A 69,766-nucleotide genomic window follows, 5' to 3' on the forward strand; every position below is an offset into this window, starting at 1 on the left:
GCTATTCATAAGGTTTTCACTGGCTAATTTTTTCAGAAGTAGACCTCCATGTTTCTTCCTAGTCTATCTTAGTCTGGAGATACACTGAAACCTGTCCACCATGGGTGATCCTGCTGGTATTTGAAATACCGGTGGCATAGTGTGATGGTTAAGATTGTGTGTCAACTCAGCTGGGCCATGATTCTCAGTGTTTTGGCAGTCGTATAATGTTGTGATTGCTTCCCTGTTGAGATTTGATATGTGATCACCCCCATGATGGGATCTGCTGTGAGTAGCCAATCAGCTGAAAGGGAGTTTCCTTAGGTGTGTGGCCTGCATCTGAATATAAGCAAATGTTCTGGCAAGGTTGGAGAGTTTTTGCTTGTTCTGGATCCTGCAGCTGGCTCCTGTTTTCTGACCTCCGGTTCTTGGGACTTGAGCTAGCAGCTTGCTTGGGGTTTTGCCTGCCAATCTTGGGATTCATCAATTTTTGTAGCCTGTGAGCAAGAGCCCAGCTCTATGACCTGCCGATTTTGGGTTCGCCAGCCCCTGTGGCTACGTGAATCAAGAGAAGCCTCTATCCTGATCCACGGATTTGGGACATTCCAACCTCTACAACCACATGAGCCATTTCCTTGATATAAATCTCTCTATATATATGTATTTATAAGCTTTGCTGGTTTTGCGTCTCTAGAGAATCCGGCCTAAGACATACAGCTTACAACATCACAACAACAGGCAAGCCACTACAGTATAACAAACTGATTGACACACGGTGGAGTGGTCCTTGGGTGCATTCAAATGCCGATTTGCTCCTTAGATAACATCCCTGAATAAGAATTATTATAGAAATGTATTCAAGATTACACAGGAAAACTCTCACCCAGAGAGTTTATTTGAACCATTTGAATGTAAACATTACTTGTCTTGGTCCACTAAAAGGAAGTATTACACAAATCCTGGTGAATTACAACCCCTAGTACCACTACATTTAGATACATTCTGATATGTTTACCAGCAATTTTCCACACATTTTTGGTACTGTTCCAGAGTGTTTTGCTTATTGTCAACCATAAAAAAAGTTGTTAGGTGCCATGGAGTCATTTTCAACTCATAGCAACCCCATGTGACAGAGTAAAATGGCTCCATAGTGTTTTCTAGGCTGTAATCTGTACAGGAGCAGATTGCCAGTTCTTTCACCCACAAAGCCGCTGGGTGGGTTCGAACTGTCAACCTTTAAGGTTAGTAGTCAAGCACTTACTTAACTGTTGTGCCAACAGGTCTTCTTTATAGAACAAGTAACAGGTAACAATTATGTTAGTGCAAAACCCCAAACCAAACCCACTCGGTTGAGTTGATTCCAACTCATAGCGACCCTATAGCACAGAGTAGAAATGTTAGTGCAAAGAGCCATCTTATTTCCGCCCCATCTCCCCTCCACTAGACTAAAATCTGCCGTGCTTGTTTCTCCAATTTTACACTCTGTTGTGGTTAGATTTTAGGTGCTATGTTTCTTCTTCTCCCACCATAGAGAAGAATCACATCTTCACCTCAAAATGACTAAAGCCAAAATTTACTAATAAAAATTTCTTTCTATTTCATTAAGGATCATCAGGTAAGAAAACCTCTGAAGTAAAAGGAAATTTCCCAGTTTTATTATGTCATTTTTTTACACTCTTTTTATTTTTTAAAGCATGTAAAACTTTCCAAAATTATTTTATATGAAGCTCTCATGAAGAAAGGAAACAGTTGCTAAATTTTTGGGTTTCTAATCAGCTAATCTGTTAGTTTGTCTTACTATGGTGGCTAGCCTGCTGACGTGATACTGGAAGCTTTGCCACCAGTGTTTCAAATACCAGCAGGGTCACCCTTGGTGGACAGGTTTCAGCGTATCTTCCAGACTAAGACCGACTAGAAAGAAGGACCTGGCGGCCTACTTCGGAAAAAATTAGCTAGTGAAAACCTTATGAATAGCAGAGGAACATTGTCTGATATAGTGCCGGAAGAGGAGCCACTCAGGTTGGAAGGCACTCAAATTACGACTGGGGAAGAGCTGCCTCCTTAAAGTCGACCTTAATGATGTGAATAGAGTCAAGCTTTCGGGGCCTTAATTTGCTGATGTGGCATGACTCAAAATGAGAAGAAATAGCTGCAAACATCCATTAATAATCGGAATGTGGAATGTACAAAGCATGAATCTAGGAAAATTAGAAGTCGTCAAAAATGAAATGGTACCAGTAAAAATCAATATCCTAGGCATTAGTGAGTTGAAATTGACTGGATTGGTCATTTTGAATCAGTCATATGGTCTATTATGCTGGGAATGACTTAATTGAAGAGGAATGGAGTTGCGTTCATAGTCAAAAAGAACATTTCAAGATGAATCCAGAAGTACAGCGCTGTCAGTGATAGGATAATACCCATCCGCCTACAAGGAAGACCAGTTAATATGATTATTATTCAAATTTAAACACCAACCACTAATGCCAAAGATGAAGAAATTGAAGATTTTAACCAAACTCTGCAGTCTGAAATTGATCAAACATGCAATCAAAATGCATTGATAATTACTGGTGATTGGAATGCAAAAGTTGGAAACAAAGAAGAAGGACTGATAGTTGGAAAATATGGCCTTGTGATAGAAACAACGAAGGAAAGCACATAACAGCATCTTGTAAGACCAACGACTTATTCATTGCGAATACCTTTTTCAACAACATAAACAGCTACTATACACGTGGACCTTGCTGGATGGAAAACACAGGAATCAAATCGACTGCATTTGTGGAAAGAGATGATGCAAAAGCTTAATATCATCCGTCAGAACAAGCCAGGGGCTGACTGAGGAACAGACCATCAATTGCTCATATAGAAGTTCAAGTTGGGGTTGAAAATTAGAAGTCCATGAGAGCCAAAGTATGACCTTGAGTATATGCCACCTGAATTTAGAGACCATCTCAAGAATAGATTGGATGTATTGAACACTAATGAATGAAGACCAGATGAACTGTGGAAAGACATCAAGAAAGCAAGAGGTCATTAAAAAGTCAGGAAACAAAGAAAAGACCAAAATAGAGTCAGAAATGACTCTGAAACTTGCTCTTGAATGTAGAGTAGCTAAAGGGAATGGAAGAAATGATGAAGTAAAAGAGCTTAACAGAAGATTTCAAAAGGTGGCTTGAGAAGATAAAGTATTGTAATGAAATGTGCAAAGACCTGGATATAGAAAACCAAAAGGGAAGCGCACACTAAGAGTTTCTCAAGCTGACAGAACTGAAGAAAAAATTCAAGCCTCAAGTTGCAATATTGAAGGATTCTACGGGGAAAATAATAAAGGACACAGGAAACATCAAAAGAAGATGGAAAGAATACACAGGGTCACTGTGCCAAAAAGAATTGGTCGTTGTTCAACCATTTCAGGAGATAGCATATGATCAAGAACTGATGGTACTGAAGGAAGAGGTCCAAGCTGCACTGAAGTCAGTGGCAAAAAACAGGCTCCAGGAATCGACGGAATACCAATTAAGATGTTTCAACAAGTGGATGCATTGCTGGAGGTGCTCACTCGTCTATGACAAAAAATTTGGAAGATAGCTATCTGGCTAACCGACTGGAAGAGATCCATATCTGTACTCATTCCAAAGAAGGGTGATTCAATAAAATGTGGAAATTATCAAACAATATAATTAATATCACACACAAGTAAAATTTTGCTGAAGATCATTCAAAAACAGTTGCAGCAGTACATCGTCAGGGAACTGCCAGAAATTCAAGCTGGATTCAGAAGAGGATGTGGAACAAGGGATATTATTGCTGATTTCAGATAGATCTTGGCTGAAAGCAGAGAATACCAGAACTATGTTTACCTGTGTTTTATTGACTATGCAAAGGCATTTGACTTTGTGGATCATAACAAATTATGTATAATATTGGGAAGAATGGGAATTCCAGAACACTTAATTGTGCTCATGAGGAACCTGTACTTAGACCAAGAGGTAGTTGTTCGAACAGAACAAGGGGATACTAAGTGGTTTAAAGTCAGGAAAGGTGTACGTCAGGGTTGTATCCTTTCACCATACTCATTCAGTCTGTATGCTGAGCAAATAATCCAAGTAGCTGTACTACATGAAGAAGAATGTGTCATCAGGATTGGAGGAACACTCAGTAACCACCCGTGATATGCAGATATCACTACCTTGCTTGCTGAAAGTGAAGAGGACTTGAAGCACTTACTGATGAAGATTAAAGACCACAGCCTTCAGTTTGGATTATACCTCAACATAAAACAAAAATCCTCACAACTGGACCAATAAACAACATCATGATAAAGGGAGAAAAGATTGAAGTTGTCAAGGATTTCATTTTCCTTGGATCCACAGTCAACACCCATGGAAGCAGCAGTCAAGAAATCAGACGTATTGCATTCCATTGGGCAAATGTGCTGCAAAAGACCTCTTTAAAGTGTTAAAAGACAAAGATGTCATTTTAAGGACTAAGGTGTGCCTGACCCAAGCTATATTTTCAATCGCCTCATATGCATGTGAAAGCTGGACAATAAGTTTAAGATCTAAGAAGAACTGATGCTTTTGACTTACAGTGTTGGTGAAGAACATTGAATATGCCATGGATTTCCAGAAGAAGGAACAAAGCTTTCCTGGAAGAAGTACAGCCAGAATGCTCCTTAGAAGCAAGAATAGCAAGACTTCAGCTCACACACTTTGGCCAAGTTATCAGGATGGACCATCCCTGGAGAAGGACATCATGCTTGGTAAAGTAGAGAGTCAGTGAAAAAGAGGAAGACCTTTGACAAGATGGATTGACACAGTGGCTGCAACAATGGGCTCAAGCGTAGCAAGGATTGTGAGGATGGTGCATGACCAGGCAGTGTTTCATTCTGTTTTGCGTAGAGTGGCTTTGAGTCGTGTCTTAGGCTGGGTTCTCTGGAGAAGTAAAACCAGTAAAGTGTATAAATATATATATATAGAGAGATTATATCAAGGAAACAGCTCACGTGATTGTAGAGGCTAGAATGTCCCAAGTCCGTGGATCAGGGTAGAGGCCTCTCCCAAGTCACACAGCTGCAGAAGCTGGCAAGTCCAAGATCAGAAGGTCGGAGAGCAGGGCTCCCACTCACCGGCTGTGCAGATCGACGAATCCCAGGTTCAGCAGATAAGCTGACAGCTCAAGTCCCAAGAACGGGAGATGAGACGACAGGAAGCAGCCGCGGGATCCAGAGAGAGCAAAAATCCAGAACGTCTGCTTATATACAAAGGCGGGCCACACCCCCAAGGAGACTCCCTTTCATCTGATTGGCTACTTACAGTATATTCAATCATGGGAGTGATTACATTAAAACACGGAGAATCATGGCCCAGCCAAGTTGCCACACAATAACCATCACAAGTGGGAACTGACAGATGGTACCTAACAATACAACAATCAGCTAAGGGAGCCCTGGAAGCACAGGGGTTAAGATTTGGGCTGCCAACCAAAAGGTCAGCAGTTCAAGTCCACCAACCTCTCCTTGGAAACCTGATGGGGCAGTTCAGAATCTGCTAAGAGGCAGGAGCCTTAGGGTAAAAATAGTAAAAAAAAAGAAAAAAAAAAAAAAAGAAAAAGAAATCTGCTTAGTTGAAAACATAAAAATTCATTGTTGAGGTTGTGAGAGATGCGCTTCTAAGTGTGTGCTTGTGTCTGTCTGTACATTCTTGGTGTATGCAGCCTGGCCAGGCTCATCTTGGTGACCCGCCTCCCCCATATTTCAAAGACTTAGTGTGAAAATTAGAGTGTAAAATCTCTCATTGATTCATTTTAGGTTTTCTAATGTGGTTCCGAGACTATTCAATATTACACAAGTAGATTGCATTATATTTCTATTGGACATCCCTGCTCTAGGTAGTTCCCTTGAGACATCCCTTTTTTAATAAGTGCATTTTTTTTAACATATATAGTTTTTGTTTTAGTTGCTCCACTGAGAAAGGAGAACTCTTCTCAGTAGTTGCACATGTATCTTCCTGTCAAAGTATGCAAATGAACATTTAAAAAAAACCCTGTATTTTTAGCATGTTCAGATCTTGCAAGGTCAAGCATAAACTAGGTTCTTCAGCTTCTTGTTTGTATTTGTCAGGAAGCCCCAGTACTTCTCCCCTTTCTCTGCCTTTCTCCCTTCTCCTTGCTCTTTAGCGCCTGTGAGCCCTGTGCCCTTGAGAAAAGCAATGATGTAGAAATGCCAACAGAGCCTTTTACACTATGTTTTTGTGGACGAGGTACCAGTGTTTTAGGGGTGGGAGACATGTCCAATTTGTTCCCTTAAGGCCTCTAACCTATTTGAAAGTGGACCTGGCACAATGATGGAATAATTTCCACTCTCGTCATGATGCCAAACTCCTCACCTTCTCATGTCTCCTGGGCCTGCCTCTGAAAGGCTTTTTGTGGTTCTCTCTCAGACCCAGTGAACTGTGTTGCCCTTTCCTAGCTGGTCCAAGTAGGTCTTTTCTAGCACAGGCCAATCATCTGCCCGGTGTTTGCTTTTACAGTTCCATTTACCGTGACAATTTTGCATAGAGATACAAACCTTGAGTGGGCTCCAAGCGGGCAGGGTCACTTCCTAGCCTGGGTGCTGCCCAAGGAAATAATAAAGCAATTATTTCTTGCTTGAAGCCGTACATCTTAAAGGATGTATGAGACAGAAAAGGACATTTATTCATGCCTACTGTGTTCCAGCCCCAGTTAAGGATGATTTTCAGATGGAAACAGCATTTAAAACTCACAGGAGGCCTAACAGGGCACTTTCTTTTATTCCTGTTTTGAGTATGAAGAAACAGGTCTTAACACCTATACCCACGGCTGTCGAGTTGATTCCGACTCATAGCGACCCTATAGGACAGAGTAGAACTGCCCTATAGAGTTTCCAAGGAGTGCCTGGAAGATTCAAACTGCCGACCTTTTGGTTATCAGCCATAGCTCTTAACTACTGCCCCACCAGGTCTTACCATGGTGATGCAAAATACTAGAGTTGTTGGTATGACTCAGGACCTCTCCAAATCCAGCCCACACTGTCTTCATCAAGCCTTGGGCCCTGCATGGGGCTGCATCTGCCTGGAGGAAGCGGCTCCTTTGTCTTAGTTACACAAAGATGTGCTGAAGGCTAGAAGGGCCCAAGTGTAGCCCAAAGCTGCACTTTTCCCCTCCACACAATTCCTCAGACCAAGTGAATGCTCCTCCCCAGTAGAAGGATGTTGCCTGCTTTTCCTCCCACTGCTCTTGCAGGGAGCCAGTCAAGGTGCCTAGTCAGGACCTATGAGTTGGAATAGACTCCACGGCAAGAGTTTAGTTTGGTTTGATTCTAGTAGCACCTTGCTCCCCGTCATCTCCTTGATAAGAGAGCTTAGACGTATACGTTCTTTTTTATCCCATGGTATAGCAGTATCACAGTGGTTCTCAATTCCCTCCCCGCCAGGACATTTGGCAGTGCCTGGAAACAATTTTGGTTGGCACAACTGGAGGTTGTTACTGGCATCTCGTGGTTAGAGGCAAGGAATGCTACTTAGTATCCCACAATACACAGGACAGCCCTCCACAACAAAGAATTATCTGACCCAATAGTGCTGAGATTGAGAAAACTTGGTGTATATTAATTAAATCAATCAGAGCCAATATTGATGGGTATTTAGATTGTTTCTAATCTTTTAACACATACACAATGCTGCAATGACAATGGTATAAATTGGAGTTCTTAGTTGCAGGCCATGTAATCTACTTTAGTTAGTTTAAACAGAAAGGGATTATGATAACCTGTTACCGATAGGTAGTTACCAAATTCCTGGGAGGGTCAAAGAGTCAAGCTTGAATGCTTCTCAGCCAGGAATACATACCAGGTTAAGGGTACAACAACATCATAGAACGTTTCTAGTGGACATTCCAGTGTTGTTGTCTTATGCCATTGACATTAATGTTACTAAATATGTTACAACTTCATCAGAGCTAGCCCTGAAGAACCAGAGACCTCAGCCACTATGCTGGCCAGAACATCTGAACTTTCCACTCATGGTTGCTGCCTCAAATCTCGTGTGATGCATTTGTGACAAAATTGGGCTGGAAATGACCAGTCCTAGAACTCAGAATTCTGAGTCAAACCCAGACATACAAATTTGGGAGCTGAAGGCATGGTGGGGATGAAGTTGTCTAGAACCAGAGTTTTTAACCTGGAGTCCCTGGAAGGGGCCTGAGGATAGCACTCAAGGAGTCACAAATTTGGATGGGAAAATATTACCTCTTTATTTTCATTTAGTATTTTTCTCCATATGATGACTGTAGGCAACAAATCCGAGCAGTATTACCAGTACCTGGGTCTTTGCAGAAATCTCAGAAATTTCCATATCATGTCACAGTTTGCAACAATTAATCTTATATATTTTAAAATATCTTAAATACTTTAAGCATTTTAAATATTTTTTACATTCCACTCTACTTCAAAATTATGAAAGTCATTAGGCTTGCCAGTAGATCTTTATACTTAACGCCTTAGTATACCACAAAGATGTTTTAAAAAATATTTTGATAACTGTATTTCTGTTTGTTTTTTTTGTATTCTCATGGAGTTTGCTTTATGCATTTAAAATATTATCCTGAGATCCATAGACTTCACTATACTCCCAAAAGGAGTGGCACAAAAAGAGGTTAAAAACCCCTGATCTGGAAAGAGGTCACAAATGCACCTTCTTCTGAGGGCCAGCTCGAGGCCTGAAAACCAGGCCTTCTTTGGTTTTCCTACTTTTGAAGGAAATAAATATTTCCCCTTCCTTTTAACTCTGAGAAGAACTGCTTTAACATGTGAAACAAATGGCTATGAACACTGGCTTCTGTGTCAAAGCGTTAAGGAGTAAGAGAGGCTGAGGTGAACTGCAAGCACTTACCCCAGCTAAAGGCGGTAGCTTCTTGTTCCAGCTGACCTTTGCCCTATGGGAAAGAGAGCCCAGGAGGGCCAGACCTTCATTTTTCAAGAAAAGTTAGAAGTTTGTAGTTTTGTACAACACTTCATTATTTTCAGTGTTGGCAATTAGTTAAACAGTTTTTTTTTTAAAATTGTGCTTTAGATGAAGGTTTACAGAGCAAATTAGTTTCCGTTAAACAATTAATACACATATTATTTTGTGACATCAGTTGCCTAGTTAAGCAGTTTTAAAAACAACATGTAGGCCACATACGTTTGATGCCAGGCCACAGCTGGGGCATTTGGTCTTGAGGGAGAAGCAAAGGCTGAAGACAGAACCTCAGAGATCACTGCTGTCTACAGGGGGGGAAGAAGAACAGACTGCAGGGAAAGGAGACAGTGGGAGAGGTGGGAGGGTAAGGAGCAGGGGTGTCAAGTAAGGAGATTTTTGAGAAGGAGTGAGACGCCCTCATGTTATGTGAATCAGGAGTGGTCCACTGAGAGAGAAAAGCCTTGAGAAATGGCCACTGGCTGTAGCCTTTCAGGAGTCACAATTTGAGCCTGCCACTCTCCACTACTCTGCCACATGAGTGCCCTTCTTCACCCATGCCCTTCCTTTCGTCTGTTATACCACTTTCTCCCTTGATGCTTGGAGAACTGCTACTTATCCTATAAGGCCTGGCTTCAATGTTACCACTCCTCTTTAGTGTTCTTTGGTTGTCCACCTGGAACTCCTGGATGGTGCAAATGGTTAACTAACCAAAAGGTTGGATGTTCAGGTCTACCCAAAGGTGCCTTAGAAGAAAGGCCTGGCAATCTACTTCTGAAAATTCAGCCATTGAAAACCCTACGGAGCACAGGTCCACTCTGACACACATGGGATCACCATGAGTTAGAGTCAACTCAATGGCAACTGGTTGTCCACCTGATGGATGACTTGCTTTCCCAGTAGAGTTTCCAGAGTTCTTGATTCCATGTTATAAGACTTACCACATTTGATTCAAGTACACTTTGGAGTTCGTGTGCCACCATTTCCCATTGGCCGTAAGGTCCTGTGGTTCAGGAAACTGGTCTTTTTTATCCTCTTTTCTCCAGGTCTGCCCCATGCTTGGCACATACTATTCAGTGCTCAAATGATATTTGCTGAAGTGTAGAGTAACAGAGCAGGAACTCTGAGCCAGGCTACCTAGGTTGGGAACCCAGCTTTGCAACTTTCTGTGTAGCCCTGGGCATAGCTTGTGATCTTTCTGTGCTTATTTCCTCATCTGTAAAATGTAATCCTCACACCAACCTCAAAGGCTTATTGTGAAGGATAAGATTAAACAAGTTATATTCAAAGCACTCAAAACAGTGCCTGCCACTTAATAAGCCTTATCAGTGTTAGCTATTATAAATATATTATGTATAGATATAATACACTGACATATGTATGTGTGTGTGTATATACATGTATACATGCATAGACATAGACAAAGCTCGATACATAATATACATAGATAGAACATATTGACAGGGAACTGCCAGAAATTCAAGCCAGATTCAGAAGAGGACGTGCAATGAGGGATATCATTGCTGATATCAGATGGATCTTGGCTGAAAGCAGAGAATACTAGAAAGATGTTTACCCCTGCTTTAGTAACTATGCAAAGGCATTTGACTGTGTGGATCATAACAAATTATGGAGAACATTGGGAAGAATGGGAATTCCAGAACAGTTAATTGTGCCCATGGGGAACTTGTACATGGATCAAGAGGCAGTCATTTGAACAGAACAAGGGGATACTGTGCGGTTTACAGTCAGGAAAGGTGTGCGTCAGGGTTGTATCTTTTCACCATACTTATTCAGTCTGTATACTGAGCAAATAATCTGAGATGCTGAACTATATGAAGAACACTGCATCACGATTGGAGGAAGACTCATTAACAACCTGCGCTATGCAGATGACACAACCTTGCTTGCTGAAAGTAAAGAGGACTTGATGCACTTACTGATGAAGATTAAAGACCACAGCTTTCAGTATGGATTACACCTCAACATATAGAAAACAAAAATCTTCACAACTGGACCAATAAGCAGCATCATGATAAAGAGTGAAAAGATTGAAGTTGTCAAGCATTTCATTTTACTTGGATCCACATGCAACACCCAGGGAAGCAGCAGTCAAGAAATCAAAAGCCACACTGCATTGGGCAAATCTGCTGCAAAAAACCTCTTTAAGGTGTTAAAAAGCAAAGATGTCACCTTGAAGACTAAGGTGCACCCGACCCAAGCCATGGTGTTTTCAATCATCTCGCATACATGCAAAAGCTGGATGATAAATAAGGACGACTGAAGAAGAATTGACACCTTTGAATTATGGTGTTGGCGAAGAATATTGAATATATCATGGACTGACAAAAGAATGAACAAATCTGTCTTGGAAGAAGTACAACCAGAATGCTCCTTAGAAGCAAGGATGGCGAGATTATGTCTCACATACTTTGAATATGTTATCAGGAGGGATCAGACCCTGGAGAAGGACATCATGCTTGGTAAAGTAGAGGGTCAGTGAGAAAGAGGAAGATCCTCAAGGAGATGGATTGACACAGTGGCTGCAACAATGGGTTGAAGCATAACAAGGATTGTGAGGATGGTGCAGTACCGGGCTGTTGTACATAAGAGTCGCTATGAGTCGGATCCGACTCGATGGCACCTAAAAACAATATATAGATATAACATATAAATATATTGTTATTAAACGCTAGGGTTATCTGTTTTGTACACTAATGAATCTCCAGTGCCTAGAACAGTGTCCACTAGGGCTCCTTGTCTGGAACACTGTAGGTGTTTAATAAATATTTGTTGAATGAATGAATGAATGATGGATTTTCCTTTGCCCTCACTTCAGAGTCTCATTACCTTTCCATGTGTGTGCGTGTGTGTTCAAAGCCCAAATCAGGGGTTTAATAGAAGTTTATGGGCAGGCCTGGATCGAACCCCTCATCATTTCTCTAGGAAAATGTGTCAAGCCTACACAGGAACTTCTGCAAAGATAAGTTGGAAAGGAAAATTTGCATGGCATGTGTATCAGGAGTAACCTTTGTTTTATTCTATAGTTAAAAGTTGCCTTCTCCGAGTAAGGCTTATTATAGAGTGCAAGTTGCAAGTTAATTTGAATTTCTTTTTCTGTCCTTGCTCTCACAGGAAGTGAACAGGCTTCTGAACACTCTGAAGTGTTCATGTAACCAACAAAAGGAGTATTTTGCAGTCATACAGACCTGGGTTCGAATCACACCGCTGACCTTTAGCTGCGCTATAGTCATGGATTTACTTGGCCTGAGTCTCACTTTTCTTACCTAGAAAATGTAGATACCTCAGCTCACGCGACTGGATGGGAAAGCAAGTCATAGCGCATTTTGAAACCACTTAAGCCTGATAACAAATATCATTTATTACTGGGATCTCTAAATTGCTTCCTTGGTAGGACTTCAGGAAAATAAAAGGTAGCTCCTTATCAGTAAAAGGTGGGGGGACCCCCTAGTCTAGTCCCAAGGTTCTCTGAAGTCCAGGCAAGTGTGGGCTTTCCTGTCCCACGGCTAGGAAGGGGCAAAGCCGTGAAGGTTTGGGTGAGAAGCGTCCGGGCTAAAATCCATGCTTTCTTTCAAGTTAAACATCACAATCTACACACCCTCACAGGAACTAAGAAAAAGCAGCCATGAAAAATTAAGTGAAAACCGAGACGCTGGGAGAGTTCATGTGTGTCGGCGAAGGAACGTTAGAGTCAGCAGGGGTGTGGGTGTGCAAGGGAGATTGGCGGTAAGAGGCACAGTGCGTTTGCTGAAGCGTAAGAGCAGCAGAGGGCAAGAGCTCCCCGTCCTGAGTGAAAGTGGGGCCCAGTGAAAGGGGCCAGAGAGAAGAATTTCGGTTCCCGCCCAGCGACTCCCGGCTTTCACTACAGTTGCGTCCGCGGACGCTCTGCGCCCTTAGCCCCGCCCCCAGCGGGTCATCGGACTGTACCATTATGCCATTATAGGGGTGGAGGTTAATCATGGGATAGCCCTTCAGAAAAAACTAGAGTTTTTCAAAGGAAAATATGATTATATATATTATAATTTTAATAGTTTTGGTTAATATGCTTCCTCTTTGAGGCTTGGACCTCTATACTCCTTGAACGTGGTAGAATCCAGCCCTGCTTCCCCTTTTCTTTGTCCACATTTGGTACAGTCCCCTGCTGCACGTAGGCGGGGTAGGCGTACATAAACCTCGACGCAGGAGGCGGGGTTGCTCAGTCCTCGAGGCGTCGGTGCTCTGTAGTGTTGGAATCTTGTTGCTTGCCGGCTTGTGCGCGCGTGCGCGGACATGGCCTCAAACGGTATGTGAGGGCGCGAGGCGCTGGTTGCGCGCCAGGCCAGCGCCTCGTTACTTTCCAGCTGGGCTTTTGTTTTTCGGTTGGACTGGGGTGGCGATTGCGTGTGAAATCGTCTCCGTGCACCACTGGGGCGGGAAGCAGCGGGGAAAGCTGGGAGGGGGGAGGCTGATGTCGCCATTTTGTTTCGTTCCTTTGGGGCCTCGCGAGCGCGGGGCGGCTGGGTCTTCCCTTTACTTGCAGTGGATGTGGCAGGAGAGTGAGGAACGTGTCTTGATTTGAAGCATGAGGTAAGGGATATATAAGGGACATTCTCAAATGGCCAGACCCAGGAGCCTTTTTTTTCCTTCGTTCCCAGCCTGGCGTTCTAGCCCGCTTTGTCGCAGTGCTGCATCCGGGCACTCGGTGCGCGCACGCGCTCTCTTGGCCCCTCCTTCTAGTGGCGCGCACCTTCCTGCCGCCTCATGTTGGCCCCGCTTTTTGTCGACAGGCCCTCGGCTGGAGAGCCGGCGGCGTGCGTCCGGTGTGGGTCGCACCCCCGGGGTCCCTCGGGAAGGGGCGGGACTGCTCCGATCCCGCCTTGGTTGCCACGCGGCCGGGGGCGGAGGCTCGTGATCAGGGCCACGCACCGGCCTAACCGTCTGGGGGCCAGCAGGGAGCTAGACCAGCCATCTAAGAGAGCGGACCCGAGGATTTTCCCGCCTAAATTTCTCCTTTTTGAGATGGGAACCGAAAGGAATGGCCGCTCAGGCCACACCCTCTTCCTTTTTGCCTTCGGGGGAAACGCCTCATTTCCTGTTCTGATGGGATGAATTGGTCTTGCTTGTACGTCTGTCTTTAATCTGGCGTTAAAAAAGCGCTTTCGCTACCTTTGGTTTGCCGAGTCTCTCTGCGGCTTCAAAGAAGGCAGGGTGGATGGGGAAACAACGCTTCAGCTTCATAGGCCTGGAGACTAGAATACCAGTTGCTTCCTGAGGCGAACAGATTGACGATGATCGCTCTTCGATTTGGGGTCAAGGGGTTTTCTCCTTTTGGTTGCCTGGCTTTGCGCTAAAAGCCCCTTTTGCCGATCTTTAAGATTGGGCAAAGATCGAAAAAAGGACACGAGGCAAGAATGTCTTTGGGTTGAAAGAATGGAGACCGCGTTCGCTACCTCGGACTTGACTTCAGGCCTGTTCTGTGACGTAGGACAAGTTATTCTATCTTGACTGTTGGTGATTCTTCTTCAAAGAGTGGTTGTGAAAATGAAATGTATGTAAAATGTTTTAGAACCGTTCCTTTGCAGAAGATTGTAGTTCTTTTCATCTTTAGTCTCTGCATAAATTTGCATTTTCTTTGCGTGGCTATCATTCTTTACTGTAAGAAAATTTGACAAATCTGCCAGTTAGCCCCTCTCAACTAGTATGTAATGGGGGAATTTATGTTTTTGATTTTTCTTGGAGATCCCGGTGATTGGGTTAAGGAAATTTAGCTCTATCCCACTCTCTTAGGATTGGCTGAAGGTAATGTAATTTGTATTTTTGTTTTGCAGATTATACCCAACAAGCAACCCAAAGGTGAGTATTGATTTCTTGGTTTCCAGAGTTTGTAGAGGGAGGGTGGCCAAGGTGTCTTTTCCTAATCTGGGTTTTTTTTTGTCCAGCTACGGGGCCTATCCCACCCAGCCTGGGCAGGGCTACTCCCAGCAGAGCAGTCAGCCCTACGGACAACAGAGTTACAGTGGTTACAGCCAGTCAGCAGACACTTCAGGCTATGGCCAGAGCAGCTATGGTTCTTCTTATGGACAAACCCAGAACAGTGAGTCTCTTTTAGTGGGCCACTCCACCTCTTCCTGCACTTTGTGAATGAATGTTGCTTTTCTTAAACCTGAACAGTGGTGAAGTGTTGAAACTGTTCCATGTTTCTTTGCCCGTAACCAGTTTATAACATGTAAAACTCCTCTGAGTCGGAGTCCTTTGTTTCAAACAAAGATGCTTGGTTTGTAATTAATTTTTTTCTTTTGATTTTTTAGTTTTTTAAATTTATGATGGACCTTTTCCTATTTTCCCTTTCATTATGAAAGTGAAATGTGGGGAGAGTATTCTCTAAACGGAGGAACTTTTTTAGGCTTAATTATGGTTTGCTTAAAGATGTTTAAAGGTTACCATACAACATGTGATATACTAGGAGGTTGAATTTGCCCTTAGGCCCAGAAAGGTAAATAACTGAGATAAGTTGTCCTATATGTGCCATGCATATAACCTGCATGTTAAAATGCATTAGTAGATAGGATTCTTTTAGAGTACACTTAGATGGTGGTCCTGCAGAGTGGCTGTGGGAGAAATTGTCCTGAACTAAAGAGTTGATAGTAACTTGGAGCGTTAGCTTTCAGATGGAAGAGAAGTGTAAATTTAAGGGTTTGAGTTGCAAGATTCACTGGCACGTTTTGAGAGGCTGATTTTTCAAGTGTGGGTGAGCATTGAATAGTGTCTTGGTTATCTAGTGTTATTATAACAGAAATACCACAGGTGGGTTGGTTTAACAATCAGATTTATTTTCTCACTGTTTTGGAGGCTAGAAGTGGGAGTTCAGGGCCCCTGCTCTAGGAGAACTCCCCCACCCCCGCCGTCTCTCTCCCCCCCCCCTTCCTCCCTTTCCCTCTCTCTCTCCCTTTCCCTCCCTCCCTCCTCTGGGGGAAGGTCCTTGTTTCCTTTCAGCTTTTAGTCTTAGGTTTCTTGACCATCACGTGGCTTGTACCTTCCCCACCTCTGCTTGCTTGCCTCATGGCTTGCTCAATCTGCTGTTTTTGTATCTCAAAAGAGATTGATTTAAGACACACCCTAGACTGATTCTGAGTTATTAACATAACAAAAACCATTCTCAAATGGGATTATAACCATAGGTATCAAACCCACTGTCATCCAGCAGATTCCAACTCATAGTGACCTTATAGGACAGAGTAGAACTGCCTCATAGGGTTTCCAAGGAGTGGCTGGTGGATTCAAACTGCAAACTTTTTGGTTAGCAGCTGAGCTCTTAACCACTGCGCCAGCAGGGGTTAGGATTTACAACACATAATTTTTGGGGGACACAGTTCAGTGCATAATAGGTAGTCTGTTTTCTTCAACTCGTTTCCTATTTTTTCTCTTTCCTCATGGCTTTTGTATTTCCTTTTCTCTTTTCCTTGTAGCAGGTTATGGCACCCAGTCAGCTCCCCAGGGATATGGCTCAACTAGTGGCTATGGCAGTAGCCAGAGTTCCCAATCATCTTACGGGCAGCAGTCTTCGTATCCTGGCTATGGCCAGCAGCCAGCTCCCAGCAGCACCTCGGGAAGGTAAGGAGGTGGTGAGGAGAAGGCTTGGAAGATTGGGGATGAATTGGTAAGGAATGATAATGTGACTAACAATAGAAACAATTACGAGGGATTGGGGGTGTTTGTGTTGGGTTCAGAGAATAGGGTGTACTAAAAGGGAAAGGAAGTTTTGGGCACGCTGGTATGATTCTGCTTTCGTTTTCCTTAGCTATGGAAGTGGTTCTCAGAGCAGCAGCTATGGGCAGCCCCAGAGTGGAGGCTATGGCCAACAGTCTGGATATGGTGGACAGCAGCCAAGCTACGGACAGCAGCAAAGCTCCTATAATTCCCCTCAGGGCTATGGACAGCAGAACCAGTACAACAGTAGCAGTGGGGGCGGCGGAGGAGGTGGTGGAGGAGGTTAGAAGGGATCTTCTGCTTTGCTTATCTTCTTTTTACTTATTTTCTTTAAGATTTTTTGTATTTTACTTCTTGGCTTTTCATAAGGATTTCTAAAAACATCGCTTTGTTGTTCCTTTGTTATCTTGGGCTTGTTTTCATTGTCCTTCATATCCTGGCACTGTTGAACTTCTTTGTGCTACCTAACATCCTTTCTCTCCTGACAGGTAACTATGGCCAAGATCAGTCCTCCATGAGTAGTGGTGGCAGTGGTGGTTATGGCAATCAGGACCAGGGTGGTGGCGGTGGCTACGGAGGAGGCCAGCAGGACCGTGGGGGCCGTGGCCGTGGTGGCGGCGGCGGTGGCGGCGGTGGTGGTTATAACCGCAGCAGTGGTGGCTATGAACCCAGAGGTCGTGGAGGTGGCCGTGGAGGCAGAGGCGGCATGGGGTAGGTGTCTCGTGAGGCAGGGAGTATCTTTAGTGGCGAGTGTGGAGGGTTGCATGAATCACCCCTTAAGCCCGGTCCCCAGTGCATGGTTGGTTTTCTTGTTCTCTAGGGATTTGTGAGGGCTTTAGTTTGGGGGCAGTGACTGTTGCCTCATACATCCCTGTTTTATTTTTGTGAAAACTTGGGAGCCTGAGCTTCATTCACACCTGGATAGAGATTTGAGTTTTAATACTTATTTTTCCAAGGAAAAAAGAAAAATAATACGGTGTGTATGGATTGGAATAATTTATATTCTAGGCAAGAAACATGGAAGTAAAGGCTTTTTTTTTTTTTTTTCCTGTAAGGGAAATTGATCCCTTTCCCGGGGAAATAGTAGGGGAACTTATTATTTGTATTCCCATGCGTTTTCTAAGGGAGTTGGTAATGGTTAACCTGACTTAAGCTTCTAGGAGTTGACTAGTTTTCTGTAGTCATTTGATCCATGAGCTTGATCTGCACTAATTTGAGTGAAGTAATGATCTTGTGTGTGACTTGGTTTATGGGGTTATCTGACTGAAGTGTGCAAGCTTTTTGGACAAAATATGTTTGACAGTGGTATCCCACTTATTTGCTCCACTGTCCCTTCCCTGGCTACTTGTACAAACATCAGCTTGTCCGACTGGACCTTTCTTCTCCCTCCTGCTGTAGTTGATTTGATGTTAAAGCAGTCATCAGATCTGTTGGTAAATATGATCTGAAGGACTCTGTCTCTCTTGAAAAGGGGAGCAAGGTCAGTGTGTTACTCCTTTTTGGGAAGAAATGGTTGTTGTTTTTTTTTCTTTTTATCTTTTAAATGAGTGTTTGCATCTGGTAAGTATTCAGAGGCGGGTGGGGGCAGTTTCAGAAAAACATACAGGAAATAAGGAAAACCTATTGTGCGTGTGTTTAATGCAAAACTTTAAAAAGAAAAACAACTGTTATGTGACTGTTAACTTGCTCTGCATTTTATGTGCCACAGGTATGAAAGGTGACATTGCAAAATACTCGACTCTTCTCACAGTGTAGAAGGGGTGACCCCGGGGGTGGGGGAGATCAAAAGCAGCTCAGTAGTTAGGATAGGGCTTAGCTAAGTTTGTCTCGCTTAAGGGGAAATTGCCTTTGGTTTTGACTTTTTATGGAATGGGATTGGGTCTGCTTGCTGCTTTCAAAGCAAAAACCACAGAAATGTGTTAAGGGCTACCCCAACGTGGTGTGAAGTGTCTTCTGGGTTAAATCGGGAGTAGGGTTTTTAAACCAACTACTGGGTTTATCAGCCACTCACGACAAGAGGAAAAAAAACATCTGCTACATCGGAAGAACAGCCAAAGAAAATGGGTCATTTTTTTTCCGGAGGAAATAGATTTATAACCTTTTAAAGCAAAATCTTAAAACTGTGTCTGAGAAATTGCACACGTGTGTGTGACATGCTCAAAGGTCAGACAAGGGGTGGTCAGGAAGGAATGTTTTTTAGTAGCCACTTGTATCTTTTTCCCAAAACATCTACCCATGTTGGGGAATGTTCAAATAAAAAAACACCCTTTTGTAGCCGTTGGAAGCTTCATGTCCTTTCTTCTAACTTGTCTTCTCCAGCGGAAGTGACCGTGGTGGCTTCAATAAATTTGGTGGTAAGTGAACAGAGTTTCCAAAATTCCCACCTCCTGGCAATGCTTTGTCTTATTGTTCATTTGCAGATGTCTTAGTGTGTTTTTAAGTGTCACAGGTTTTGAAGTGTCCAGAACCACCTCCAGAAAAAGGGGTGGGATAGAATACTGCCTGCTGCCAGATGTGTGCTAACCTGGAGGCAGGCAGGGGTAAGACTCGGCAGTCATCTGGTCCCAAATTGGTTTGACACAGGTTAATAAGAGATGTTTAGTAGGCCTCTGACATGAGTGTCGCCACACCTGGCACTTAGCGACCACCATCATGAAAAACGAGTGAGTGTACTGAAACGTGGTGCCAACTTGGCTTTAGGATCCTTTTGATCTGTGTGTCCAAGGTTTGTGTGTATGTGCGTGTGTGTGTAACAACCTCCAAATATTTTAATTTTGGGAGAGGGACGTGAAATAACTGCCCTACCCTGAGGATGGTGAAGTTGGTATATATTTATATGTTAAATGCTAAATGGTGTCAATGCAATTCTGTACATACGTACTTAAACTCAAGTAAAATGGGAAAATAGAAATTAGTTCTGGAAAGGAAGGTGTGGACTACTTCAAGAAAGGTTTGGGAGCATGTGTGGCTCATGGGAAATAACCAGGTCTTAAACAGTGCAAACTGAATTCATGGAAAATGGCAAATTTGAGAAGTCTCTCAGTAAACTGGAACTTTTCTGGTTTGGTTAACACAAGGTTTCTTGATTTATCTCAACATGTAAAGCCAAAGGCTTGGGTTCATGATTTTAGGTGTCATTGCGTGTGGGTATGTTTATATATGGCGAATTCAGATAAACATTGGTCAAAGATGGTCTCTGGAAAAAAAAAAATAGAGACTGCATTACGGAAATAAGATTTCTGGTCTGTTCCCTGGAACATGCTTTAAAAATACAATAGCTATTAAGTATGTTTATTTTCATGTGGTTTTGGGGAAACTTAACATGGTTTTAAGAGAATGGTTTCTAAAGATGAAATTAAGAATTGTTCCACAAGGAATAAGAATTCTTGGTCTGAGAGTTTGGAGAAACTGGATGGATGCGCATCACATTGCTGGTGGTGAGCCCATATCTCTCTGGGTTGAGAGAACAGGGCCAAGCTATGAGTTGGTTTGTTAACTCCAATGGGTCTCCCCTTCCCTTCCCACCCCCCTAGTCCGTGCTGAGGACATTTCCCAGCCTGAACTGGGGGAGGCAGCATTTTGTGGAGTGTGGAGTTGTCCCTGTGGGGACTCACGTTACAGATCTTAAGAAAGGGGCCCGTGTCTTCCCCAGCCCTGTCTAGGATTTTCTCCTCGAGGCAGGCAACCCAGAACAGGGTTTGGAGTGAGGCTGTGAGCGCTTACCTGATGTTTTGCAAGATTTTGGATTTGGTGTTTTTTGTCTCGTCTGTCCATTCCTGTTGACTAACGAGCTCCCCTTTCCTTGTTTGTTTTTTTTTTTTTCCATGTCCATGTCACATAAGGCCCTCGGGACCAAGGATCACGTCATGACTCTGGTGAGTCCACGGGTGACGTAAAGGAGTAGCTTAAGTGGGACTTCTGCATATTCTTTGAAAGTAAAACAGAATGTAAAAAAGCAGTGGGTACAGTAGAAGGGAAATGAATGGAGGGAAGTTTAGGTGAGGCTGTAGTTAACAGTGGTACATAAACATGAGCATATTTATCAGAACCACTTGATTAAAGTGTTCCTTCCCCAGAGATTGAGTTGGTACGGGAGGGGTCTGAGAAAATCTGCATTTTTTAACAAGGTCCATCCCAGGTGATGCTGATGTTCTTGGTCTGAGGACCACACTCCAGAACTGCTGGATTATGATCAGATTTGTGTACAAAGTAGAAAAAACATAAATATTCAGTGAATTGCTTGTTTTGAGTATATTTGTGTACTGGATTTTAGTATAAAATTGATTTTTTACAATGGGATCTTTAATTGGAAGTTGACAAACTCTGGTGTACTTGGTAAAATTTAAGTCCTTTAGAAATTATTTTTTATTGAAAGCTTAGGAAGTATTTTTAAAGCAGCCTCCTTAAAAGTCACTGACTTGTTCCTTTCTTTGTTTTTTCTCTTAAACTCTCATTTTCCTCCTGTGTTCAACAACAGAGCAGGATAATTCAGACAACAACACCATCTTTGTGCAAGGCCTGGGCGAGAATGTTACAATTGAGTCTGTGGCTGATTACTTCAAGCAGATTGGTATTATTAAGGTACTTGGAGAGCAGAATGGGGGCTTTCTATTAGTGTCACAGGCTTTTGGATTTCACACATTTTTGAAAATAAAGCAGCCTAATTTGTTGAAGAGAGAACATTGGCTGTTTCCATTTTTAAAAGAGAAATCACATTTTGACACAGAAGGGTGTGCTTGGTAAAGGAAGTGTCCTAAAGTTTTGAACTTGTGGTCTTTAACCTGTAGATACCCAAGTGAGGAACAGTCGTAGACTTAAGTTTTAATATAGGACACGTGTAAGGTGTTGAGATAGGAAGTAAGAACTGGGAAGAGGGGAGCTGAAGTTTGAGACTGATGAACCTTGCATTGTGGAGAAGGAAGGTGTAAGGTGGGTAGTGTTATATCCTGTAAGATTGATGTTATCTCATTTGGCTTTCTTTCAGACAAATAAGAAAACAGGGCAGCCCATGATTAATCTGTACACAGACAGGGAAACAGGCAAGCTGAAGGGGGAGGCAACGGTCTCATTTGATGACCCACCTTCTGCTAAAGCAGCTATTGACTGGTTTGATGGTACGTATGGGAAGAGGGGTGAGGGATAGGACACCTAGCCTTAGGTAAACATTTTGAAGGCTCATTTTACCTGCTACTTCAGTATAGTCTCATTATTGCTTAAAACTTTCGGGAAGGCAGAGTTTTCTTTTACCTTGATTGTACCAGGTACGTTTTTGGACCCACAGATTTTGAAATAAACAGTCTCATTTTATGCTTTTTCTTTAGGTAAAGAGTTCTCTGGGAATCCTATCAAGGTCTCCTTTGCTACACGGCGAGCAGACTTTAATCGGGGTGGTGGCAATGGTCGTGGAGGCCGAGGGCGGGGAGGTGAGGAACTGTTACCTGCTGGTGGTATAGAGGGCTGTTGGGGGTGAGGGTGGAGATGGTAGGGGCTTACATGGAAAAGGTTTAGTGAAACTTGGATGGAGAACAGAGCCATATTTGTTGTATCTGTGCTAGGACCCATGGGCCGTGGAGGCTATGGAGGTGGTGGCGGTGGTGGCAGTGGCCGGGGAGGATTTCCCAGCGGAGGTGGTGGTGGTGGTGGACAGCAGCGAGCTGGGGACTGGAAGTGTCCTAATCCGTAAGTAAAAGTCTTTAATTTTTTTCTCTCAGTCCTCTTAGAGTTTTCTGTCAACTTCTTGAGCAGCTGTGTGTGTCCTTTGGTGTTATTATGGTAGAGCTGAGTGTTTTTTAAACAAAAAAATGCCAAGGCTACACAGCAGATTTAGCTGAGAGCTTACCTGTATGATGTCAGTATAGTGGCAATGGTATTGGGCTGGAATGGTACTGTTCCTGGCTCTGCATAGAAGCAAGCCATCTTGTCTTTCCAAGGCCTCAGTTTCTCCACTGAGGTGTCAAAACTTTCTCTGTGAGGTCATTGGAGTCTGTTCTTACTGTGGCCTTATCTATTCCTCACCCTTGCAAACTAATTGCTTTCTCTTCAGTACATGTGAGAACATGAACTTTTCTTGGAGGAATGAATGCAACCAGTGTAAGGCCCCTAAACCAGATGGCCCAGGAGGGGGACCAGGAGGCTCTCACATGGGTAAGAGGCAAAGCTGGTAATAAGGAGTTGGGATCAGAAAGCCCTAATGTTTAAGCAGGAGGCTGGGGGGATGTTAGAAGGATTTAGGGGCAGGAAGACTGGGGGAAGAATTTGGGAGAGATGTATATTTCTATATTTCTCTTGTTTCTTTTGTCCTAGGGGGTAACTATGGCGATGATCGTCGAGGTGGCAGAGGAGGCTATGATCGGGGCGGCTACCGAGGCCGTGGCGGGGACCGTGGGGGCTTCCGAGGGGGCCGGGGTGGTGGGGACAGAGGTGGCTTTGGCCCTGGCAAGATGGATTCCAGGTGAGTAAAGATGATATTGAAGTGAAAGAACAGTTGAATAGAGATTGTGGGATAATGAAATATTTTATTTATTATGAGAAATGGTTTCATTTTGGGGGCTAAATTGGGCCAGAGCTGAGATAACCATGGTGGATCAGGAAGGGAGGGAAGGAAAATTAATTCTGAGGAACTAATCTGTACACCTAGTCTGCTTAACATGGAAATTGGTAGGAGGGATCATATGGGATGTCTTGGGGTGGGTGTGGGTAGAGGAGATGGTAACTCAAACCTAATGACTACTTTTCTTGCAGGGGTGAGCACAGACAGGATCGCAGGGAGAGGCCCTATTAGCCTGGCTCCTAAGGATCTGGAACAGCTTTTCTTCCTGTACCCGCCGTTACCCTCATTATTTTGTAACCTTCCAACTCCACGAGTTTTTGTGTTGGACTATGTACTTGTAACATACCTCTGGTTCCCATTAAAAACCATCATTTTAGTTAAATTTTGTTCTTCTCCCCCCTTAACGCTCCTGGAGGATTGAGCTCCAGGTCAGGAATGGGGGAGTGTTCTCCTTTCAGATCATCCTGTCTGGAAGGAACTGGAAGGAATTGGAGGGAAGGGGAAAAAAGGTCAAGTGGTTACCTTTGAAAATATAGATTAAACCTTTCTGTCATAGAAGACATGGGATAAATGAAGAACATATCTGATGTCATATGTATTGCTCAGAATTGTCCAACTAGGTGGGAGGTTTTTTTTTCCCGTTACAAGCTGTTCTCAGTGATTTTAGTATTTAAAGCAATTTTAACCTTTTTAAGGACATGTGGCTCTTTCTTTTTTTTGAGAGTGGAACTCAAACAGGTTTGGCTTTTGGACAGTATTCAAATCTGGCCATGATATGGAGCACTCAGCAGTCAGGAAGTATAGAGTAAGTTGAATGCCTAGTTTATGGCAGGGGTTCCATGGAGACCTCCGTGAGACAGGGTGCTCACTTTACAGTCAGAAAATGAAGTGCTTGGGTATCATTGAATCAAAATGGCGGAGCCAGGATTGAGTCCTAGTCTTTTGTCTCTTTTCTGTTTCTTGGCATTTCCATTCTAAAGCCATTGTTCAGGAAGGCCTGAAGGGAACAAATTCCTATCACAAACATTTGTTTATTTTGCTGTAAGAGGATGCTAAATTTGGGGGGTGAGATTTAGGAATGAATGGAATTAGGGGGAAAGGGAAGGGTAGAGTTAGATAGATCCTACTATTTAAAGGAGGTGAGTGTCTCCCCACCACCCCCTTACCTCTGCTAGGTTTTCCTGGGGATGGGGCTTGGGATCTGCTATAGGGAGACATCCTCCCTTTACCCAGAGGGCTTGAGCTTATTTGTACTGAGAATTGAACTTTCATGGCGGTGGGTATGGAAAGCCCACTTGTAAGTGTAGAGATAGGGAAAGGGTGGGGCCAGTGAGTGCCTCTCAAAAACCTTACTGTATCTGTTTCCTGGTCCCCAAAGAACCAATTATTTCTTTTTCAGCTTGTCAAGTTGAGTTTAGTTAACTTGCCCATTCTTGCAAATCAACTGTTTAATATGAGTCATAGTTATACAAAACTGGAAATTGCAGGCAAGAACACTTTACAGCATAGTTGCTAAGACAGATAACATCAGAAGCACAGCCTGCAGATGAGATGTGCCTGGGACCCCCTAGTTGAGAATTACTTGCCTTGATCTAAAGTCTGCTGAGCATGTTCTTTAGGGATGAGTTTCTTCATCCTCAAATTTTTGGTGATTTGAAGCAGGGAGGCTAAAGCTGCTGTCAAAAGAAATAGCTGCTTTATCCTACTTTCTGGAGTGGGAATGCTCTCTTAACCAAGAGTAGGTTGAGAGTGGCTGAGGTTCTCCTAGGCAAAGCTTTTTGCCTTTACACATTGAGCTTGGTACATGTGAGAAGCCCTCAGGTATATGACAGTAGTTCTGTCATTGGCAGGCTGCTGTTTTTTACTTAAATGTGATGTTTGGGTGACCTGATCCATATCTCAGAAGTTTATTCTTGCTGCTTCACCTAGTAGGGCTTAGGTGTGGGTCCTTCCTGCTAAGAGTGAAGGAGGTTGAATTTGCTTATAGACCTGGTTACCTGTTTGTGTCAAGTTCTTATGTCAATTAGAGGGCTGTTTATGAGGCTTTAGTGACTGATTGTCCTTGCGCTTAAATACAAGGAAATAGAGAACGGATGAAGGCAACTGACAGGGAGGCAATACTGGTGAGAAGATGAGACCCATGGGGTTTAGGCATTGGGCACTCTGCTGCATTTCACGTCAGGGTTAGTACCTCAACTGTTTTAATTGGTGAGGGTTTTACATGAGTCATTTGTATTCTGAAGAACAGTTGAGCATTATTGAAAACAGTCTGATCTTGAAGCACTAGGTGCCTGGCTTTTGTGAGGTGAGGTTGGAATTGGGACGGGCCTACTAGGAAGGGGAGGAAAGTGGGTAGGGACAGGTATGCTGCAGATCTGTGCCTAACCCCAGATTGAGTTTTAGAGGTCAGCCATTTAGGTGGTTTTGCCCATTATATGCTGTACTTGCCTGGGTTTTAGTAACTTGGATATAGGACTGACATTAAGTCAGTGACAAGTAGTAGATTTACCGAGTTGAGATCTGGGGTCTAGCCCCTATGAGACTCAGCATTTATTCCACCTTCATATTTGGTCACCTTTCCACTTCCAATCTCTGTCAGTCTCCACCATGGGGTCTGTTAACCAAATCTCAGGAAAGGTGGGGTCCCATCTGCAACCATTCCTCAACAATGCTTTCCAGAACTCAGACTTCCTACTTTTGAGCTCTCAGTGCTTGGAAACCCCATTTCTCCATCTATCCTTTTTAACTCTAATTTGAAGTAATTTTAGGCTTAAGGTTTCCAACATAATACAGAGTTCCTATATATGCTTTTCTTGTCTTTCTAATAACCTCTTCCGTAACCATAGTGCAATTATCAAAACCCATCGTTGTCTTTTGTGTATATTTTTTAATTTAATTTTAATTCTAATTAATTTTTATCATAGATTCTACTTCATTCCAAACCTGTTGCTGTTGAATCGATTCTGACTCATGGCAACACTGTGTGTGTCAGAGTAGAACTGTGCTGCATATGGTTTTCTTGGCTGTAATCCTTTTTTCTTTTTTGAAAGTATTGTGCTTTAGGTGAAGGTTTGCAGAACAGAATAGTTTCCCATTCAGCATGTACACTGAATGTTCCAAGACGTTGGTCGCAGTCCCTTCAATGCATCAGCGCTTTCCTATTTCCGTCCTGGGTTCCTGTTACCTTTCGTCCAGTTATCCTACCTTTTCCTACCTTCTCATCATTGCTTTTGGGTAGATTTTGCCTTTTAGTCTCATAATTAACTGTCCTAAGGAGCTCGTTCCTCTTGGCTGTTGTTTATTTTGTAGGCCTGTCTATTGTTTGGCTGAAAGGTGGTCTCTGGCAGTGACTTCAGTTCCATGTTAGAAGGGTGTCTTAGAGCAATAGTCTCGGGGGTTCCTTCAGTCTCTGTTAGACCAGTAAGTCTGATCTTTTTTATGGTTTTGATTTTCTACATTTTTCTCATGCTCTGCCCAGGACCCTCTATTGTGAAGAGGTCAGAGTGGTTGGTAGTGGTAGCCAGGCAGCATTTAGTTCTTCTGGTCTTGGGGTCATGTAGGCTGTGGTTCATTAGTCCTTTAGGCTAATTGCTCCCATGAATCTTTGGTTTTCTCCACTATCTTTCATATTTGTAGTTACTACTTCACATACACACATGTGCAAACTTCATGGTACTGGCGTATAAGAACTGAGGAGGTAGTGTGAAGTAGAGCTTGCCAGCAGATCTGACTTAGGGGTTTTTTTTTTGTTGAAATTTCTGGGTTCTCAGTCTGATGGTGTTAGCAGTTAGAAGAGTTTGGAGACTACTGAGTCTAAAATTCCCGGTATCCTCGATGCAGGAGCAAACAGAAAGGAAGTAGTTTCTGAGCAGGAGTTTGGATGGAAAGTTCATCTCTTGGGATTGTGTCTTTAGCCCTAAATCGTGGGGCTGTATGTACTAGAACGGCTCTTAAAAGAGCGAGAGATCCCGGTGTGGGGGCTGGAGATAAGAAAGGAGTCTGAAGTGTTTTAGGATGTACTGTACTGACTTGAATGGAGCCCTGGTGGCACAGTGGTTAAGAGCTTGGCTGCTAACTAAAAAGTCGTTTCAGACCTACCAGCTGCTCCGCTGGAGAAAAAATTTGGCAGTCTGCTTCTGTAAAGATTACAGCCTTGGAAGTCTTGTGGGGCAGTTCTACTTTGTCCTACAGGGTCGTTATTAGTCGGAATTGACTCAACAACGGGGTTTTGGTTTGGTGGTGACTTAAAACGTGTTTATAACAAGGAGTCTAGGTAGGCATCTTTAGGTGGAGAGAATGGTCTGAGGAGTGAGTATGGGAAGAACCTTTGAAGGGAGCAGGAGACAAGTTTTCCACCTCCAACCCTCCCACCCTCCCCCACATACCTCACTACCACATGGGTGGGGGGGCAGTGTTGCACAATTGCATTGAATTCCTTGTAGCTCTTTAGTGCTGTGCCTAGGGCTTCATCACAGCTCCTTTAGGGTAGGGACCAGGCTGTTAGATCCTAGGCTGATGGGTTTTTTTGGGTGGTTTTAAATTTTGATTTTTTTCTGGTGCTTGAGGCAAAGCTGACCCATCCTGTGCACTGTGACCCTGAGTTAAAGCAACAAATCCCAGTTTGTGGCAGCCTCTGCTGCTTCATTCTGACTGAAGTGGCAGGAGCCAAATCCTCTACAGGTCTGTCCATCTTGAATGTATATATGAATCACGTTGCTATTCTGTCAGTGTGGATTCTGATTCAGTAGGTCCAGATGGGTCCCAAGAGTTTGCATTTCTAGTAAGTTCCTTGGTGATGTTGATGCTGCTGGCTGGAGTTTGGCAGAGACTAATTTCCTGTTCATACCTTTTGTTTTACTCCCAAAAGGAAACTTGATCTTCTAGAAAAATAATGCTGGATAAGAAAAAGATCACTCAGATTTTTGTTCTAATTAGCATAGGTCTGGCCCCGCACTGGCTTCTACTTGTATTTTTCTCAATCTTGTCAAGCTTGGATGGGATGTTTGAGTAAGCGGTGTCTATTTCAGATCCTATTCTATGCTGTTGGAGCTAGGAGCAGTCATCCTAGTGGGGATTATTGCTAACATCTTTTTTACACTTGTTATGACCCAGTTGCTGTTAGGTTGCAAGCTACATCCTGTATGAAAGATGGGGAAGCTGAGGCACAAATTGGCCTAAAGTTTCATAGCTGGTGAGAGATGGCGCTGGGATTTGAACCTGTATTCTTTGACTGGAGCTTCTGCCCTTAATCATTGTGCTATGCCTGAGATCTGAGGAGACTTCTGGTAGAACCCTGGAAAGGAGCCCCCTAAGATATTTTTCAACTTACAGAAGATGTTTCTTAGAACCACTTTTTCTTTGCCTCGGGCCTGCACTGGTGGTTTGTAGCTGCTGTTTTGAAGGGGACCTGTCATGTGAAAGTGTTATCTCTGGGCACATTTCTCATGAGAACCATTAGTTTCCTGTGAAGTTTTCTTTTTTTTCTTGACATTGGTTGCCAACCCCCTACATCAGCACACTCCCCTTCTCAATCTTGAGTTCCTCATTTCCATTCGTCCCAGCTTTCCTGTCCCCTCCTGCCTTCTCATCCTTGCCCCTGGGCTGGTGTGAAGTTTTATTTCTAAACCCTCTCTGTTAGACACTAGAAATACATAATAACAATCATTAATTGATCACTCTTTACAGGTGAGGCACTTGTCCAGAGGTTGAAAAGTAAGTGCTTTTATGGGGCCCATAGGCTAGTGGGGTAGTACTATGTGGACATAGACTGTGACAGTGTGGTTTGTTCTGCAAAGTGCCACTGGAGCCCAGAGGAAGGCACACTTATGGATGTGCTGGGATAGGTAGGAGATTTCAGGGTATCCAGAGCTCAGGAACCAGCATCTGCTAGGGCACCAGGTGTAAGCATAGTGTTGTTAGGATTGTGGAGTATGTGAAAAGGATGATGGGAGAAGAGATTGGATAGGGTCATTAAGGGCCAGACTGGAAGGAGAGCTTAGATGTCCTACTGTTAAAGAGGGAGTCCATACCATACCCATGAGTATGGAAGTAGACTAGAGGCAAGGAGTACCAGTTAGCAGGACTGTTGCTGGTGAGGGACATTAGGCATAAGCCAGGTGGGGCAGTAGGTTGAAAAGGAAAATGGTTGAATGTAAATTGAAAGAGCTAGACAAGACTGGCTGAATCTGGTCATGGAGGACACTAGGATTTCTTCTGGAGTTTTGGTCAGTTTGCTGCTGTTGGCCAAACGTCGAGATACAGAGATGGTAAAAGAAAGGAAACTTTGGTTTTGGAAATGGTTAGGTCTTTGTGGAGCATAAGTGAGTATGTCTTACCTCGTGCTGCTATAACAGAAATACCACAAATGGATGGTTTTAACAAAGAGAAATTTATTATCTCAGGAGGCTAGAAGTCTGAATTCAGGGTGCCAGCTCCAGGGGAAGGCTTTCTCTGTCAGCTCTTGGGGAAGGTCCTTGTCATCAATCTTCCCAGTCAAGGAGCTTCTCAGCTCAGACACCACGAGTCCAAACGACGCGCTATTCTCCTGGCCCTTGTTTCTTGATGGTATGAGGTCCCTCTGTCTCTGCTTGTCTCTTTTATATCTTGAGATTGACAAAGATACAACCTAATCTTGTAGATTGAGTCCTGCCTCATTAACATCATAGAGGTAGGATTTATAACACATAGGAAAATCGTATCAGATGGCAAAATGGTTGACAGTCATACAATACTGGGAATCATGGCCTAGCCAAGTGGACACACATTTTTGGGGGGGGGATACAATTCAATCCATAACATTCCACCCTTTGGCCCCCCCCCAAATCCATGTCCTTGCCACATTTAAAAAACATTCGCCCCATCATATCATAGCAAAAATCTTAACTCCAAGTCCAAAATCCAAAAAATTCATCTGTGAAATCTAGAATACAAGTTACCTGCTTTCAAAGTACAATGGTGGAATAGGCACAAGCTAGATATTTTCATTACAAATGGGAGAAATGGGAGGGAAAGAATGGATACCAGGCACCAAGCAAGTCAGCAGAAGGCTACATTAGCTCTCAATGCTTAAAAATAATCCTCTTGTTTTCTGGATTCTGAGTGGAGGCCCCTTGGCCCTGGGCTTCAGTCCGCCTTCCTGGCCCACTGGAACAGCAACTCTGCTGCCTTGAATTTGGGTGGCCCCATTCTTCTAGTCAATCTGAGTGGTGACTCCACCCTTTGAGACCCCAGAGGTTGTATGTAGCCTTTGAGACTGAGACAGCTGTTCCCTGTGTTCCTTGTCTCTTGAGCTTCTGCTTCCTGGTTCCTTGGCCTCTCTGGCCTCACCGAGGCAGCCCAGGTCTGCCCTTCTGGGGCAAGTGTTCTGAAGCTCTGTAGCTCCACCCCGAAGTGCCTTGAAGCACGTCACTCTGCCGCTAAAGGCACTGAGCTCTCACTTCGTGGATAGGCTCCTGCGCCATCTAGCGCCGGTCTCCTGGTTCCGCTGCTGCTGTTTCTCTGATGTTGCTTTTTGCTGTCTGGGCCATCTCCAGTGTAACAGCTTCTGCATTTTCTTCTGAGCCCTCACCAGAATTGTCTGATGCCTGTAATTCCACCAACAAGTCTCTTCAAGGCAATCTAGGCTTTTACTATTAGGCACTTTAAAACTCTTCCAGCTTCCACCCGTTCACAGTTTCAAAACTGCTTCCACGTTTTAGGTATTTGTTAGAGCAGCAGCCCACTTTCTTGGTTGGTACCAAATTCTTAGTTAACCTAGTGCTGCTGTAACAGACATACCACAAGTGGATGGCTTTTAGCAAAGAGAAATTTATTCTTTCACAGTCTAGGAGGCTAGATGTCCAAATTCAGGTTGCCAGCTCTAGGGGAAGGCTTTCTCTGTCAGCTCTGGAAGAAGGTCCTTGTCATCAATTTTCCCCAGTCAAGCAGCTTCTCAGCGCAAGGACCCTGGGTCCAAAGGACACGCTATTCTTCTGGCTCTGGTTTCTTGGTGCATGAGGTCCCCCGTCTCTCTGCTTGCTTCTCTCTTTTATATATCAAAAGAGATTGACTCAAGATATAACCTAATCTTGTAGATTGAATCCTGCCTCATTAACGTAACTGCCTCTAATTCTGCCTCATAGGTAGGATGTACAACACATAGGCAAATCACATCAGATGACAACACAGTTGACAGTCACAATACTGGGAATCATGGCTTAGCCAAGTTGACACATTTTTTAGGGACACAATTCAATCCATAACAATGGATCTCAGGGAGTTGAATGAGGCTTTGAATTATAAGACACAAAAAGATTTGAGTGAAGAAAGTTAAAGATGGAATGGGGAGTACTGAATTTTATGGGGTGGCTGGCTAAAGGAAGATGAGCTCACAGAATACACTAGTGTTAGCGCTCATTCCCCTTGTTGAGGAAGCTCTGCTTTTTTCTTGGAGCTCCAAGTAGCATCAGGAACAGTCGTATGTGGTCGGATAGCCTTGACAGTAGCCACATCTTAGCCTTTCGGCAGTTCCCTCCTGTAGGAAGCCACTTGTTTCTCCTGTTGCTCTGGTGATCCAGTAGATCACATGGGGGAAAGAGTTACACAGACTGTAACAGTGCCCTTGTACAGAATGAGACGGGGTATCTCTGGAGGAGTCTCCAGCATGCTGTATTGCTTGTTTTGTGTGATCTAGTTGAGCTGTACAAATAAGCTGTGTTCATTGTGGGCTGGTGTAGTATTGTGAATGGCACAGAGCCGAGTGCCTTGTACCCTCACACCTGGATCGTAAAGATAGGCTATTGGGTCCCCTTGGTGCCTACTTGTTGCTTTGCATACCACCCTTCCCATTCAAGGCCAGAAGGGGTTGGGTGTAACCCCTGGTTCCTTCAACACCTTCTGGAAAGGGCCCTTAAGTGATATTTCCCATAAATATTCCAGTTTCCCCTTCTAGGCAAAAATTAATTCCATCAAGAAAAGAAACATACTAGAACCCATTTCCTGAAAGTTTGCTTTTGCTGTGGTTGGCATTTTTCTGGGAGGAGTAACCTGTATAGCCCCTGTCTCTGGGAAGTGGGGTGAAGCAGAGGGAGCAATTAAGCCTGCTGGTGTCAGTGCCAATGCCAGAATTGGTGGGTTGTGTTCTTTTGCCCTACGTTTAGATTAATAGTCTCTATTGCTCTAATGCAGCAGTTTTTTTCCCATGGAAAAAGCAAGGTAGAGAAGCTATGTAGACTAGTCTGTTTCTAAATGCCTCTGACAGATCATCCCCCTGTGGTTCCATTGGTGGTGGGGGGAGAGCCCTGGTGGCGCAGTGGTTAAAGCACTTGACTACTAACCGAAAGGTCAGCAGTTCCAACCCACTAGCCGCTCTAAGGGAGAAAGATGCGGCAGTCTGCTTCCTCCGTAAGGATTACAGCCTTGGAAACCCTACCGGGCAGTTCTACTCTGTCCTATAGGGTCGCTATGAGTCGGAATCGACTTGATGGCAGCGGATATGGTTCCAGGCATGTGTGCATGCCTCCATTTTAATTCTTAGACCAGAGCCATAAGGATGTTAAAACTAAAATCTCAAGGGGTACCTCTCGGGTAGCACTGGAAGGGCCACCAAATGGTCAGTGAGGAGGAAATAGTCCATGGTGACTGAAGCAGGAAGGATGGAGGAAGCATGGTTTGGGGAGCCTGATGCCATGACCTAAGTCTGTGCAGCCTTTGGAATTTCAGTTTTTTCTGCATATGCTTTCAGGCTAGAAGTAGGAAAAACACAAGTACAAGCTGCTTTTTCATATATTGTGTATAAAAAAACAAGACTCAGTGAGTTAGCTGGAACCGCTAGGGGTTGAATATGGGGCTGCTGCTGAGGAAGACACCTCAGCTCTGCTCCAGGTCTGCCACCAGGAAGGGCTGGGTGTCCTTCAGGGCCTGGAGGAGCAGGTCCTTGCAGGTCAGGTTCCAGGAAGGAGCAAAGCTGAAAAGCTTTCTCATCTTCGTTGGATTGGTGGCCTCTGCCCGCACTGCCTGGTACTGCTCCTCGGACAGAACCTTCCCATACAGGGCATCCAGCAACCCCTCCACTTCTGTGACCCGCGTTATGAGGGCTGCCCGGTGCTGATCCACAAAGTGCAATGCTGGGGGTGGGAAGGAGAACATGTGAGCTGGCACCCAGGGTAAGTGCTGGGGTCTGTCCCTGCTGAACGCTTTGCTTTCTTCGGAAACTATTCTGAACGCAACCCTAAGGGGATAATCCCACCAGGACTCCAGATATAACTTGGTCTTCCTTGCTCTCTCCCACCAGGCCTGGCTCAAGGAGGTTTGGCTGGGTGGGTGGGTGAGACGGGTTGGCCCCGCCTTGCTCTCTCCTGGTGCCCTTGGCGTGGCACTAGCCGTCAGGCTGTGCACGAACGCGTGGGGAGGGGCAGGAGATAGCCCGGGTGGGTGAAGGTGGGTGTGGAGGCCTCACCTGGCTTGGCTGCCGTCTGAACAGGGCCCAGACGGGCTGGTGCGGCTGGTGCGGCTAGTGCGGCTGGTGCGGCTCGTGCGGCTCCAGGGCCTGTAAGAAAAAGAGTCAAGTGTTCCCTGCCTACAGTATCGTTTCTAGTTTCTCTGGGGTCGGGGCCTCTTGGTAAGGATGCCAAGGTCAGGGCCAAGCGCGGGAGGCCTTCATTCCCAGCAAGAGGAGCTGTTTTTTAGAGGCTAGGAGGAACAGGAAGCGAAAGAGCGTGAAGAGGCAGACGTCAGGTTTGACGAGCGGAAAAAGTCTGGGGCAGAAGGGATGTTGCGGGAGGCCCGGGGGCCTGGACCCTGCGGGGGGTGGTGGGGCGCTCACCATTGTTGATCTCCTGCAGTCGCTCCGCGGTCTCCTGCATACCCATTTCGCGCAGCACGGCCGCCGTGAGTTCAGCGCCGTACGCCTCCAGATAGAAGCTGACGAGCTTGTCGGTGAGATCCATGGCGTCCATGGGCAGCAGCGTCCCCCGCGGGATGCGCCCGTAGCCTTCACGCAGCGGCACCGACAGCAGCTTCATCTTGAACTTCTTGAGCTCCTCCGCGGTCAGGTTCTCTAGCGCCTCCAGGATGGCGTCGCGCGCGCGCCCCATCGTTCCGGAGTCCGCCGCCGCTGCCGCCGCTCACTCGAGCTGCCCGCTGCCGCCGCTGCCGCCGCTCACTCAAGCTGCCTGCCCGCTGCAGCCGCTGCCGTCGACCAGGAAGTTTTCTCCGGGGCGGGTCTTGGAACTCCCCGCCTTCCCCGTACTCTCGCCTCCACCCCAGCGGGTTCGCCCTAGGGCAAAGGCTGCCCTCGACTACATTGTTAGTTCCTGCCCACCGAGGCCTCCGGGCTCGGGCCCCTGGCCATTGGGGGGCGCCAGGATCCCGCCCTCCGGCTGGTCCGCGAAGTCACGGAGAGGGGCTCGTGGATGGCGCTTGAGTCTCTGGGTTTGCAACAGCTCGCAAAGACCAGGAAACTGGACGCACTCTCACTGAGTTTCTTAGAGGGCCAAGGTTTAGAATCCTGGAATTCTAGAACCCTGAAATCTCCACATTTCCCTGAACCTTAGCATCCTGTTTCACATGTCACAGAATCTTCGAATAATAGAATCATACCAGCCAGAAACATGGAGCTCCCCAAATTCTACATGCTGGGGAGCAGTGAGGTGTTAAAAAAAAAAAAAAAAGCCAATTTGGGAAAAACCTCTCTCCCTTTTAGTTTCCTCATGTGTGAAATGGAGATAATGACACTCGCCAAGCCGACCAGGAGGGAAAAGAGGCCAAACAGGGCTGTCCCTCCAGATGAGAATATTCTCTACCATCACAAGTGGTTCTTGGCATCACTTCCCAAGAAATTCAGCTTCTGGGACCAAATCCTGACTTACCCCGGAAACATTTGGTAAGGTTTCAGTAGCTATCAGACAGCCCTGAGTGAGTGTCCATCCTTCAATCAGAATGTGAGCTGTATGTCCTTGTCTGTCTGTCTTGTTCATTGCTGAATCCCTGGCATCAGGAGAGTGTCTGGCACATAGTAGAGACTCAGTAAAATTTGCTGAATGAAGGAATGAATGAGGCTGTGATGCGTGGTGTATTCAAAAACTTCCCCCTATCCTTGTGCATGTTGCCCCACACAGGCTAGGGTAGTGCTGTGTGCCAACATCTTCACCATGGGTGGCACTTATGGTCCAACAGCTGGCGTATTCTGGCTCATGTTTGTTATCATGCTGGTTCACTGGTGTTTGTCCTTCCAGAATCTCATTCTGTGCTCTGCAGCCAGACGGATACTTCTTCCTAACCCATACGTGTGATCCTGGCCCTCCCCTGCTCAGAAACCTCCTCAGTCGCTCCTCAGTGCCCTCAGAATCAAGTCCAAGTTTCCTGGCCAGGACTTTAAGGCTCTCAGCAACCTCTTCAGCTGCACCTTCCATCCTGTTGGCCTCTGGACCCTTGCACATGTGGCACCTGCCCTCTGTTTGGCCTCTTTTCCTTGTCTGCTTGGTGAGTTCCTGCCCATCCTCCAACACTCATCAACAGTCACCTTTTCTAAGAAATAATAGAAATAATTTGAGCCCCTCTTTAGAATGTGATCCTTCACATGAATTATTTCTAAGCCTTACAACAATCTCTTTGAGATAGGGAATGTTGTTGTTAGCTACCATTAAGTTGGCCCCTTTGACAGAAATTGTCTGTCAAAGACAATTGGCAATCCCATGCACAATGGAACAAAATGCTACTTGGTCCGGTGCCATCCCTATGGTTGGTTGTGGATTGGACTGTTGTGATCCATAGGGTTTTCACTGGCTGATTTTTGGAAATGGCCTCATTTTACAAATGAGAAAACTGAGACTCAGAGAGGTTGAAGGAGTTGCCCAAGATCATATAACAGGAGTCATTTAGCTTCTGAATCTGTCCTCTGTGTACTCTTCCTTGTCTCCTCTGGGCAAAATTAACGACTCCTTGGCCAAGCCTCTAGGATGCCCCTATGATGCCTCTACCAAGTTTGTTTACTTGACTATTTTCCCACCAGACTGAGAGCTCCTTGAGGGCAGAAATCAAGTCTTGACCCTCTCTGGTCCACAATACCCAGCACAGGGTTTGGCACAGACCTGGCCTCAGTAAGCCTTATGGAATGACAGAAGAATCTTAGAACTAGAATCATAGAAACCTGCTCTTTTCACGTTTAGTTGAATCTTTAGAAGCTTTGGTGTTTAATCCACAAAATTTAAAAAATGATTGCCTGATTCATCCCCCACACAGAGCAGGGATCCTCTCTGCTGCTTGGCCTTCTGACTGCATTTCTTGAACACTTTTGTTCAAGGGCGGCCTTTACTTTAAGTAAAATCAATATAACATATTTCAGCAGAATCTTTGGGGCTGCAGGAAATTGCACCTAGGGGAGTGTGGGGCTTCCTGAGTGTAAAGGAGGTGAGAATGTGTGTCATGGTAGGTGTGACACTGTGCCCCTTCTCATCTTCCTGGATATCATTGTCCAGGGCTTTTCCTTTTTGGGCCCAGATTACCCCTGCCATGCAGCCCCAGTCACACTCCTGTTCACACACACATTCAGAAGGAGACTTCAAACATCCTGGCTGTGATTTTCCCCCTTGATATCCCCTCAGAAGAAGTGCTAGCACTTTGGTGTGACATTACAGGGAAGCAAGGGACAAAAGCTGGGGAAATGCAGCCATTCTTCTTATAGGACTGGAAGCCTCACTCCTGCAGTGGTTTCAGGCTGGACCTCAGTGTTCTCAAGCAATGCATTTTGGCAGGAGGACAGACTCTATGAGCACGTTGTAAATTCTGAAGTCAAATGAATAGAGAAGGGAACAAAGTCTTTGGAGAATCTACTTTATTCCAAAAAGATGTATTAAGGCTCTACTAGATGCTCAGCCCCATGGTAAGTGCTGGTGAGAGACAGTAATAATAATGATAAAATTAGCTTCCAGTTTTTGAATCTTATTATGTTCCAGGCACAGTGTTAAGCACTTAACACACATAATCTCATTTAATTCTGCCAACAACCCCATGAGGTATGTGTATTTATCCCCGCTTTACAAAGGAGAAAACAGGTTTTCAGAAATTGCTCTGTTAATGTGATAGTGATTTATATATTCAATGAAATCTTGATCAAAATTCTAATAGCCTTCTTTACAGAAATGGAAAAACCAATCCTCAATTTTATTTGGAAGAGCAAGAGGCCCTGTCTTAGTCATCTAGTGCTGCCATAACAGAAATACCACAAGTGGATGGTTTTAACGAAGAGAAGTTTATTTCCTCGCAATCAAAGTAGGCTAAAAGTCCAAATTCAGGGTGTCAGCTCCAGGGGAAGGCTTTTTCTCTCTGTCGGCCTTCTCATCAGTGCTCCCCCGGACTAGGAGCTTCTCGGCGCAGGGACCCCAGTCCAAAGGACGCGCTCTGCTCCCGGCACTGCTTTCTTGATGGTATGAAGTCCCCCTGTCTCACTGCTCACTTCTGTCTTTTATATCTCAAGAGATTGCCTCAGGACACAATCCAGTCTTGCCTTACTAACACAACTGCCACCCATCCTCCCTCATTAACATCATAGAGGCAGGATTTACAACATATAGGAAAATCACAGTACCAGGAATCAGGGCCCTGCCAAACTGATATACACATTTTTTGGGGGGACATAATTCAATCCATGACAGGCCCCAAATAGCTAAAGCAAATTTTAAGAAGAACAAAGTAGTGGGCACACACGTCCTGATTTTAAAACAAAATACACGGCTACAGTAATCAAAATAGCATGGTACTATTATAATAATAGACACTATACAACTGAGAGTCCAGAAATAAATCCACCCATCTATGGTCAACTAATTTTTGGCAAGGATGTTAAGACCATTCAGTGGGGAAGAGTCTCTTCAATAAATGGTGCTGGGAAAATTGGATTTCCAAATGCAGAAGAATGAAACAGGACCCATGCCTCACACCATACACAAAAAAACAATTAAAAATGGATGAAAGACCTAAACGAGGAAACTAAAACCATAAAATTCTTAGAAGAAAATACACCTACTTCTCACTTATTATCTTGTTATCTCACATTTCGCATTTATGACAATAGTAAAAAAATATGCTATCCAACTATTTTGCTCATTAATGATGTACATCTGGCAGTAATGAACACCAAGGTGTGAGGCGAGAGTAATGCTGGCTGTGATGGTTAAGGTTATGTGTCAACTTGGCTGGGCCATGATTCTCAGTAGTTTGACACTTATGTAATGATATAATTTGGCAGTTATGTAATGATGTAGTCATTCTCTATTTTGTGATCTGATGTGGTCATCCTCTATTTTTGCATAATGCCGTTTTTCACACAATAACCTGGTCTTTGAAACCTAACCATGTTGATAAGTGAGGAATAGGTGTGTAGAGGCATGGTTGTCGGGCCTAGCTTTTAACAATGGATTATCTAATAGGATAACAAAACCATGAACAGCAAAAGAGAAAATAGATAAATGAGACCTCATAAAAATTAAATACTTTGTTCATCAAAAGAATTACCAAAAATGTGAAAAGACAACCTGTGGATTGGGAGAATATCTTTGAGGACCATATATCTGATAAGGGTCTAATATCCAGAATATATATAAACTTCTGCAACTAAACAAACAAAAAGACAAATAATATAATTTAAAAAAAAAGTGGACAAAGGACTGGACTAGGCATTTTACCAAAGAGGATATTCAAATAGCCAACAAACACATGAAAAGATGTTTAACGTCTTTAGCCAACAGACAGATACAAATTGTAGTGCAATGGATTGCTTTTATATGGTCTTTCTCACCATGGTCTTGTAACGTCTACCAAATGACTGGGTGGGACTATGCAAATTAGGTGCTTGTGGCCCACCCAGGGGATTGGATAGCTTGCTAATAATACAAATAAGGCGCATGGCACACTTGTTGGGGTGGGATCATGCAAATAAGGTGTACGGAACCATAACGAGGGGATTGTTTAGTTTTGCCATCCACTAAACTTAAAATGAACCATCCCAAAGGTGGAAAGGGGGATCTCACTATAATCAAGAAAGAAAAGCCGAGAGTGGGGGCTTCCTTTGGACTCGGGGTCCCTGCACTAAGAGGCTTTTAGACTCAGGAGACGGAGAAAGCTGTAACATGGAAGACAGTGAGAGACGGTGAGAAGCAGCAACAGAAAAATGGTGGCAGCAGAGACGGCAGAATCAGGAAACCAGTGGGAGATGATGTGGTGGGCTTCCTGGCCCATGGAGTGAGAGAGCAGAGCACCTTTGGGCAGAAGGCTAGCTGGCGGAGTGGGGTGCCTCTAGACACTTGTCAGCGGAGCTAGGCTTGCCGACTCACGGGGCTAGAGAGCTGAACACCTTCGGGCTGAGGCTTACTGGTGGAGTGGGGTGCCTCCGGGCACTTATTGGCAGAGCCAAAGAGCTTTGTAACACTTGTCCAACCAGGGCAGAGGCCAGGCCAAGCCAAGAGGCCTGAGGGGCCAAGGGGCTAGGGTCCGAGGGGCTGAGGGCCAGAGTGAGGTTTGCCTGGGGGAATGGCTGAGAAGAGGCTGTCTTGATCAAAGAACTGTATCCTGAGTCCTTCCTGATCCTGAAGTGTAACCTGCTACTTCCCTAATAAACCCCATAATCCTAAGTATTGTTTGTAAGTTCTGTGTGGCATAGCAGTGAATTGTTGAATCCAGCAGAAAAGTAGAGAGTGCCATGGGTGGTGTCAGAACTGGTAAAAAAAGTTGGAGAGTGGAGGCATGTCTGACCTCCGCCTCATAGGAATCAGCTTTGGGCTGTTGATCTTGATTCTCCTTCCTCCTTGTGAAGTTAGAGAACCTCTGACACCACCATGCCGTTTTTTCACAAGTCAAAACCACAATGAGATACCACTTCACTCCCACTAGGATGGCTATGATAAAGAAAGGGAAGTAACAAATGTTGGCAAGCATGTGGCAAAATTGGAACCCTTATTCATTGCTGGTGGGAATGCAAAATGATACAGTTGTGGGAAACAGTGTGGCGGTTCCTAAAAGAACGAAAAATAGAACTAAATGACCCAGCAATCCCACTCCTAGGTATATACCTGAGGGACTTAGAGAAGCGAACAGACAGATGTACACCAATGTTTATTGCAACACTATTCACAATAGCCAAAAGGTGGAAACAACCTAAATGTCCACCAACCAACAAATGGATAAATAAAATGTGGTATACACATATAATGGAATGCTCGGCCAGAAAGAGAAATGAAGTCCTAACACATACTACAACAAGGATGAACCTCAAAAACATTATGCTGAGTGAAATAAGTCAATCACAAAAGGACAAATATTTTATGATCTCACTTACATAAAATGACAAGAATAGGCAATTATATAGAGACAAAAGTTTGTAAGTGGTTACCAGGGGCAGGAGAGAGGGGACGAAGGGAAGTCATTTTTTGGGAAGCAGTGAGTTTCTGTCTATGGTGATGAGAAATTTGGCATTGATTAAAGGTAGTGGTTGCACGACTGATTAATGTGATCGATATCACTAAGCTGCCAGAAATTCAAGCCAGATTCAGAAGAGGACATGGAATGAGGGATATCATTGCTGATATCAGATGGATCTTGGCTGAAAGAGAATACCAGAAAGGTGTTTACCTGTGTTTTTTGACTATGCAAAGGCATTCAACTGTGTGGATCATAGCAAATTATGGATAACATTGCAAAGAATGGGAATTCCAGAACACTTAATTGTGCTCACGCGGAACCGTACATAGACCAAGAGGTGGTTGTTTAAACAGAGCAAGGGGACACTGCATGGTTTAAAATCAAGAAAGATGTGCATCAGGGTTGCATTCTTTCACCATAGTTATTCAATCTGTATGCTGAGCAAATAATCTGAGAAGGTGGGCTATATGAAGAAGAATGTGGCATCAGGATTGGTGGAAGATTAATTAACAACCTACGATATGCAGATGACACAACCTGGCTTGCTGAAAGTGAAGAGGACTTGAAGCACTTACTGATGAAGATCAAAGAGCGCAGCCTTCAGTATGGATTACACCTCAACATAAAGAAAACAAAAATCCTCACAACTGGACCAATGAGCAACATCATGATAAATGCAGAAAAGATTGAAGTTGTCAAGGATTTCATTTTACTAGGATCCACAATCAATGCCCATGGAAGCAGCAATCAGAAAATCAAATGACATATTGCACTGGGCAAATCTGCTGCAAAAGACCTCTTTAAAGTATTAAAAAGCAAAGATGTCACTTTGACAACTAAGGTGTGCCCGACCCAAGCCATGATATTTTCAATCTCCTCATATGCATGCAAAAGCTAAACAATGAATAAGGAAGACCAAAGAATTGATGCCTTTGCATTATGATGTTGGTGAAGAATATTGAATATACCATGGCAGCCAGAAGAATAAATAAGTCTGTCTTGGAAGAAATACAGCCAGAGTGCTCCTTGGAAGCAAGGATGGTGAGACTTCATCTCATGTACTTTGGACATGTTATCAGGAGGAATCAGTCCCTGGAGAAGGACATCATGCTTGGTAAAGTAGAAGGTCAGCAAAAAAGAGGAAAACCCTTAACGAGATGGATTGACACAGTGCCTGCAAAAATGGGCTCAGATATAACAATTGTGAGGATGGTGCAGGACCAGACAGTGTTTCCTTCTGTTGTACTTAGGATCTCTATGAATCAGAACCGACTTGACAGCACCTAACAACAACAAGTCGTACACCTGAAACATGTTGAATTGGCAAATGTTGTGTGATATATATATTTACAACAACAAAAAAGAGCAGCTACTGATGCTGCTTATGTATAACCAAACACTTCATGGGATTTATTTTCTTGATTTAGAAGTTTAAGGTCATGGTTTCATGAGAATCCCAGTTAACTGGCCTAATATCATTTTTAATACTTCTGTTCTACCTCCTAGTTCATTGTGTAGTGCCTGGGGTCTTAAAAGCTTACAAGCGGCCATCTAGGGTTCAGTAATTGGTCTGTATTTGCCTGTGGCAGCAGAGGAAGAAGAAGAGTCAGGAATAGGAGAAGGAAATGGAATGTGTGGCTAACTGCCTCCATGAACAACTGCCTCCTTTGCCATGAGGCCAGAAGAACTGGATGGTGCCTGGCTACCATTACTGAACGTTTTGATAAAGATTCTATAGAAGAATTCTGATCAAAAGAGGGGTAAAATGTGGAACAGAATTCCAAATTTTCATGGAATCCAGAATTTCTGGAGCCATTGAGGCTGGGTGAACTCGACAATCATAGCCTTGAGATGATCTTTAAACCTTAAACTTGAAACCAAAACTATCCCCTGAAGTCTTTTTTAAACCAGATAATAGTTTAGCTTAATTAGTAACGAATGTCTGCCTTGAGCATTGTGCACTTTTAAAGAATTATCTGTATGGGATCAAATTGACAACAGCGACTTGAAAGATTAAATGAGAAGCTTAGGGGGCAGTGAGTGTAGGTTAATTCTGGTGGAGACATTTGGAAAAGGATGTCAAGAATGGTTGTACAACTGAAGAATGAAATCAGTGTCACTGAATTATACATGTAGAAATTGTTGAATTGGTGTATGTTTTGCTGTGTATATCTTCACTCAAAAAAAAAAATTAAACAAAAAAAAGAAATTACTCCAGAAGCCTACACTGCTAGTAAATAATAAAACACAAATTTGAACCTATGTGCATCTGACTCGTAAGCCCAAATTCCAACCAATATTCTTTTTTTTTTTTTTAAATTGTGCTTTAGGTGAAAGTTTACAGCTGAAGTTAATTTCTCATTCAAAAATGTATGCATATGTAGTTTTTGCAACATTAGTTGCAATCCCCACAATGTGACAGCACACTCCCCCTTTCCACCCTGGGTTCTCTGTGTCCGTTGGACAAGTTCCTGTCCCTTCCTGCCCTCTCATCCTGCTTCTGGACTGGAGCTGTCCATTTGCTCTCGTATATCTGATTGAACTAAGAAGCACATTCCTCATGTAGACTATTTTTTTTTTTTATAGTCCTGTCTAATCTTTGTCTGAAGAGTGGGCTTCGGGAATGGTTTCAGTTCTGGATTAACAGTGCGTCTGGGGGCCATAGTTTCGGGGGTCCAACCTAAAAGTTTCGCTCTCTGCCCTCAAAAATGAACAAATTACTTGTACAGGTTTTGTATACAGGAAATATATGCCTCCTCCAGACTGTCCGCAAATGCTCTTAGGAGGGCAGATGTTGCAATAATAATAATAATAATATTAACTTTCTGCTATTTGCAGAATGCTCTAGAATTTACAAAACACATTCAGAAGATACTGGAATAGTGGAAAAAGCAGGAGATGAGGGGTGTCAGACACATCTGGGTGTGACTTGCAGACCCTCTCCTTCCTCTCTGTGTGACTTAGGGAAATCACGGCCCCTCTGTAAGTCTGGATCCTGTGTTGATAAGGTGCTCACCTCACCAGCCTGTAGGGAAGTCAAAGCTCTGAGAAGGGCAGTGACTTGCCCATGGTCCCCAGGGGAGGAGGAGGTAGAGATTGCCAGGGTGGCTGCCACCTGGGGAGGCAGAGAATGGGAGCCTTGGGCAGCTCTCCAGGAAGCCACAAGTAATCCCTATTCCCTTAGCCCCCCTCTTTCTGGGTGAGGTGCTCAGAGCTCTGATCTTTGACTCTGGTGAGAGAGAACCTCGAGGACTTATTTCAGGCTCACCCCTTGTCCCTGTCTGGACTAAAGCCAGATCCGTTGGTGGAGATAAGATGCTTTCTGGGTGTGACCCCCACCAACAAAGTGACCCTTTTATTGCTGGAGCTAGATGGCTCCTGCTGGAATCTGAAGGATCATAGACTGCAGGACCTTGGATGAGTCACTTAACTTCTCCGTGCCTCATGGCCTCCCTGTAAGACCAGAACAATGATGGAGCTATGAGGCCTATGTTCTGATGGTCTTGGAACAGCTGGCACATAGTAAGTTCTGTCATCGTTACAGTCTCTGAGCCTTAGTTTTAGTCTGTGAATGGGGATGATGCTATTGACCTTACAGGGCTGCAGGGAGGATGCATTGAACAATTAGTAATAATTGTAATAAAATCAATAGTCAAAATGTACCGAACACTTCTTATGGGCCTGGCACTGTTCTAAGAGCTTTGCATGAATTAACTTATTGGATCTTCAAACACGCCAATAGTCTTGATAACAATCCTTACATGACCCCTATTTTACAGATGAGAAAATCTGGCTAAGGTGACTTGCCCAAGGTCACATAGCAAGAAAATAGCAGGGTCAGGATTTGAACCTAGTGGCAGTCACTGCTTCCTAAGCCCTTGGGTGCCAGCATACTGTCACTGGTGTTTATTTGACATATTATTTAATTTAATCCTCATGCCAATCCTACAAGGCTGGTATTATTCTTCTTATCCTTATACTGCAGCTGAAGATGCTGAAGGCCAGAGACTGGTTAGGTGATGTTCCCTGGGGAACACCAACATCAGCTTGTGATGTCAGCTTTCAGGACCTGCTTCTGCAGTGGGCCTGACTGGGGGTTTCTGGCCTCTTTCTGCGTGTATTCAATAACAGGGAGCACTCACCTTCCAAGGCACTCATTACTCCAGCTGTTTGGAAGCTCTACCTGAAGAAAAGCTGAAATCTGCCCCTCTCAGGGGCAGAACTTGGTCTTAGGGTCAGCAACAACAGGCCCTCACCCCCCTCCTCCCCTGGACATGGTTTTGGCTCCACCTTGTCCTCTGACCAGCCACAGACAATCAATAGCCCTTCGGTGGATCAGAAGCTAGACCTGCCCCATCTGCAGAGAAGGATTGAGCTGACTGGCACCTCCCCTGTTCTGGACACCCACTCCCATTGACGTCAAATCTACTGATGACTGGATCAAGTGACTGGAAACTTCAGCTCCAGCTTGGAAGTGATGGAGAGCCCCAAGGAGATCTAAATTCTAGATGTTCAGTGTTTGAGTCTAAGTGAAGTGGCTTGTGGCTTCGGAGAGGAGCTCCAAATATACTGTCAGTCCCCATCCCACTCTTGTGGCTAACCCAAAGCTTAGTCTGAGCCATCAGAAATGGCAGAGAGGAAACCAGGGAGATAAAAAGAGTGTGGGGAAATAAACTTCCCTGGGTTTCTCAGTGTTTTGGTAAAAAGCCCTAGCTTCCTGAGACTTTTCACATACTATGAGAATTAGATTTGTAGTTATTTGTATGCTCTGATCTGAAAGAATAATAAAACTCTTATCTCTTCCTGAGAGGGCCACATGGTAACAGCTTGGACAAAGTTCCTAGATTAAGCCCCCAAGAGGCCAGGAAGACTGGAGTAGCTCTCTTCCTAAGTGGGCCAGCATACGCGTCAGATGTGAGTATGCAGCATGCAAGAGCTACATTTCCATAAGGAATGAACCCCAGCACTTGGAGACAAATCCTAGAACAAAAGGGGCTGTCTGGTTTCTGAGGAGATTTTATTCACATACCAGAGAGTTGGAGTACAGAGGAGACCCTTTCAGGAGGGAATGGGAACAGCTGTCTCCTTCGCCTTTATAAGCAGGGAAAACACTTTCCTTGTTGCTCACCTATGGGGTGTCTGGCTACTGGCGCAGGACAACTGACCTGGCTCCCCTCAGCTTTGCCCTTGTGGCAAGGATGAAGACAAAGGGAGACTGAAGCATTCACTATTTATTGTAAGGTATATGATAAAAAAGTCTGTCTCTGATCCAGAATATCTTGTGTGCACATTCAGGATAAAAATGAATAAAGATAAATATTAAAAACTCAATAGAGGCAAAGAGACAGTCCAAAGGGGAGATTAAGAGACTGAAACAGAAACAGAAACTCAGACTGAGAGAGGCCCAGAGCAGTGGGGAGAAATGAGCAAACCCAGGTAAGGGCTGAGGTAAGCCGAGGGAAAAAGAGAGGCCGAGAGGGCGAAAGAGAGGGACTGGGTGAATCTGTGTGTTTATTCATTCATCACACCTACTGTGTGCCACACACTTTAGTCTAAGCTGAGACAAGTAGTGAAAAAAACTTACATTCTGTTGGGAAGACACAGACAATAAACCAATAAATAAAATATATTGCATATCAGATGGTGGTAAGTGTCATGGAGAAGAATAAGGGAGGGAAGGGAGATGTTGGGGAGATGTGAGATTTTAAAATCAGGGATTTAGGACAGGCCTCATGGAAAAAGAGACATTTGAGTAAAGATCTGAGGGAGGAAAAGGAGAGAGCCACGCAATATGGGGGGACAGCAATTGCAAAGGCCCTGAGGCTGGAGTATGCCTGGTGGAATAAGCAAGGGGGAGAGGGGTGAGAGAGGAGATCAGAGATCAGAGATGAATGGGATCAGAGAGGAATGGTCTGGCTGGCCACTGCAGGACTTTCGTTCTCATTCTGAATGAAATTTAAACTGAAATTTGAAGGACAAACTTGAAAGCCTGAGGCTCCAAGGGCAAGACTGAGCTCTGGGCTGCAGGCTCTGAATTTGGTTTTCATTCATTCAACTGTCCCTCTATCATTTACTCCTCAAGCCTTTTTTGAAGGCCCACTTCGCCCAGGGCTTGTGCTGGGCACTGGGGAGGATAACATGTAAAAGACCCTCCCCTCAGCTCTGGAGGAAGAAGATCTTCCAGGGTGGGGTGGGATCCTGTCCTCCCGCAGGTTGGGATATGACTATCAGGGTGACCTTGATGAGCCATAAGCTTGGGGAATGAGTGGGTGGAAAGTGGGGAAGGGGCTGCACCAGAGGAGGAGGGAGGTTGGAGAGTGTGGGGGTGGGGGGAAGGGAAGGGAGAGAAAGGGGAGAACAATACAGGTCATGTTTCTGTCTTTTCTGTGGTGCGGGAGGCCCAGTCTCCTGGTTGGCTCTGAGCTCAGGCTTCAGGCTGAGCTGGGGAGGAGACAGTGGGATGGGCCAGGACAGGTGGCCCTGACATGTGATGCCCGCCTGCTGACCACTCAGTCCTCACTTTTAGAATGGTTTCCAGAAGTAATGGGAAGGGTCGGGCAGGGCAGCTAAATATAGTTCTCTGGCCATGCCTCAGGCTGGCTTCCTGTCTGCAGTTCACTGTGTGCCCATCACCCATGACGTCCACTGCCAGCTGCTCCTGTGAGCCTTATCCTCTAGTACCCATCTTCCCCTGCTCTGAGCTTGCTGCTTGATCCTCACCTGTCTTCACACACAGTTCTGACAGGCCTGTGGCTAGGCGTGACCCTGACTGGGCCTCCTGGAGTCTCTTTTGACCTAAGATCCCCAATCAGACCTGTGAGTCTTGTGGGCCTGGAGATGTGGGGGAGGGAGGGCTGGGAAACCTGGAGGGTGGGTGAGAGTAGAGGTGGGGGCTCTGGAGAATTTGGGGCTGGGGCAGGACCTGGAACCAAGGCATGTGTCACAGGCTGAGTTCTGTGACTAAGACAGGGACAAGGACAGTGGGTAAGACTGTGTTTGGGACGCAGGTTCGTGTTTAGGAACTGGAGTTGAGAAAAGGGGCCTGATAAGGGCTACTTTCTATCTGGCAGAATTGCAGCTGAGGCTGCCTTTGGGATTGAGACCGACTACCCTTTCCCCCTTGGCCAGAACCAGAGTCCCTTCCTGTATGGGATGTGAGAGGACCTTACGGCCTGGGCCTCCTCACTGTGGGGGCTGCAGACTGGGCTTGGGGCTAGGCCCGGAGCAGGGCCAGGAGCGTGGCCCCGCTGAGCTCTCCTGACCTACCCCTCCTCCACCCAGACCGGCCATGTCGGCCACACCCGGCCTCCTGCACCAGGAGCTGTCCTGCCCGCTGTGCCTGCAGCTGTTCGACGCGCCCGTGACGGCTGAATGCGGCCACAGCTTCTGCCGCGCCTGCCTGGGTCGCGTGGCGGGGGAGCCGGCAGCCGACGGCACGGTGCTCTGCCCCTGCTGTCAAGCACCCACACGGCCGCAGGCACTCAACACCAACCTGCAGCTAGCGCGCCTGGTGGAGGGGCTGGCGCAGGTGCCTCAGGGCCACTGTGAGGAGCACCTGGACCCTCTCAGCATCTACTGCGAGCAGGACCGCGCTCTCGTGTGCGGTGTGTGCGCCTCGCTCGGTTCGCATCGCGGCCACCGCCTGCTGCCTGCCGCCGAGGCCCATGCGCGCCTCAAGGTGCGAGAACCGGCTGAGATCCAGCGGGGGCGTGGCCTGGCTGATGAGGGGCGGGGCCTGACGGGCAGGTGGCTGTACTTACTTGAATTCTGAGCGTCAGGGGTGCATGGGCGCCCGGGAGTGGGGGGGGGGACGCGGGCGGGCCCACGCGGCCAGGGAACGCGGTTCCACCAGCTGAAGGCAGAGGAGCGGAGCAGGGAGGGGTCGGGTCCAGGTGGATTAGGAGCGGGTCCTGGGGGGACGCGCTATGTAAACTTGCATTCCCTCGCCTCAGGCGCTCAAGCGCTGGTGGAGATGCAGCAAGACGAACTTGGGGCGGAGCCTGGCAGAGCAGGGACGCAGTCCGTGCGTGCGGCACACGAGGGTTTCCGTGGACTGCGTGGTCCTGTCAGGCTGGCACTTTTGCGTGGCGTAGGCCACGTAGGCCAGGCGGTCGGATGTGAGGCTGTCCCAGTCTACACAGCCGCACCGTGGAATTCCACACGCCCTTGAAGCTGCAGAACTAGCGCGTGCCTGGCTGTCGCGAGGTGGGCCCTCACCGAAAGCGAGGTGGGGAGGGTCATGGTTGGGCCTGCATCTCTATACGTGGGAGACCCAACAACAGGCTGTTTTTCTGCTTGAAGCTGGAAGTTCTGAGCACACAATTGTGCGCGCCCTGAGGTTTGAGATCCCCATAAGAGCCCAGTCATCGGATAGTGGAGACGCGCCCGTTCCTCTGCACATACCTCCACATGTGCAGTTGTGTGCACACCCACTCACAGATGCCTCAAACAAACGCCACAAACACAGGCATACACGCATGCACAAACCTCCAGAGGTCTCCAAGGACACGCAGGCACACACTGATGCGTACACATCACGCTGGTGGCAAATGTAGGTGGACACGGCCGGTATGTGTCCATGCAGACCCAGGAAGGTCTGTCATGAAATATTTATTAGACTGCGGAAGAATAAAGGACAGGTGCAAGGACGGGACGGGCGGGGTCAGCACGGTGGAGACGGCCGTTGTGGTTTCCCGGGACTGGTGCTGGGGCAGGCTTCTGGGGGATAATCTTTGCCCACATACATCAGCGTTGCACTGCTCCTCTCCTTGGCCCCTAGACTCCTAGAGGGGGTAGACCCTGTCCTCAGTCTGGTATTCGAGACCCCCAGACTCTCCTAGGGCGTACCCTCGCTGTCCCTCCGGCTCCTTCCTTGCCCAGTCCAACCCCCAAGCCTTAGCTGGTGGTCTCCTCGCAGAGGGCAGGAGATTCCTCCTCCCAGGAGCCCTCCCAGCCCAGGCTCACCTCTGCTGATGATCCCAAAATGCCTAATTTCGGCCGTCTTTATCTGGAAAGAGAGAACAGAGTCCGTGAAATGCGACTGGGTGCCAGGAGGTCCGGGAGCCTTGAGGGGGCAAGTAGAGGTGGAATATAGCCCGCCGGGGTCCGCATCAGCCCAGCCCCAAGCGGTAGGAAGGAGCCGGCCAGAGGTGTGAAGGTGGACTCCAGGAAGGAGCCTGAGGAAAGAGGGGGGCAGGGAGGGGATTAGAGGGGGAAAGGATGCCTGGATCGTTGGTGAGGAAGACAGGCTGGGACTGGAGCCCAGGTGCCGGACTCAGAGCTGTCTAATGGGGACCCGTCTGGCGCTGGGGACTCACGCCACCCCCTGAAGCCGCGCCGCCTCCTCTTGCATGCCCATGTCAATCAGCACGGCTGCCGCGAGCTCGGCGGCGTAGTCTTCACGGTAGAAGGAGACCAGTTTGTCTGTGAGGTCCACAGCGTCTAGAGGCCCGAGAGCACCCCGCGGGATGTTCCGAAAGCCCTGGCGTAGCGGCACCACCCCCATCTTCAGCTTGAACTTCTTGAGCTCATCGGTAGTGAGGTTCTCCAGCGCCTCCAGGATGGCGTCGCGCTTCTTTCCCATGGCTCAGCCCTGTGGCCTCTGGACCTCTGAATGACCCGCGCAGTGAGCCACCAGGCCTGCCCCGCCCCGCAGCAGGCGGGGCCGCCATCTGGGAGGATGTCCCAGGGAGGAGACTGACCTGGCAGCCGGCCAGGGGAGTCCTTGGTCCAACCCTGGGGCCCAACGGGTGGGGACTCAGCCCGGGCAAGCAGCGCTTTGAAGGGGCAGGCTGGGATCTCCCACTTTCCGAGGGGTCAGGAGGGTGCCAATTTGTCACAACTACAGGTTAGGTGGAGATTGCTTGCTGTTCCATTCTTCAGAGAAGGAAACTGTAGTTGGAAGCCATGGAGGCAGGACTGGAGCCCTGCACTGTCTCATTCCAGGCCTTGGCAAGAGCTGTTAGGATTTCTCCTATGCCTGTATTTCAGGAGTCACAAACAGACAGGCCTGGGCTAGGATCCTGCCCACAGATGTGTTTGTTTGGTCAGCGCCACAGTCACTTTTATTAAATTGCCTCCCCCAAGAGTTCATGAGTTTTCAGGGAGGCTAACTGGAGTGTTTTGATGATGTTCTGAAAGCTAAGAATAGGGAGGCTGCATTTCTTCTTTGGTACATCCTACACTCAACCCCTGAAGCCTGTTGGGTGCCAGGCCCTGTGCTCTCCCAACTGGTGGGGGAGGCTGATAATGACCATATTTGTCATCCTTACAAGGACCTGTGCTGAGGGGCTGACTGCTGAGGGGATGGAATCAGGGAAGGCAAGGCCAGGGAGGCATTAACAAAATAGACATGGGGAAAGGGCGGGCATTCCAAGCATCAGGAATGATCAGATGCCAGCCTAGCTGCAGGAAGAGCTGGCATCGAGGCCGAGCTGGAGAAGGCAGGTTTAGGATGGGAGGTGTGGGTTTGGGGGGCGCTACTCTCATCAGTTCTTCATGCCCCACCCCCCAGACGCAGCTCCCCCAACAGAAGATGCAGCTGCAGGAGGCATGTATGCGCAAGGAGAAGAGTGTGGCTGTGCTGGAGCATCAGCTAGCGGAGGTGGAGGTGAGAGCACTTCCTGGCAGAGTCAGTGGACTGGAGATCCAGGTTGGGAGTCCCCAGCCAAGTGCTTTTGCCTGTCTGCCCCCTCCCCAGGAGACAGTGCGTCAGTTCCGGGGGGCCGTGGGGGAGCAGTTGGGCAAGATGCGGGTTTTCCTGGCTGCATTGGAGGCTTCATTAGACCGAGAGGCAGAGCGTGTGCGGGATGAGGCAGGAGTCGCACTCAGGCGGGAGCTGGGGGGCTTGAACTCTTACCTGGAGCAGCTGCGGCAGATGGAAAAAGTGCTGGAGGAGGTGGCGGACAAGCCACAGACTGAGTTCCTCACGGTGAGTGCTCAGTCCCCAGAGACTTCATCCCATTATCAGACAGGGACCATGAGGTCCAGAGAGGGGCAGGGATGAGCCAGGGTCACACATGGAGAAGGCGTGGGCTCCAAGACTGCCTTTATGGTTGTTTAGGTTCAGCACCGCACAAGGACACTATATTTAAGTGGGCACCATTTGCATCATAGACATAGTAGATTTGTGTATTTATTAGTACAATCTTCTAACAGGTGGAATTAGAGTTTTCTTGGGAAGGGGACACCTTTCTCTAATTCACACAGAGGTAAAGGGCTGGGGTGGCCCCTAGTTCTGAGTTTCTTTTGGCTTCTCTGATTCTTCCTGATCCCACACCTCATCCTTGGAGATCCCCAGTATCCCCCTGCCTGCCTTACGTCTATTCTCTACTTCTCTCTCTCCAGAAATACTGCCTGGTGACCAGCAGGTGAGATCAACCTGGCCCTTCCCTTTTCCCCAAATGGCCCCAGTCTTCTAGGGACAGCACTGCGCCTGCACATCCTCATTCAATCCACTGCTATTTCACTGTATCAGGCTTTATGTTGAACATAGAATTGAACCAGAACTGGTCCTTACCCTAAGGGACCTCTCAGACTCCAGGCAGGGACACAGGCATCACTGTGTGCTCCATGCTGCTGTGGAGGGAAGGGGGTGGTCAGAGAAGTCTTCCGAAGAGGGACCCTTGAGTGGAACCCTGGAGAAATGACTAAGAATTGGCTAAGTAAAGAGTTGGAGGAAGAGTACTGCAGGCAGAGGGAACAGCAAGTGCAAAGGCTGGTAAGTGGGAGAGCAGATGAAACTGGCGTGGCACATGGGGGCAAACTGTGAAGGGCTGAGGAGCTTGAACCTTATCTCAAAGGAAAGATTTTAAGTTGGGGTATGATGTGGACAGATCCCGGAACTCCACCACAGCCCTGGTCCTCCTTGGGGTACTTGTTCTCCCCACCACCACCTCCATCCCATGCCTCCTCCAGGAAGGCTGCTCACAGACACCTTCTCCCACCTTCCTACTCCCAGGCTACAGAAGATCCTGGCAGAGTCTCCACCGCCTGCCCGCTTGGACATCCAGTTGCCTGTCATCTCAGATGACTTCAAATTCCAGGTGTGGAGGAAGATGTTCCGGGCTCTGATGCCAGGTACTGGGAGGGGCTGTCACCAGGTTTGTGTGTGTGACTGTGGTGGGGTTGATGGGAGGCTCCAGCCATACATAGGAAGGCCTCCCAATCTCAACAGGGAAGTCATCTAAGAGGGTGCCCACTGCTCCTTTACCTCTGAGGTTCCACACTCCATCCCCCTAATCCATGGCAGTGCTCAGAGAAGAAAGATTTTTGAGGGCGTGGGGTTTACAGGTGGGTAATTGACATGGAGAGGATGCTGCTTACCCCAGGAATGCTGCTGTTGATGGAATTAGAGGCATGGGAGACTGGGTCCTGGGTTTGATTCAGTGTGTCATCCCCACTGACTTCCTGTGTCATCCATGGGAAATGATAATCCCTGCTAGTTGGGGGCTAAGAAATTGCAGAGCTCCTGGGGGACTGCCCTGGGTTAGACACTGACTTCTGGTGGCCTGTGGCAGGGGAGGCCTGAGGGCTCAGCTTCCCCTCCTAAGAGCTAGAGTGCATCCAGCACTATGGGTTACAGAGCTCCAGGACATACACCCATGGCCCATGGAACCCTCACTGCCTCAGGGAAGATGAGAGTGGAGGAATCCCATTTTATCCAAGAGGAAACTAAGGTCCAGAGACTGGGTCAAGCCCAGCTGAGGTCACATAGTGAGGTGGGGCAGGGACTGGCCTAGGACCAGGCTTCCTGACTCGATTCCTGCTCTGTGATCTTGGGTCTTGGGGCATTTTGGGGCCTCAGATGGTGAGTTACATGTCTCAACTTAATCCTCCCCACAACCCTGGAGGGAGGCAGTTATGGCCTTAGTTTACAGTTGAGCAAACTGAAGCTCAGGAAGGAGCAATCTCTAGCCTGAGCCAGTAAGCAAAAGGTCTCACTTCCCAGAGATGTTGGCAGGATTAGCGGCTTGCCATAAACTCAAAGTAAACGTTGGTTGCGAAGGGGAACAACAGAGGCCAAGATGCAGGGGTCTGACCGTTGTCCTTCTGGCAGCGCTGGAGGAGCTGACCTTTGACCCGAGCACGGCGCACCCGAGCCTGGTGGTGTCACCGTCAGGTCGCCGCGTGGAGTGCTCGGAGCAGAAGGCGCCACCAGCTGGTGAGGACCCGCGCCAGTTCGACAAGGCCGTGGCGGTGGTGGCGCACCAGCTGCTCTCTGACGGCGAGCACTACTGGGAGGTGGAGGTGGGCGACAAGCCACGTTGGGCACTCGGCATTATCGCGGCTGAGGCCAGTCGCCGCGGCCGGCTGCACGCTGTCCCCTCGCAGGGCCTCTGGCTGCTCGGGCTTCGCGACGGCAAGATCCTGGAGGCACACGTTGAGGCCAAGGAGCCTCGCGCACTGCGCACACCGGAGAGGCGGCCGACGCGCATAGGTCTCTACCTAAGCTTCGGGGAGGGCACCCTCGCCTTCTACGACGCCACTGACGCTGACGCGCTAGTGCTGCTCTTTGCCTTCCACGAGCGCCTGCCCGGGCCAGTGTACCCCTTCTTTGACGTGTGCTGGCATGACAAGGGCAAGAACGCGCAGCCGCTGCTGCTGGTGGGGCAAGATGGAGGGCAGGCCTGAGCCACCTGGCTAGGTTGGGGAGGGGTGCCGGGTCCTGGCCGTTTGGGGCTCAGGCCTGGTTCCCCAGGCCTGGAGGGAGACAGGCAAGAACGGAGGTTGCCAAGGCTGATGGCTGAGCCAGGGGAGCCAGGGATTAGGGGTTTGCAAGAGCTCTGAGAAAGGTGGGGGGCTGATCTGGGTGAGCGGTTGGAGTGACACCATGAACAGGACCCGGTGGGGAAGGGAGATATGAAGGCAAGTCAATGAGGACATCTGAGTTTGGGCGCAGGGAGGCCCAGGGGTTCAGGGGCCTGGGGTTGGGGGGGCGGGTTGGGGAGGTGCCTAGGGATTTTAGAAGGAAAATGAGGTTAAGGGAGGGAGGGAAAAGGGGCCAGGTTTGGGGAGCATGGAGGGAAGAGCTTGAGAGCGTCTGTAGAGTAAGGGGCCCCTTCAGCCTTAGACTTCCCCCACCCCCAGTAGCATTGAGGCAGAGTACCCAGACTCTGCCATACCAAAAGGTCTTTCACTTTGATAGCGGTTCTCCAACTTGAGCACGTGTTAGAATCATCCGGAGGATTTGTTAAAGCACAGATTGCTGAGTTTCTGATTCAGCAGGTCTGGGACAGGCCACCCATTTGCATTTCTAACAAGTTCCAGATGATGCTGATGTATGTCCAAGTTGAAGAACTAGGACCCAGGATCACACTTTGAGAATCACTGACTCAGAGACACCTGTCTGTTTAGTTAGCTATCAGTGTAGATTGAGACATAGAAAATCCAAAATATATTTCTCCATTCAACAGACATTTAAAATTTGCCAGGCCCTATGTTGGATGCTTGGAAACCCTGGTAGTGTAGTGGTTAAGAGCTACGTCTGCTAACCAGAAGGTCGGCAGTTTGAATCCACCAGGTGCTCCTTGGAAACCGTGGGGCAGTTCTACTCTGGCCTGTAGGGTTGCTATGAGTTGAAATTGACTTGACGGCAATGGGTTTCGGTATTTTTTTTATGTTGGATGCTACGGAGATGAATTAACCTACCCCCAACTTATTCCCTTTGCCTCTGGAATATGTTTACTGAGTGTCTTGGACATTGAGGAAATTCCCCAGATTGTCAACCCAGAGAAAGAGCCTGATGCTAACCCCATGCTGGGCCCTTCTGCTTGTGGAGGATAGAAGGTCCACCTCCTCATGAGATGGCCCCTTACTGCTTCCTTGCTGGCTCACACCTTCTTTGATTTTAACTCAAAGGCCAATTTCTTGGGCTTTGGAGTAACCACGGAGGCTCAGAGTAAGAGTCCCTCTTATCCTGAGGGAGAGGCCTTTGGGGATTCGGATAGGTAGGATTTTAGTGCTATCCTCGGGGCAGATGATGGCATGGAGTCATCGACTCTCACAGGGTGGTCGTGCTGCTGCTGTGTGAAAGGGCCTGGAGACCCCTGGCAAGAGGTACCAATGTGGGGATTTTCTTGGGGGGATGGTGAGAATGGGACTAAAAGATGGGGCAAAAGGAAGATGTGGATGGGGTAAGAAAAGCCTGGCTGGAGGTGGGGGTTCCTGGGTGTATCTCCCATAGGAAAGACTGGTTAGGCCCCTGGCCCTTGGTGACAAAAGGGACGATTAATTTGAGTAGCTCTTTCATGCTAGAAAATAAAACGATAAAATTAAAGGATTATTTCGTTGTAAAATCCAGCACTATTAATAAAAACTATTGTATTCTGACTCCTTCTTCATTAACTCTGTATGAAGACACAAGTGACCTACTGGCATGTCTCTTAATTGCCCTCCTAACCTTCAGTCTTGTCCCATCTAATCTTTCTAAAAGCACAGATTTGGTCAGGTAGCTCAGTTGCTTGAAACCTTTCGGTGACTCCCTGCCACCTACAAGATAAAGCCCCAAGTCTTTGGCTTGGCATTTGAGGCACACTCCATTTCCTAACCTCATCTTATACTACTGCTCTGTGTGTGTCTGTATTCTGGCCATTCCCCCGCACACCATGCAACTCTGCTAGAAATCCGTTTTCGCTCTCACTCATCCTTCAAGACTCTTCTGAAACACCACCACTATTTCTTATCCTAACTCTCCCCCAGGTATAGTTAGTTACTCTCCATTCTGGATCTCTCCAGCACCTCCTTTATAATGTGCATCCCATTGCATTGAATTGTCTACACACAGGTCTCCTTGTCATGGGCATCTGGGGAGGGGTGGTAGTGTCCAAGAGCCCAAAGCTTCCTTCTGAGGAAATGAGCCCTCTGAGAAGCAGATAGCGGGACAGGATTGAATGTTCAAGGAGTTTATTAGGGAAATTTCCTGTGGGAGAGAAAATTAGTGGGGGTGGGGCACGAGGGGAGCCGTCAGATTGTGTGCAAGCCAGACCATGAGTGAAGAAGAGAGGGAGGGTAGTTGGTGGAGGTGTCCTCGACTGTTATGGGGAGTCTGTCTTAGTTATTTAGTGCTGCTGTAACAGAAATACCACAAGTGGATGGCTTTAACAAACAGAAATTTATTCTCTCACAGTTTAGGAGGCTAGAAGTCTGAATTCAGGGCGCCACCTCCAGGGGAAGGCTTTCTGTCTCTGTTGGCTCTGGAGGAAGGTCTTTGTCATCAATCTTCCCCTTGTCTAGGAGCTTCTCATAGCAGGGACCCTGGGTCTAAAGGACATGCTCCACTCCTGGCTCTTCTTGCTTGGTAGTAATGAGGTTCCTCTCCTTTCTGCTCAATTCTCTCTTTTATATCTCAAAAGAGATTGACGCAAGATACAACCTAATCCTGTCAATTGAGTCCTGCCTCATAACTGCCTCTGAATCCTGCCTCAATAATATCATAGAGGTTACGATTTACAACACATAGGAAAATCACATCAGATCACAAAGTGGTGGACAACCACACAATACTGGGAATCATAGCCAAGCCAAGCTGACACACATTTTTGGGGGACACAATCCATAACAGAGTCCTTGAGCAAACATTCCCCAAGAGAGGAGTCCTGTGGCTTGCCTTAGTGTTCCCGTTGTGCTCAGTCATTGGCAGCCACCCACAGGAAGTGTGGGTTTCACAACCTTTCAGCTCTGGCCCTTGGTCAGTTATGCCAAGTCAGAGTTATATCAGGAAACAGTTTCTTTTCACAGCTGCCACAGGCTCTTTCTGCATAAAGTTGCCCTGGTTTAAGTCATGTGCACTGAGGGAAAATGACCCTGTAATCTTGCCTGTGGGTGATTGGGTGAGAGATTGAGTCCCTGAGCCAAAGGCTGCCATGGTAGAGTGAGTTTGCTGGAAACTCTGCCTAACTGGGGTGCTCCTTATTGGGTGATGGCTGCCTCATTAGGCAGGGATTATCACTGCTGTTTTCTTTTTCAGTCAGATGAGGATACTGACCGTTAGAGGAGGTAACACAACCAGGAAGTAGCAAACCTGGTTCTGTCTAACTCGGAGCTAGTTTACAGCTCTGGGTCCTGAGGTGAATTCCATCTCCAGGTGGGATGTTCTACCAATAATGTTGATGACGTTAGCTGCCATCAAGTCAGCTCTGACTCATGACGATCCCAAGCACAACAGAATGAAACCCTGCCTGGTCTTGCACGAGCCCCAGGATTGGTTGCAGATCGGACTGTTGTGATCCACAGGGTTTTCACTGGCTGATTTTTGGAAGTAGGTCACCAGGCCTTTCTTCCTAGCCTGTCTCAGTCTAGAAGCACTGCTGAAACCTGTTCAGCCTCATAGCAACACACAAGCCTCTACTGACAGATGGGCAGTGACTGCACATAAGGTGCACTGGCAGGTTATCGAACCCAGGTCTCCCGCATGGAAGGCAAGAATCGTACCACTGAACTACTACTGCCCCCACCTCCAGTGTTAAGTTGATGGTTTTACAGGGACACAGTCTTGGCATTCATTCGTCAGTGACTCACATAGGAAAATGTTCTTCTCTTTTCAGTACTCTCATAATCCTTCTGATTCAGTCCATGAGAAAAATCTCCATTTGGGATTCTTTGGCCCTTAGCACCTTTCTGACACCAATCTTTTTAACCGAGCAAGAGTGTAAATCTCAGGCTCAGAGCCGTTGGCAAGCAAAGCCTTCCAGGGATAGTTTGATTTTGTTTTACATTCATTATACTTATTTTTACTATTACCTTCTGTTTATAGCAGGTGATACTGGTTTTTCATTTGTGGTATTAATACAACATTTACTCTTAATTACATTTATCGAAAGAACACACACATACTCGTAGATAGTTCTAGCTTATCTTCGGAAAGATATAAAAAAAAACCTGGTACTTCAGTTCTGGGTAGCCAGGGGCAGGGATGGGAGGAAGACTTTTCACGGTAAACACTGTACCTTTTGAATTTTGAACCATATATATTGTCTACTCAAAATATAAGTTTGATTCTTAAAACTGGAAGTAAAGTGGAAAAAAAGTAAACTTCAAAGCATTAAGTCAACACATTGGTCACATTAACTACAGTCATTAATGTGAGAATGACAAATTTGAAAGAGGCAAAAATAGTGAAGACAGTACATGAAAGAAGGAGGTCTGGGAAGCGCTACTTGAAGGATCTGAGGTATTTCAGCAAGTTCCACTTCAAGTGGAAGAGGCGACAGGGGTAGAGGGAGTTTGTGGTGATGATCAGGGTCAGGAAGCCCCGGTTGCTGTGTGACTTTCACAAGTAATCTCTCTTTTCTGGGTCTCAGTGTCCTTATCAGTAGTGGGGAGGGGCTGGACCAGATAATTTTCTGAGATTCTGCTGTCTTAGTTTGGGTTCCCCTAGAATCTGATATTTAGACAAAGATCCCAGGGAAAGCAGGCTTACTTGCAACGTGCAGAAAACACTTGCAGGGGAGTAGCGGGCAAGACCAGAAGGGAAGGCGGCCGTTGAAGGTACAATATGAAGCAGGTGTCAAAAAAAAAAAAAAAAGAAATCTGATCAATAAACCAATTATGTAGCGTTAAAAGGGTTATTAGGTGGAAAAAACTGTGAACAGGGAGCGCCCTTCCGAAGAAACAAGCTTGTCATATTACGATCTTGATTAGCTTATATACAGTACAAACTCTTAGGGGGTTCCCAAAAGGGACATTTAAAATGATTGAGTATCATTCACCGAATCACCAGGAGGAGGCTGGGACTGGTTTATTAAGGTCTGCGTGTCTGCATTCTACAGACTGTTGGTGTTGTTAGGTGCCATTGAGTCAGTTCCGACTCACAGCGACCCTATGTACAACAGAGCAAAACATTGCCCAGTCCTGCGCCATCGTCACAATCATTGCTATGTTTGAGACCATCGTTGCAGCCATGGTGTCAATCCATATAGTTGAAGGTCTTCCTCTTTTTCCATGACCCTGTACCTTCCACGTCATTAAGGTCGACTCTGCTTTGAGGAAGCAGCTCTTTCCCAGTCATATTTTAAGTGCCTTCCAACCTGAGGGGCTCATCTTCTGGCACGATATCAGTGTTCCGCTGCTATTCATAAGACTTTCACTGGCCAGTTTTTTCAGAAGTAGACTGCCAGGTCCTTCTTCCTAGTCTGTCTTAGTCTGGAAGCTCCACTGAAACTTGCGGATATTTGAAATACTGGTGGCATAGCTTCCAGCACCACAGCAACATGCAAGCCACCACAGTACAACAAACTGACAAACGTGTGGTGGATTCTATAGATTAGCTATGGCTTATCTAATTATTTAAACTTTTCCCAGGATGGTCTTCTTCACCAATTTTTAGTTTATGGGAAGGGTTAAGAGTTAAGTTTAAACAAGGGGGGCCATATTCTTTAACACAGTTTAGCACTGTAGGAGATTGGAGCTTCATTCCACAGAGAAACAGTGGAAAGACACATGCTTCACCCCACCTGAGGGTGAGGAATCTGGGTGCTTGTCTGAGTCATCTAGTGCTGCTATAACAGAAATACCACAAGTAGATGGCTTTAACAAAGAGAAATTTATTTTCTCCCAGGCTAGGAGGTTAGAAGTCCAAATTCAGGATGCCAGCTCCAGGGGAAGGATTTCTCCCTCTTTCAGCTCTGGGGGAAGGTCCTCGTCATCAATCTTTCCTGGTCGAGGAGCTTCTCATCGCAGGAACCCTGGGTCCAAAGAACACCCTATTCTCCTAGCTCTTGTTTCTTGGTGGTATGAGGTACCCCTGTCTCTATGCTCACTTCCCTCTTTTATATCTCAAAAGAGATTGATTTAAGACACAACCTAATCCTGTAGATTGAGTTCTGCCTCATTAACATAACTGCCTCTAATTCTGGCTCATTAACATCACACAGGTAGGATTTATAACACATACGGAAATCATATCAGGGGACAAAATGGTGGACAATCACACAATACTGGGAGTCATGGCCCAGCCAAGTTGACACACATTTTTGCAGGACACAGTTCAATCCATAACAGTGCTTATACAACTGCTGGCAGTCACTGGGTGAGGACGGCTCCAAAAAAACCGAACCAAACTAAAGGCTTTGCTGTCGAGTCGATTCTGACTCATAATGACCCTATAGGACAGAGAACTGCCCCGTAGGGTTTCCAAGAAGCAGCGGAGGGATTCAAACTGCTGACCTTTTGGTAAGCAGCCGAGCTCTTAACCACTGCACCACCAGGGCTCCGAGGACTGCTCCCCTGTACTGTTAGCCTGCTCTTCATAAGCACAGAGTCGCCGTCTGAAGCTTCAGAGAAAGGGCCCAGGCAGGGAGAAGCAGATATAGCGGTGGGAAGTCCCTGGAGCACACAGAAGTGAGGAGACCCAAGGGATATAGGTGGAGGCCTGACAATGTCAGTCACGACCTCCAATTCTGATTTGCTTAGTCTCCAAGCCTCAGATAAAGGTGGAGGCAGCAGGAGGTCTCCCAGAGGACTCTTAACTCCTGGAATGTGAGCAAGATAGAAAGGGAGAGGCTGGGAACAAGTAGAGATGGCCTGGGAGGGCACAGCAGCAAAGCTGTCACCCCTGGGGAGTATGGTGTTTCTTGCCTGTTGAGGGCCAAGCTACACTTTCTGGAGCTGCTGGGGCCTGGCCTTGCCGGTACCTGAGTGTCTGGAGTAACATTCCAGGGTTGGAGAAGGGAGTGTGTAGGTGGCTTCACGAACCATCAGGCCTTGGACTATATTTTTTTAGGGACTGAAGCCAGAATGGGTTTCCCAAGCATGACTAGCGGCTAGGCTGGAATGTCTGGGTTTCTGAGTGGGGAGCACATACAGGGGAGTGGGAGGGGGCCTGAGGGGCAGGTGTTGGGTCTGGGGCTGAGGGGGAATGGGCTTAACGCTAGTTTCTACAAGAAAGAAAAACCAGGGAAGAATGCAGGCCAGACCCACGGTCCTGGAAGGAGGAGGTGGGTAGGAATCAAAAGGTGGGCCCTGGAGGAGGGTGTGATGGGGTGAGGGATAAAGGAGGGCTGGACATTAGATCTCTCTGCAGTTGGGAGTGACTGGAAGTCTGTTGCCAGGGATACCTGCGTGTTTTGTCTCTGCCCAGTATTCAGTCATCCTTCCTCTTTTAGTAGGAGCTTCAGCAACGGTTTGGCTTAAGTTGCTCATTTTATTGGTGAGGAAACTGAGGTCCAGCCACAGGAATTAATTTTCAAAGTAATGAGGCAAGTTAGTGGCAGAACCAGGGCTAGGAGGCAGATCTCCTAACTTCTAGTTCAGAACACTTTTTGCGGCATAACTCTGACTTTCACGAGAAGTGTAAGATCCCCAGTACAGATAACCATACCCGCCTTTTGTTTTTTAACCCTTCAGTGCGCAGAATTGGATTAAACATAATCTTCCATTTGCACACCATCATCAACTGGTCTATGCATGCCCCTCTTTTTGAATTGTATAAAATGGGTATGACACATATGTTGTCACCTGGGGCTGGCTTGCTTATTTTAAATAATTTTATTATGAAATTTTCAAACCCACAGAACAGTGAAAGAGTATCATGAACCTCTATATACCCACCACTCAGCTTCAACAGTTATCAAGATTTGGCCATACTTCCTTCATCTATCACGTTTTTCTTTCTCTTGAAATATTTTAAAGCAAATCCTAGAGATCTTATTTCACCTGTGCATTCTTCAGTACTCACCTCTAAAAACAGTTGACATTTTCTTATATAGTCACCATTATCACACCTAACAAAATCAATGCTAATTCTTCAGCACCATCTAATCCCAGGGACCTGCTAATTTGATTTAACATTTTGGTACTAGGATTCATTTGTGGTGTTCCGTTTGGCTGTAAAATATTCTACATATCCATTGTATCTGTACATTCTCTTGTCTGTGGGTGCTTGGGTTATTTCCATTCTTTTTTTTTTTTTGGCCATTATTGGCAGTGTGGCTATGAGTATTCTTGCATATGTCTCCTGGTGCACATACGCTGAAATCAATTTTGGGTGTTACCTAAAAGTGGAGTTGCTGGGTCAAAGATTATGCAATGTTCAAACCTATGTTTTCAAAGTGGTTCTATCAATTTTTACACTAACCAGCAACGTATTTGAGATCCCATTGATTCACAACCTGTCTAATACCTGAATGTGTCTACTGGGTTATAAAGTAAAATTTATGTTTTTACCGTGGTTACGTTCAGAAAAGCTTGAAGAACATTGGTTTAAAGAGTCAAATACTTCTACAAAGCTTGTGACAAAACCCAACAGTCCCTGCATCCTCTGTCCATTCTCTATGCCCCAGAGACAATCATTTTCAGCTCCTTTAGTAGTTTATTTTGTATTTATCTCCCTAACTCTAAATAACACACTTCTAATGCTGCTTTTTAATTTTTCAGTTTTAAGTGCTGTTTGTCATTCTTTCTATTATGGAAGATGGAGGTTTCTGCTCTTGTTTTACCACTCCGTCTCCCTTTCCTCCATCCTTCCGATATAGTTAAATCTTTATTTTGATTAAATTAGCTTTCGAGGTTTACATTATTAAGATTATGTAAATGCTATTCCTGGCTGAGATGTGTAATATATTCTGGTTTCTTTTCCTTTCGTGCATAACTTTTTGTTTTCTCTGTAGTTAATAATTGTCCAATTTATTTGGTTTCTTAGTTACCTTAGTTGCCGCTGAGTTGACTCCGACTCATGGAAACCCTATGTGTGTCAAGAGTAGAACTGTGCCCCATAGGGTTTTCAATGGCTGATTTTTCAGAAGTAGGTTGCCAGACCTTTCTTTTGAAGTGTCTCTGTGTGGACTCAAACCTCCAACCTTTTGGTTAGCAGCTGAATACACTAACCATTTGCACCACCCAGGGACTCCAGTTACTTTAGTGGTTATCAATAAATTAGTTGCAAAACTCTCTGTCAGTTGTCTAAATCCCCTCTCAATATGTCCAGACACATCAGATGTTCCACCCAGCGAGGTATCTGTTTCTTTTTGTCTTCTTGTCTTTCACGGTCCCAGCCCCCAAGGCCATCACCCCTCTCTTTCTCTGGTGCAGAGATCACACCTACTTATTCTTCAAGCCACTGAAGTCTGATTTCCACATATGTCAGTCACATCTTCCTCAAGATCATTTTTGTGTTTCTCAAGCCAGCAGACACTTTTCTGGTTCTCATCTGAACTTCTCAGCAGCATTTGACATGGCTGACCTCTGACTTCCTTGAAGCAGTCTTCTCACTTCTGTTTATCATTTATCTCTCTGTCTTGGTTTGGATTCTTCCAGAAGCAGACCCTGAGATAAGGATTTGAGTTCAAGTAGTTTATTTGGGAGGTGCAAGGGTCACTGGGAGAGGAGCAGGGATATGATGCAGGGAAGGAAAGGCAGCCAATACTGGGTAAATTATTAAGCCTGCTATCTCAGTGGGTGACTGGACCTTAATCCAGAGGGGGAACTCTGGGAAACCAAGAAAAACACACACTTCAGAATTATTCCACCTAAGGTGTGAAGCAGCTGGGGTATTTATATACCGACTTCTGAAAGTAATTGGTTGAGAGCTAATTTGGGAGTGGGTTGGGGGTGTTAATTCTCTGGTACTTTTAGCCTGATTGCTGCAGGCAGAGTAGCCTTCTGGAAGTTGACCAGAAGGGTCTGAGAGGTGTTAGAATCTGAAGGATTGAGAGAGAGACACTGACACTGTCTGCTATAATCCCCATGTAGAACATAAGTTCCGTGAGGTCGGGGATCTTGTGTGCTTTGTTCAATTCTAGATCCCCAAATGCTTGGCACATTAAAAAACAAAAAACAAACAAAAAAAAAAACCACAAACCAATGGCTGTTGAGTTGATTCTGACTCATGGTGACCTCATGTGTATCAAAGTAGACTTGTGCTCTACAGGGTTTTCAATGGCTGATTTTTTGGAAGTAGATCTCCAGGCCCATCTTCTGAGGCACCTCTGGGTGGATTCAAACTTCAAATCTTTTGGTTAGCAGTCAAAAACTTTAATCGTTTGCACCACCCACGGACTCTGCCTAGCACATATATATTGTTTTCATGAATAAATGAAAGAATGAGTGAATTCATTGATTCAGTTGTGAAGGTCCAGCAAGAGGCTAAACAAACTGCAATGTTAGATAATGAGGGAGCTAAACACTTTAGGTAAGGGAGCCTTACTTTTTTATGGAAAAGGAAGTGAGGAGAAACTTTACAGTAATAAAGAAGACCTTGACAAAAATAAGCTCAGCCTAACCATGGACTTCAAATGAAATGAGATGAAATTACTGGGTCCTTAATAATGCTACTGAGCTGCTGAATTAGCCAACCTCAGAGACTCTCTCTGATCTTGTTCTGTAATATGTTACACTTGCTATACTTTGAGTTGGGACTGCTGTTATTTGCAGCCCAAAGCATCCTTACAGATATAAGCTCTATTGTAAAAACTTTGCATATAATTACGTAACTTCTATATGTTCCAGTTTCTTCATCTGCAAAATGGGGATAATAATACCTCCTTTATAGAATGTCTATGAAGATTAAGTGAGTTAACATATTTACAACTGTGCTTGGCACAGAATAAATGCTCAATCAGTATCAGCTGTTATTAGTGTTTTACTATTTAAAAAAATACAATATTTTTAAAAAGTTATTTTATTTTTGTTGTTGTTGAGAATATACACAGCAGAACATACGCTAATTCAACAATTTCTACATGTACAAGTCAGTGACATTGATTACATTCTTCGAGTTGTGCAACCATTCTCATCCTCCTTTTCCGAGTTGTTCCTCCTCCATTAACATAATCAATATGTTTTTATAGTATGTATTAATTGTTCTATGTTCTTAAAAATTGCAATTTCCAAGAATTAAGCATTTTTAGTTGAATTTTATGTTAAAAATTTTTTTTACCTTCATGTATTATGGTCAGAGAATGTGGTGTGTATTATTTCTGCGCTTTTGTGGCATAAAATTGGAATGGGTTTTGTAAAATGTGCTTTAGAGATGAAAAAGTATTTTATTTCTGAAAGTTAATCTTCAATATACATCTATTAATGTTATGTTATTAATTGTGTTGTTCAGACCAACCAGTTAATTCCCATATCTATAACTAAATCTAAATTTGTCCTCTGTTTTCAACTTTCTAAATCTTCTGAAGATACCTCCTCTTCCCATGTTCTAATTGGGCATCATTCCAACTTCTTCTCAAATTCTGGTTTGTTCCTATACTCAGTTCCTCACCTCTGAGACCTTCTTGTTCTCTCTCCTCAAAATAATTTTTGTTATCAATATTCTGGAAAACTACTCCCAGCCATGGCCCTCCTAGTCCTACAGATGGGCCCCTTTTTAAACAACACTTCCTGTTGCTCTATTGTGAGCAGCAAGTGTTGGAAACCACAGTTCCTCCTTTCTAAAAAAAAAAAAAACAAACTCGTTGCCATCGAGTTGATTCCTCCTTTCTAGATGTTGTCAAATTCCAACACTCCTCTCTCTCGCCAAGAGCCAATGGCTCTAGCACTCAGCCTTGGGCCCCATTATTGCTCTAGTTTTCTGTTGCAATGATTATTACAATTTTCTATTTGAAGGGTAATTTTTTGAGGGCAAAAGACGCTATGGAACCACCCACTTTATCTTACTTAGGTTTCATTGGCATTTTTATGATGGAGGTGGAGAGAAGAGTTTTCGGTGTGAACTAAAGAGCCAGGAGCTAGACCAGTCCTGCAGTGACATCTTTGGTCATTCTCTCTATTGTTTCCTTCTTTCCTAACCCTTCTTTGCTCCCCAGACCAGTGGCATTCTTTGTCTTTCTAGAGCTGAAGTTTCAATTATTTATACCTCCAATAATGTGTGCCAACCTCCTTTAAATATGTCATATACCATGCTCAGCCTTGGGCACATACATGTAGATAATTCAGAATTATTGCCTTCAATAAGCTCATAGCATAGTGGGAGAAATAACCTCATAAACACTTAATAAGATCACAGTGTGAGAACTGCTAATAGAGCTATATGCAACACAGCCTGGGTCTGGGTAGGAAAATCAGGTCAGTTTTCCGAGGAGAGCTGACAGCTTGCGTTGGTCCTTGAGAGCAAGTAGGAGTTTCTAAGGATGACAAAAGAGGCAGAGGGATAGCGTTCCAGGCATGTTCAATGGTAGGTTGTGTTAATTATCTAAAGCTGCAAAACAAATGACCCCAAACTTAGTGGCTCAAAACAACAATAATCATTTTTTATCTCTCATGATTTCTGTGGGTCAGGAAATGGGGGCTGGATTGGCTGAGCCGTTCTGGCCCAGGATGTCTCATGAGGTTGTTATCAGATGTCAGCTGGGGCTGCAGTCATCTGAGGGCTTGACTAGAGTTGAAAGATCTTCTTCCAAAGAAGTTCATATGGATGGAGAGTTGGTGCTGGCTGTTGGTGGGAGGCCTCAGTTCTTCTCCATGAAAGTCTCTTGACAGGGTTGCTTGAGTGTCCTCACAACATGGTGGCTGGTTTCCTCCATATAGAGGGCAATCCGAGGGAGCAAGGCAGAAGCTGAAATGTCTTTTACTCACTAGACTTGGTAGTCACGTGATTTCACTTCTATGTTCTATTGGTCAACAGGCCAGCCATAATTCAGTGTGAAAGGGGACTACAAAGGGTATGAATATTAGGAGACGAAGATCACTGGGGGCCATTTTAGATGCTGGCTACCGCATGTTAGGTGTGGCTGAGGTACTGCACTTGGGTTCTAAATGGATAGAAATGAGGCTGAAAAGTTAGTTATCGTATAAGGAGTCAAGAGCTAAGGAGTTTGGCTTTTAGACAGTCCTACCACAGACTTTGTGGGAGTTCAGGGGTTCCCATTAAGGTCACACTGAGAGTGTGGTTGGCCAGAGATCACTTGCATGACAGGATCAGCCATACACTGTCACCGTCCCTGAAATCGTTCTTCTTGTGTCTTACCCCTGAAAGGGGAAGTAGCTCAGGGCCTGACCTGAGCAGGACAGTGGAGAAAACTACTCATTCCTGGAGTAAGAGAGGAAGGAAGTTGCACTGGTTGGGGAAGAAGAACCAGAAATATTTTTACGTGGCTTCTTTTGCTTCTGGGGGGAGGGGTTTGAATGCAAATGTTAAAGGGCAACAATTTCTCACCAATTCTATGGGACAGGTCATTTCTGGAGAGTGGGTCAGATGTGTCCTAAGATACCTGAATCTGTTCAATTCCAGGGCGGTTGAGGCAGGCCTAGGAAGCCACAGTAATTGTATTATTTTTCTCCCAATTGTATTGACTATACAAACAGTATTATGACAATATTCCAGAACATGAGAAAAAGCAACGCATAGTCCCCCCACCATAACATATCAGCCTTTCTACACTCACTGCCAGGCCTCATCCCAGTTCAGGTATCATTTGTCAACTTGTCATGATTAGCTAGGTTTAATTCTGTATCATGGTTTTGTTGTATAACGTTTTAACACAAATAGTTTCATGTAGCTCCACAAGGCTTATAATTTTAATGGCTATACAATATTCATTAAGCTGAGAGATTTTATTGTTTTACTATTTTAGGCAATGCTACACAGAATACTTTTCTACATATAATTTTTTGCTTCTTAGGAATTCTTTCCTTAGGATGTCATTTTTAAGATGAAACGACTGGGGCAAACTAGATGCACATTTTGGGACTTCCTTACTACTCACTGCCAAATGGTTTTCCAAATGGATTGTATGATATACATTCTATTTTTTTCTTCTAAATTTTATTTATTTTCTTGTTGTTATACATTCTATTTTTAAGCTAACGTTTGTAGTTTCAAACAATTTCATATCAAGCCCCCTGACAAGTTGGTATGATTTCTACTTCCTGAGGCAGCTACTTTAGTGGCTAATCCTAACCCTCTCTTCTGTGTCTCTCCCCAACAAACTGGAAAAGCTATGTACGTGCTTTCCCAGTCTGCCCTGCAGCTAGGAGTGGTCATGTGATCCTGCTCTGTTCAATGAGGTGTAAAGGAAAGTCTGCGAGGGCTTCTGGGAAAGCACTGGCTTTCCTGATGGGCAGATTGGCTGATACCTTCCCTCCCTGCACTTCCTGCCGAGAATGTGTAAGTTATGCCTGCAGCTTCAGCAAACTAAGCTATGAAGGAACAAGGGTAACAGGAGGGGAATGAAACTGATTCACAGAGGAACAGATATGCCATGAGGGGGCCACACAGTCCTTGAGAGGGAAGTGGAGAGTGAGCCCTGGAGCAGCCTGGGCTCTGGGGGTATTTTCCAATATTAGTCCTCCTCCTTCACATCCTCACACCTGAGCCCGCACGTATCCTCACACAGAGTTCCACTTTTCTTGCAGAAACTTGAGCAGGTCTCTAATCCTAGCAAACAATCAAGCCTGCAGGGATCATGGCTGTTTTCTTGCAATTTCTATTCCATGTCAGTGGACTCAAAGGATCAGGGGCAACTAGGGGTTTTGTTTTGCCCAGTTCACATGAGGAGAAGAGGGTGTTCACACACCAGAGGCCCCTTGTTTGCTGTCTGAACTACTTGTGGCCTGCAGGCAGTATGAAGGATGAAGCAGCCTGTAAGGATGACAGCTAAACTTCCCTGATTTTCCAAAAATTTCAACTTCAGTATTTTGTTCTATTGTCAAACTACGCCCCCAATTTGTAGCCAAATAAGGCCAAGCATCAACAGGAAAAGGGGCTTTCATTAGATCCGTCTTTATACCATCTTAGAAGCAGCATCAGGCAGTAGAAAGCCATTTGGGCATAGGACTGCTCTATGGAAACTCATATATAACTGTGCCTGGTCTGTACCACTGGAATCCACATAACATAATAGTTAAAAGCATGACAGTGCATCAGGGTTCAATCATTGGCTCTGCCTTCTATCAGCCATGTGACTTTTGGGCAAGTTAACTTACCTCTCTGAGACTCATTCTCTTTATCATATAATTGGAGATCATATTACTTACCCATTGTGGACATTTTTTTTTTCAGGCCACCTAGCATCCATTCATCCCTTCTTTTGTTAATAGCACCCAATTTAATTTTGGGAAATTACCTCTCTACCATTGTATGCAGTCTTGGTGAGACAGTAGGTCCAGGTAACTTAAGGTGCCTTGCCCTTCCATAAGTAAATGGTTAGCCTCTGGACTAAAGCTAGGTAAGTGAGCGTTCTACTTTTTAATTTTGAGCATAGTGATGCAAGGATAGAAA

At 45.7% G+C, this 69,766-nt stretch overlaps 4 protein-coding genes across 6 annotated transcripts; 2 read left to right on the forward strand and 2 right to left on the reverse strand.

Moving 5' to 3' along the window:
- Positions 1-13,173: 13,173 nt before the first annotated feature.
- On the forward strand, positions 13,174-23,599 carry FUS (FUS RNA binding protein). Of its 3 annotated transcripts, none has more exons than XM_004386695.1 (15): positions 13,174-13,263; positions 14,789-14,813; positions 14,900-15,054; positions 16,427-16,571; positions 16,759-16,949; positions 17,156-17,378; positions 18,987-19,021; positions 20,510-20,542; positions 21,145-21,248; positions 21,652-21,781; positions 21,989-22,090; positions 22,223-22,346; positions 22,711-22,811; positions 22,971-23,118; positions 23,409-23,599. In XM_004386695.1, exons 1-15 carry the CDS (start codon positions 13,251-13,253, stop codon positions 23,446-23,448), a joined length of 1,569 nt encoding a protein of 522 aa, XP_004386752.1. In that variant the 5' UTR covers positions 13,174-13,250; the 3' UTR covers positions 23,449-23,599. The 3 variants fall into 3 exon arrangements, with proteins under 3 accessions (XP_004386752.1, XP_012413939.1, XP_023596815.1); XM_012558485.1 differs by having other exon boundaries at positions 13,175-13,263; positions 16,430-16,571; XM_023741047.1 differs by lacking the exons at positions 22,711-22,811; positions 23,409-23,599 and having other exon boundaries at positions 13,178-13,263; positions 22,971-23,046.
- Positions 23,600-32,961: 9,362 nt separating this feature from the next.
- PYCARD (PYD and CARD domain containing) lies at positions 32,962-34,289 on the reverse strand. Its single transcript, XM_012558515.2, has 3 exons — positions 34,019-34,289; positions 33,653-33,742; positions 32,962-33,320 (listed from the first exon to the last, which is right to left on the reverse strand). The coding sequence occupies exons 1-3, from the start codon at positions 34,287-34,289 to the stop codon at positions 33,064-33,066; spliced, it is 618 nt and encodes a 205-aa protein (XP_012413969.1). The 3' UTR covers positions 32,962-33,063.
- Positions 34,290-47,896: 13,607 nt separating this feature from the next.
- Positions 47,897-54,342, forward strand: TRIM72 (tripartite motif containing 72). The gene is made up of 6 exons (XM_004386698.1): positions 47,897-48,286; positions 51,122-51,217; positions 51,308-51,538; positions 51,955-51,977; positions 52,568-52,686; positions 53,666-54,342. The coding sequence occupies exons 1-6, from the start codon at positions 47,897-47,899 to the stop codon at positions 54,238-54,240; spliced, it is 1,434 nt and encodes a 477-aa protein (XP_004386755.1). The 3' UTR covers positions 54,241-54,342.
- On the reverse strand, positions 48,962-50,198 carry PYDC1 (pyrin domain containing 1). Its single transcript, XM_023741048.1, has 3 exons — positions 49,926-50,198; positions 49,573-49,615; positions 48,962-49,391 (listed from the first exon to the last, which is right to left on the reverse strand). Exons 1-2 carry the CDS (start codon positions 50,189-50,191, stop codon positions 49,612-49,614), a joined length of 270 nt encoding a protein of 89 aa, XP_023596816.1. The 5' UTR covers positions 50,192-50,198; the 3' UTR covers positions 48,962-49,391; positions 49,573-49,611.
- Positions 54,343-69,766: the final 15,424 nt, after the last annotated feature.

Source organism: Trichechus manatus, unplaced genomic scaffold (assembly GCF_000243295.1).
Source record: "Trichechus manatus latirostris isolate Lorelei unplaced genomic scaffold, TriManLat1.0 scaffold00170, whole genome shotgun sequence".
Lineage (NCBI taxonomy): Eukaryota > Metazoa > Chordata > Mammalia > Sirenia > Trichechidae > Trichechus > Trichechus manatus.

What these genes read in the sequence shown, in the direction of transcription:
- FUS (XM_004386695.1), top strand. An exon ending in ACCCAACAAGCAACCCAAAG is followed by an intron (nt 14,814 to 14,899) that starts GTGAGTATTGAT and finishes TTTTTTGTCCAG; the next exon opens with CTACGGGGCCTATCCCACCC. An exon ending in CCTGGCAAGATGGATTCCAG is followed by an intron (nt 23,119 to 23,408) that starts GTGAGTAAAGAT and finishes CTTTTCTTGCAG; the next exon opens with GGGTGAGCACAGACAGGATC.
- PYCARD (XM_012558515.2), bottom strand. Translation starts at nt 34,289, where the DNA reads ATGGGGCGCGCGCGCGACGCCATCCTGGAGGCGCTAGAGAACCTGACC. An exon ending in ACTGCAGGAGATCAACAATG is followed by an intron (nt 33,743 to 34,018) that starts GTGAGCGCCCCA and finishes TTTTTCTTACAG; the next exon opens with GCCCTGGAGCCGCACGAGCC. An exon ending in TCAGACGGCAGCCAAGCCAG is followed by an intron (nt 33,321 to 33,652) that starts GTGAGGCCTCCA and finishes TCCCACCCCCAG; the next exon opens with CATTGCACTTTGTGGATCAG.
- TRIM72 (XM_004386698.1), top strand. Translation starts at nt 47,897, where the DNA reads ATGTCGGCCACACCCGGCCTCCTGCACCAGGAGCTGTCCTGCCCGCTG. An exon ending in CACAGACTGAGTTCCTCACG is followed by an intron (nt 51,539 to 51,954) that starts GTGAGTGCTCAG and finishes CTCTCTCTCCAG; the next exon opens with AAATACTGCCTGGTGACCAG. An exon ending in TACTGCCTGGTGACCAGCAG is followed by an intron (nt 51,978 to 52,567) that starts GTGAGATCAACC and finishes TCCTACTCCCAG; the next exon opens with GCTACAGAAGATCCTGGCAG.
- PYDC1 (XM_023741048.1), bottom strand. Translation starts at nt 50,191, where the DNA reads ATGGGAAAGAAGCGCGACGCCATCCTGGAGGCGCTGGAGAACCTCACT.